The 69,880-nt window shown below is 52.0% G+C and overlaps 1 protein-coding gene across 4 annotated transcripts; it reads left to right on the forward strand.

The window, feature by feature from the left end:
* The first annotated feature begins 8,691 nt into the window (after nucleotides 1-8,691).
* Nucleotides 8,692-39,054, forward strand: ARHGEF10L (Rho guanine nucleotide exchange factor 10 like). Of its 4 annotated transcripts, XM_041463437.1 has the most exons (29): nucleotides 8,692-8,895; nucleotides 12,222-12,282; nucleotides 14,843-15,058; nucleotides 15,493-15,520; nucleotides 16,053-16,138; nucleotides 16,280-16,363; nucleotides 17,054-17,232; nucleotides 19,694-19,802; nucleotides 21,013-21,105; nucleotides 22,531-22,637; nucleotides 23,221-23,298; nucleotides 23,373-23,552; nucleotides 24,644-24,760; nucleotides 24,858-24,950; nucleotides 25,561-25,734; nucleotides 26,676-26,821; nucleotides 27,546-27,560; nucleotides 27,893-28,080; nucleotides 28,903-29,018; nucleotides 29,115-29,242; nucleotides 29,728-29,828; nucleotides 30,791-30,912; nucleotides 31,472-31,558; nucleotides 31,938-32,158; nucleotides 33,016-33,170; nucleotides 35,384-35,526; nucleotides 36,063-36,237; nucleotides 37,504-37,626; nucleotides 38,095-39,054. In XM_041463437.1, exons 2-29 carry the CDS (start codon nucleotides 12,255-12,257, stop codon nucleotides 38,583-38,585), a joined length of 3,783 nt encoding a protein of 1,260 aa, XP_041319371.1. In that variant the 5' UTR covers nucleotides 8,692-8,895; nucleotides 12,222-12,254; the 3' UTR covers nucleotides 38,586-39,054. The 4 variants fall into 4 exon arrangements, with proteins under 4 accessions (XP_041319371.1, XP_041319372.1, XP_041319373.1 ...); XM_041463438.1 differs by lacking the exon at nucleotides 27,546-27,560; XM_041463439.1 differs by lacking the exon at nucleotides 21,013-21,105.
* Nucleotides 39,055-69,880: the final 30,826 nt, after the last annotated feature.

Consider the following 69,880-nt stretch of genomic DNA (forward strand, 5'->3'; position numbering starts at 1 on the left):
AATTTTGGGGGATTTTTTTTCTCGCTTTTTTTCCCCTCCTCCTCGCGTGGTTGATTTTTTTTTTCCCCCCTCTCCCCCTTTTTCTCTTTTCTCTTTTTCCTCCTCAAATCCCACCCACCGAATCCCCTCGAAGCCGGAGAAAAAAAAAAAGAAAAAAAAAAGAAGGTAATTTTGGGGGATTTTTTTTCTCGCTTTTTTTCCCCTCCTCCTCGCGTGGTTGAATTTTTTTTTTCCCCCCCTCTCCCCCTTTTTCTCTTTTCTCTTTTTCCTCCTCAAATCCCACCCACCGAATCCCCTCGAAGCCGGAGTGCGGGCGAGCGGGACAATACAAAACAGAACCACATGGATGGGCAGGAAAAGGGGGAAAGGGAGAAGAGCCCGGATCCCGGGCGGCCGCGAGGGAGCGGCCCCGAGCCGAGCAGCTCCATCTTTAGGGCTGGAAGACTCCGGGCCAGCCCCACATCCCGGGATCCTTCCCGCCCTCCGCATCCCGCCGCGGCCCCCTGGGTTTTTTTGGGAAGGGGAATCCAGGGATTTGGGGGTTTAGGGGAGGGAAAGGCTTGGGGAGGGGAGAAATGGGATTTTATTTTTTTTTTTTTTCCCTAGGAAAAGTGGGTGTAGGGTGTTGGTGGTAGGGGGTTAATGCTCGCATTCCATGGGATGTGTTCTCAAAAAATCATAAATGCACAGAATGTATGGGGTTTGTTCCCAAAAAATAATAAATGTAAGTATTCAGTGGGGTTTGTTCCCAAAAAAATAATAAATGCACGGATTCCAAAGGATTTGTTCTCCCAAAATAATAAATGCACGGATTCCTTGGAGTTTGTTCCCAAAAAATAATAAATGCACAGATTCCAAAGGGTTTGTTCCCCAAAAAATCATAAATAATAAATGCAAGGATTCCGTGGGACCCAAAAAAATCATATATGCACGGATTCCATGGGGTTTGTTCCCCCCAAAAATAATAAATGCATGGATTCCATAAGGCTTGTTCCCAAAAAATCATAAATGCACAGATTCTGTAGGGTTTCCTACCAAAAAATAAATGCGTATTTAGCCAAGGGTTTTTTTCCTTCCCAGAATTAAATCCACTTATTCCAATGGATTACCCCCTCAAAAAAAATTAAACTCACTTATTCCAATGGATTTTCCCCCCCAAATTAAATTCACTTATTACAAGGATTTTTATTCCCTAAAACTAAATCATATCTAACCAAGGATATTTCCCCCCAAAACAAAAGCACATCTTGCAAATATTCCCCAAGAAATCAATTTATTGCCTTTATTTCAAAGGTTTTTCCTGCTCCAAAAAGAAATGTACACGTTAAAAAGTGGATTTTTCCAGGAAATAAATAGAAATATTCTCTTTATTCCAGGTGGGGTTTTTTTTGCTCCCTCCCCTTATTCCAGGGTTTTTTATAACCAGGAGAAAATTTCCTTGATAGGAAGGACAGGAATTTGTGGTGCCTTGGGAATTTGGGATAAATTTGGAATATTTGGGATAAATTTGAGATATTTCACTGGGATAAATTTGGAATATTTTGCTGGGATAAATTTGAGATATTTGGGATATTTCACTGGGATAAATTTGAGATTAAATTTGGCATAATTTGGATTAAATTTGGGATAATTGGGATACATTTGGGATAGATATTTTTCTAGGATAAATTGGGAATATTTGGGATAAATTTGGCATATTTCGCTGGGATAAATTTGGGATAAATGAAATTAAATGTGGAAAATTTGGGATATTTCACTAGGATAAATTTGAGACATTCCTGAATTTATTGCAATTTTGGGATGGGCCCCGAGTCTGTGGAATTCCGATGGAAAAGCCCCAAAATCCCCCAAAAAGCCTTGGAAGGAAGGGAAAAGGGTTCAACCCCCCCAGGTGAATTCCTTACTCACGGAATTATCCCGGGAGCGCTCCAAAGGAAGCGGGGCTGGTTCAGGGATTTTCCAGCCTTTCCATGGGAACGGGATCCCTAAAAAGGGGATTTTCCCCCAAAAGGCCTGGCTGGGATTTATAGGGAGCCAGGAATGCCGGGGCAGGCCGGGACACGCCGGCTGGAACTGGTTTTACCGGGACACGGAAAAACTGGAATTGCTGCAGTTCTGAGGGAGCGGGAACGGGAATGGCTGACCCGGGATAACCCCGGAGCTTCCCGGGGTGGGATCTGGGACATCCATGGGATTGGGATCTCTGGGAAAGGGGATTTGGGATATCCATGGGATTGGGATCTCTGGGAAAGGGGATTTGGGATATCCATGGGATTGGGATCTCTGGGAAAGGGGATTTGGGATATCCATGGGATTGGGATCTCTGGGAAAGGGAATTTGTATGGTCTCACCTGGGATAACCCTGCAGCTTCCTGGGGTGGGATAGCAGGAGATCCATGGGGATAGGGATCTTTGGGAAAGGGGATTTGTATCCCTGAATGGGATATCCATGGGGATTGGGATCTCTGGGAAAGGGGGTTTTGTATGGTTTCATCTGGCATAACCCTGGAAACCCTTCCCAGGGATGGGATCTGTGGGATCTGTGGGATTCAGGGATGGCATCCACGCCAGGCCCCTCCCAGCCAGGCCACAGCTCCAGAGGTTTTCCAGGAACTGCGGAGGCTCCGGGTGACACAAATGGGATTTTCTGGGGATTTAGTTTGGGATGGGGCAGATCCAAGGCCTGGCCAGGAATTGCCTGGGAATTGGTTGGGAATTGGCCAGGAGTTTGTAGGGTTTTGCTGGGAATTGGTTGGGAATTTGCTGGGAATTTGTAGGGTTTTGTTGGGAATTTGCTGGGAATTTCTTTGGAAGGAGCAACGGCTGAGCTGGAATTCCGGATCCACTCAACTTCAGAGCTGTGCCGAGGGATTTGGTGCCAGAAAAGTGGGATCAGGGATCAGGCCCAGCCCTGCCCCTCTTCTGCCTCCCACGGATCCCAGGGATCCATCCCAGATTCCCTCCAGGCTGGGAATTCTTGGGGAGCAGATCCTGGGCACTCCATGGGAGCCATTCCAAAAAAAAAAACAAAACAAAAAAAAAAAACGCTTGGGAAAGTGGCTCCAGGGATTTCCAGGGAATGATGGAGGAAAGGGAGGCTCCAGGACCAAATTCCAGGTGTTCAATGTCCCTTTTCCTCTGGAAAAGTTGGGATGTTCCTTGGGAAAGGTGGGAATGATGCACTTAAAGCCCCACAATTCCATGGATTTCTGCCCAAATCCTGGTGTTTAGTTAATAAACATTCCCAAAAGCCTCGGGAAATGTTGGGATATTCCTTGGGAAGGGTGGCAATGATGCCATTAAATTCCATGGATTTATGTCCAAATCCTGGTGTTTAACTAGAGAATAATCCCAAATCCTCTGGAAAAATTGAGATATTTTTCTGGGAAGGGTGGGAATGATGCCATAATTCCATGGATTTCTGTGAAAATCCCAGTGTTTAACTAGAGAATAATCCCAAACCCGCTGGAAAAATTGGGATATTCTGTGGGAAAGGTGGGAATGATGCCATAATTCCATGGATTTCTGTCCAAATCCCGGTGTTAATTTAAAAAACATTTCCAAAACCCTCAGGAAAAGCTGGGATATGCCTTGGGAAAGGTGGGAATGATGCTGTCAAAGCCCCACAATTCCATGGATTTCTGTCCAAATCCCAGTGTTTAATTAGAGAATAATCCCAAACCCCCTGGAAAAGTTGGGATATTCCTGGGAAAGGTGGGAATGATGCCATTAAATTCCATAGATTTACCACCCCAGAATTCCATGGATTTCTGTCCAACTCCCGATGTTTAGTTAATAAACACTCCCAAAACCCCCTGGAAAAGCTGGGATATTCCTGGGAAAGGCGGGAATGATGCCAGAATTCCATGGATTTCTGGGAAAATCACGGTGTTTAACTGGAAAATAATCCCAAGCGCTCTGAAAAAGCTGGGATATTCCTGGGAAGGGTGGGAATGATGCTGTTCAAACCCCACAATTCCATGGATTTCTGTCCAAATCCTGGCGTTCAACTCGAGAATAATCCCAAAGCCCCTGGAAAAACTGGGATATTCCTGGGAAAGGGATCCAGCAGGGGGCAGCCTCCGTGCCGGGAATCCCGGGAAAATCCCGGTATTTCTGGGAATGGAGACCAGTCCGTGCCTCATTAACACGGGTAATTAATGGTCATGATTAGCGTTAATAAATGGGCAATGGATGGATTGGAAGGATTGATTAAAATATGTATTTAAATGAGGAAATTTGAATATTGAAATATGTAGAAATATATAGAAATGCAGAAATAGAAATTTTTTAAAAAATGTAAAGCTATAAACATAAATTTTAAAAGAAATAAAAATAGAAATGTGAATATGAATGTGAATTTAAATTTAAACAGGAATATAAATACAAAGGTAAACATAAATATTAACAAAGTACAAGTGTGAATATAAATAAGAAAGTATAAATAGAAATATAAACCAGAAACATAACAAAAATATAGAAATACAAATATAGACATGAACACAAACAACAAGTATAATCTTTAAGGTAAATGCAAAGTTGCAAATATAAATTTTAAAATAAGTAGAAATATGAATGTGGATATGAATATAAGTTTAAATTAAAAATAAAAATACAAAGATAAATTTGAATATAAGCACAAATACAAATATGAATGTAAACATAAAAGTAAATGTAAATAGGATAAATATGAATGATAAATGTAATCTTATATATGTAAGTATAAACATAAAAATCAAGCTACAAAGATGAATTTGAATATAAACACAAATACAAGTACAAATGTAAATATAACCGTAAGTATAAATAGGAATATAAAATATAAAACATAAATATAAACATCAATATAAACCTATACATGTGAATATAAATATAAAAATCAAAATACAATGCTAAATTTGAATTTAAGCACGAATACAAATATAAATATAGACATAAACAAATATAAATTATAAATATAACGGTATAAGTAGGAATATAAAATATAAAAATAAAATTATAAATATCAAATAAACATTAAAAATTCAAAATATAAATATAAAATGCAAATATGAATGTAAATATAACGGTAAGTATATGTAGGAATGTAGAAAATAGAAATGAATACAAATACAAATACACCTGTGAACAGAGGCATATGCGGTAAGCATAAACACCAAAGTCACAGCACGGAGCTCAGTTTCGGCAGGAATTTTCACCGGCACGGAGCTGAGCGGGCAGAGGCCAGCGCGGTGAATCCCGGGGTGAATCCCGGGGTGAATCCCGGGGCAGCTCCGGCCCGCCCGGACGTTTCCCGTTCCCGGCTCCGCCCGGATCCCGCCCAGACCGGTCCGGGCGCTCCCCGCCCCTCATTCGCATACATTTGCATACATCTGCATGGGTTGGCTGCCAGGGGGAGCGGGAGGCTGGGCAGGGATGGGAACCCAAACTCCCGGGAGTTCCACATCCCAACGTCCTGGGGAATTACGGGATCCCAGCCCTGGGACCCTGTTCCAAACATCCCAGGAGTTCCACATTCCCAAAATCCCGGAAAATTCCACATCCCAACATCCCGGGAGTTCCACATTCCCAAAATCCTGGGGAACTCCAGGATCCCATCCCTGGGACCCCATTCCCAATGTCCCGGGGAGTTCTAGGATCCCAGCCCTGGGACCCTGTTCCAAACATCCTCAGGAGTTCCACATTCCCAACATCCCGGGTAATTCTCCATTCCCAAAATCTCAGGAATTCCAATTCCCGACATCCCGGGGAATTGCAGGATCCCAGCCCTTGGACCTCGTTCCCAACATCCCAGGAGTTCCACATTCCCAAAATCCTGGAAAATTCCACATCCCAGTGTCCTGGGGAGTTCTGGGATCCACTGGTGGGATCCGGTCCCTGGGCCTGATTCCCAATAGGATCCCATTCCCAGCATTCCCTGGATCCAGGATCCATGAGTGGGATCCACCCTGGGTTCTGCATTGCCAGTTTTCCCTGGATCCAGCATCCATGGGTGGATCCACCCTCTGTGATCCCATCCTGACCTGAGCATTCCCAGATTTCCACAGCCGTGTCCATGTGGGCTGAGCCCATCCCGAGCTCCGCATCCCCTCTCCCTGGATCCAATCCCTGTGCATGACCCCATCCTGACCGCATCCAGGATTTTCCCTGGATCCAGGATCCACGGGTAGGATCTGACCCCTGTGGCCTGACCCCATTCCAAGCTCTCCATCCCCAATTTTTCCAGGCAGATCCAACCCACCTTGCTGAACTTTTTGGGAATTTTTTCCCAAGCCAGGAGCCATCAAACCCCCCTGACCTGCCTGGAAAACCCCTGGAAAACCCACTTGCAGGGTTTTTTTGGGATAATTTCCTGGTTCTGCCCCACCCTGGTCATGGAGCCACTCTCGGGAGGATCCCACATCCAGAAATCCCAGCTGGATAATCCCTGTTAATTCCTCATCCCAAAATCCCAACTGGACAATTCCCGGTGAATTCCCACAACCAGAAATCCCAGACTGGACAATTCCCATGAATTCCCCATCCAGAAATCCCAGCTGGATAATTCCTGGTGAATTCTCCATCCCAAAATCTCAGTTTGGATAATTCCCATGAATTCCCCATCCCGAAATACCAGCTGGACAATTCCTGATGAACTCCTCATCCCAAAATCCCAGCTTGGCTCAATTCCCACGAATTCCCCATCCCGAATCCCAGCTCGGATCACTTCCCGGTGGATGCCCCATCCCGCATCCCAGCTCGGATCACTTCCCGCGTGGATCCCCGGCTCCCCGCACGCCCGGCCGATCCCCTGGAATGATCTGCTGGAATTTCAGGCTCGGCTGGAGCCCGGCCCCGCTCCCGCCCGGCCCCGCCCGAGCCCGGCCCGGCCCGCGGCCGCTCCGCGGGGAAATTCCCGGCGCGCTCCCGCTTCTCCCAGCCCAGGTGAGCTTTTTTTGGGATGGGGGAGGCTGGAAAACCGGGAATGGGTCGGGAATGAGCACCCGGGGGGGCTCTGGAGGGGCGGATTTGGGGTGTGTGCATCTCTGATCCCAAAAAACACCGGGAAAGGGTCGGATCCCAAAAAAACCTGTGGGAAAGGGTTGGATCCCCCCCAAAAAAAAACCTGCAGGAAAGGGCTGGATCCCAAAAAAGACCGGGAAGGGGTTGGATCCCAAGAAAACACCTGTGGGAAAGGGTTGGATCCCAAAAACAAACCGTGGGAAAGGGCTGGATCCCCCCCAAAAAAACTAAAACAAACCTGTGGGAAAGGGTTGGATCCCCCCACAAAAAGCTGCAGGAAAGGGCTGGATTCCAAAAAAACACTGGGAAGGGGTTGGATCTCAAGAAAACACCTGTGGGAAAGGGTTGGATCCCAAAAAAAACTGCAGGGAAGAGTTGGATTCCCCCCCCAAAAAAACTGTGGGAAAGGGTTGGATCCCAAAAAAACACCTGCAGGAAGGGGTTGGATCCCCCCCCCCCAAAAAACCCAAAAACCACCGAGAAGGGGTTGGATCCCAAGAAAACACCTGAGGGAAAGGGCTGGATCCCAAAAACAAAACCGTGGGAAAGGGCTGGATCCCAAAAAAAACCCTGCAGTAAAGGGTTGGATCCCAAAAAAACACCTGTGGGAAAGGGTGGGATCCCAAAAAAAAAAAACTGCAGGAAAGGGTTGGATCCCAAAAACAAAAAGTGGGAAAGGGTTGGATCCCAAAAAAACCCCAATAAAGCACCGGGCAAGGGTTGGATCCCAAGGCTGACCCCCTTGGATGGAGGATCCGAGGTCTGGAATTCGGGGATTTTTCCAAGGGGTTGGAGCCACCCCAAAATCGGGGCTCACCCCAAACCCCAGCTGTGCTCTGCTCCCCCCCGGCCTCTCCAGAGCGGGATTTTTGGGATCAGCATTCCTGCATCCTGGGAGGCATCCCCGGGTCTGGGCTGGGACAGGAGGGCTGGAAATAAAGATTGATAAAACCTGGGAAAATCACTGTAATTCCCAAAAAACTCCTGGAAAATCAGCATAAATCCGGGAGAAAATCACTGGAAATTCCAGGAAAAACCTCCAGAAAAATCACTTTAATTCCCCCAAAAAACACAGTGGGAAAATCGCTGTCAATCCCAGCATAAAACTCCAGAAAAATAATTTTAATTTCTGGGGGGGAAAAGCAAACAAAGAACAACAACAAAAAAACCAAACCAAACCAAAAACCCAGGAAAATTCACTTTAATTCTAGGAAAAAAAACCAAAAACTCCAGAAAAATCACTTTAATTCTTGGAAGGAAAAAAAAAAAATAGGAAAAGTCAGGAAGAATAATTTTAATTCCCAAAAACCCCAGGAAAGCCTCCTTTAATTCACAAAGCCCCACGCATGCTTTTGCCGCTGCCCAAAAATAATCCGGAAAAAGCAGGAAAAAAGAGGAGAAGGAAAAGCAGGAAAAGGAGGAGGAGGAGGAAAAGGAGGAAAAAAAGGAGGAGGAAAAGCTGGAAAAGTGGGAAAAGCAGGAAAAGGAGGAGCAGTAAAAGTAGGAAAAGCAGAAGGAGCAGGAAAAGGAGGAGCAGGAAAAGGAGGAGGAGGAGGAAAAGGAGGAAAAAGAGGAGCAGGAGAAGCGGGAGGAGGAAAAGCAGGAAAAACGGGAAGAGCAGGAAGAGGAAAAGCAGGAAAAGGAGGAGGAGGAGGAGGAAGGGGAGGAGGGAAGGCGATGATTCCCAAATCCCGGCATCCCTCGCTCCGCTGGAAGCGGCTCCGGGCCGGGCCCGGCGCTCCCGCCGCGATTTGGGAATTGCGGGCCCAGCCCCGGGAGCCGGGAGAGCCCCGGGAGGATCCCGGGATCCCGCGGGCAGCGGATCCCGCCGGGATCGGCCATTCCCGGCCCGCGGCCCATGCGGACACCGAGCGGCGGCCGCGGCCTGCCCAGGTCAGCGCATTCCCGGCTCCCCAAAATGCCGGGATCCGGCCGGGGACCCCCAGAGCCCGGGGCCGCCCCCAGCCCCCAACTTCCAGGGCTTTTCCCGCTGCCCTCTGCCCCAGCCATCCCCGCTTTTCCTGCCGCCCCTGCTTCCCAAAAACCCAGCTCCAAATCCCTGGATACAGCCCTAGATCCCTGGGTCCAGCTGCCGGTCCCTGGATCCAACCCCAGATCCCTGGATCCTGCCCCAAATCCTTGGATCCAGCCCCAAATCTGCATTTCCATCCCCAAATTCCCGCATCCAGAGGTTTTCCCGGCGGGAGGAGCCCGCCCGGTGCTCGCTGCTGTCACAGCCATTCCTGCTTTTCTTGCTGTCCCTGCTTCCCAAAAATCCACCCCAAATCCCTGGATCCACCTGGAAATCCCCATTCCCACCCAAAATCCCTGGATCCACCCCCAAATCCATGGATCCACCTGTAAATCCCCATTCCCACCCCAAATCCATGGATCTGCCTGGAAAATCCCCATTCCCACCCCAAATCCTTGGATCCACCCCCAAATCTCTGGATCCACCTGGAAATCCCCATTCCCATCCCTAAATCCATGGATCCATCTGGAAATCCCCATTCCCACCCCCAAATCCCGATATCCAGAGGTTTTCCTGTTGGGATGAGCCGTTCCCTCTCAGCTGCCCCGGCTGTTCCTGCTGTTATTCCTGCTGGAAAATTCCAGTTTTTCCCTAAGGATTTTTGGATTTAAAACTCCCAAAAAGCCGGGAATGGGAAAGGGAATTCCCGTCGGTAACAAAAATAAAGGGAATTTTGGGACAAATAAAGGGGATTTTGGGACAAACAAAAGGATTTCTTATTTGTAAATAAAAGGAATTTTGTGGCCTAGTGAAAAGGAATTTTGGGGAAAATTAGGGGAATTTTGGGGAAAAATAAAGGGAATTTTTGGGGCCAAATGAAGGGGAATTTGGGGCAGATTATTATTAATTTATTCACAGTTATTTATTCCTGGCATTAGCAGCAGGGCGGGACCAATTCCTGGCGAATCCCACTGGAACGGATCCTGAATTTCCTGCTGGGATGGATCCTGGATTTCCCACTGGGATGGATCCCAGATTACCTGCTGGGACTGATCCCGGATTTCCTGCTGGGATGGATCCCAGATTTCCCACAGGGCTGGATCCTGGATTTCTCCCCACTGTTCCTAATCCCTGATCCAATCCCGGCCTGTTGGGATGGATCTGGATCTGTGGGATGATGCTGGGATGGATCCGGGTCCCTGAGAGGATCCCAGGATGGATTCAGATTCCTGGGATGATCCTGTGGCAGATCTGGATCCACATCCCTGGGATGGTCCTGGGATGGATCTGGATCCCTGGGATGATCCCAGGGTGTATCTGGATCCCTGGGATGATCCCAGGGTGGATCTGGATCCCTGGGATGATTCCTGGATGATCCTGGGGCGGATCCATCAGCGGCTCCCCCAGGCAGCAGCTCTGGTGCCAGGGATAAAAATATCCCGGGATAAAAATACCCTGGGATGGGAGAGGCCAGGCTGGGCTGGGCTTGGATCCCACTGCTCCCAGGGCTGGGGCCTCCTTGGGAATCCCCATTCCCAGGGATCTTCCCAACATCCCAGCATCCTTGGGTTCTCCTGCATCCCCTTTTTCCTGTCCCACTTCATTTCCATGGATCCCGCTTCCCATTTTTCCTCTCCCGCTTTCTGTTTTTCCTCTCCTGATTTATTTCCATGGATCCCTTGCAGCTCCCAAAACTCCCCATTCCCAGGGATGATTCCCCATCCCCACATCCCTGGATTATCCTGAATCCCAATTTTCCTCTCCCAGTTTATTTCTATGGATTCCTGCTTCCCGATTTTCCTCTCGCACTTCATTTCCATGGATCACCAACAGCTCCTGGGAATCCCCATTCCCATCCCCCACCCCTGGATTTTCCTGCTTTCCCCTTTTCCTCTCCCTGTGCATTCCCACAGATCCCATTTTTCCCTCATCCCATGGGATCCGTTTCGTTCCCCTGACTGTGTGGAACACTCCAGGAAAAAACCCTTATTCCCTTGGATCCATCCCAATCCCAGGATTATTTTGGAGGCCTGGGATAAATCTGGGCTGGGCTGGGCTGAGCTCAGCTCTCCAAACAGGAATGACCTTTTCCCGTGATAAATTTGGGATAGGCCATGATTCCTGCTGGGAGAAGGGCCTGGAGCGGGAAGGGGCTGGATCCCAATCCTGATCCCGATCCTGGGGTTGTTTTTCCCGAGGATTCCCAACATTGAGGTTTTTCCAGAGCCAGCACTGTGGAAATTGGGAATTCTCGGTGTCCCGGGAGCTTCCCTGGGATTTTGGGGATTCTTCTGCTGGAATTTTGGAAATTCTTGTCCTGGTTTTTGGGGATTCATCTCCCATTTTTTTGTGGATTGATCTCCTGTTCTTTTTTGTGGATTCATCTCTTGGTTTTTGGGGATTCATCTGGTTTTTTGGGGATTTTTCTCCCAGTTTTTGGGGATTCTTCTCCCAGTTTTCTGGATTGATCTCCTGGTTTTCGGTGGATTCTTCTCCTGGATTTCTGGCTTACTCAGCGTCGCATCCACGGGGAGAATTCCCAGGTTGGGTGACTCAGGAGAGGTTCCCACTCCAGGAAAAGAATTCCAGAAGGAAAGATCCCAAACTTTCCCGGACCTTTCCCGGGATCATCCCTTGGGACCATCCCACGGCTCCGACCTTCCCGGTGCCCTCCAGGCGCTCTCCGCTTTCCGGGCGGATGCTCCATCGATCCCTGCATCGATCCTGGCCGGATCCCAGTGCTTCCCGCCCTTCCCCAGGAGCAGGATCCACAACTCCTGGGATAAATTCTCCCTGAGCCATTCCCAGCTCCCTGCCCGAGCTGGAGCCTGAGTTGGATCCATCCCACTGGAGCCTCCCGGTCCTTTCCAGGGCTGGGATTTGGGCTGATCACCCTTTCCCAACCCTTTTTCCCCCTTTCCCAACCCTTTTCCAACCCTTCTACCCTTTTCCAACCCTTTTCCCCCCTTTCCCAACCCTTTTCTCCCTTTTCCAACCTTTTTTTCTCCTTTTCCCCCTTTTCCAATCCTTTTTCTCCAAGCCTTTTCCAACCCTTTTCCCCCTTTCCCAACCCTTTTTTTGCCCTTTCCCAATCCTTTTTCCCAACCCTTTTTTCCCCACCCTTTTCCAATCCTTCCCCCCCTTTCCCAACTCTTTCTTCCCCCTTTCCCCCCCTTTCCCAACCTTTTCCCCCCCTTTCCCAACGTTTTCCCCCCCTTTTCCAACCCTTTTTCCCTGTTTTCTGCAGGAACGCCCCTGGAGCAGCTGAGCCCCCCCCGCCATGGCCTCGCCCCCCCCGCCCGCAGTAGGTACTGTCAGCCTCAGCTTCGGGAATTTGGGAATTTTGGGGATTTTGGGAATGGGACAGCCAGTCCGGGGTGGGAAGGAGGGAGCAGCACCCAGGGTATCCTGGATGTCCCAGCTGGAGCCTCTTGGGATTTGGAAAACACAGAGGGCTCTTGGATCCTGGGGGGTGCTGGTCCTGTTCTCTGTTCCTGGTTTCCTATTTCCCTGATTCCCTGATTCCCCGGTTCCCTATTTCCCTGATTCCCCAATTTCCTGGTTCCCTATTTCCCCGATTCCCTATTTCCCTGATTCCTGATTTCCCTGGTTCCCCAATCCCTATTTCCCTGATTCCCTATTTCCCTGATTCCCTGTTCCCTGGTTCCCTGTTTCCCTGTTCCCTCGTTCGCTCCCTCCATCTCCGGTCTCCGTTCCCTTCCCATCCCTGTCCCTCCCCCTTCCCTCCCATTCTCCATCTCCATCCCCTTTTCCTCCATTCCCGTGCTCCTTTTCCCTCTCCTCCTCCATCCCCCGTGGATGTGACAGCCTGGTCAGAGAGACAGAAAGCCAGATAAGCTTTCCAATGGATTGGTCTGGGAAGTTTTAGGGAGACAGCAGGAATTGTTTTTCCAACCCTTTTCCCCCCTTTCCCAACCCTTTTCTCCCTTTTCCAACCTTTTTTTCTCCTTTTCCCCCTTTTCCAATCCTTTTTCTCCAAGCCTTTTCCCCCTTTCCCAACCCTTTTTTGCCCTTTCCCAATCCTTTTTCCCAACCCTTTTTACCCCACCCTTTTCCAATCCTTCCCCCCCTTTCCCAACTCTTTCGTCCCCCTTTCCCCCCCTTTCCCAACCTTTTCCCCCCCTTTTCCAACCCTTTTTCCCTGTTTTCTGCAGGAACGCCCCTGGAGCAGCTGAGCCCCCCCCGCCATGGCCTCGCCCCCCCCGCCCGCAGTAGGTACTGTCAGCCTCAGCTTCGGGAATTTGGGAATTTTGGGGATTTTGGGAATGGGACAGCCAGTCCGGGGTGGGAAGGAGGGAGCAGCACCCAGGGTATCCTGGATGTCCCAGCTGGAGCCTCTTGGGATTTGGAAAACACAGAGGGCTCTTGGATCCTGGGGGGTGCTGGTCCTGTTCTCTGTTCCTGGTTTCCTATTTCCCTGATTCCCTGATTCCCCGGTTCCCTATTTCCCTGATTCCCCAATTTCCTGGTTCCCTATTTCCCCGATTCCCTATTTCCCTGATTCCTGATTTCCCTGGTTCCCCAATCCCTATTTCCCTGATTCCCTATTTCCCTGATTCCCTGTTCCCTGATTCCCTGTTCCCTGATTCCCTGTTCCCTGTTTCCCTGTTCCCTGGTTCGCTCCCTCCATCTCCGGTCTCCGTTCCCTTCCCATCCCTGTCCCTCCCCCTTCCCTCCCATTCTCCATCTCCATCCCCTTTTCCTCCATTCCCGTGCTCCTTTTCCCTCTCCTCCTCCATCCCCCGTGGATGTGACAGCCTGGTCAGAGAGACAGAAAGCCAGATAAGCTTTCCAATGGATTGGTCTGGGAAGTTTTAGGGAGACAGCAGGAATTGTAAACAAGTGGTAAGAAATCTTTGGAACAAGCTGTGTTCCTCAGAAGATGTTGGCCCCAGAGGGGGTCTCCTCAAAGCCCCTCGTGTGAGAAGTGTTGATTAAGTGCCTGGTGGCAGAGCAGGGTTTGACAGAAGGGGTTCCAATGAACTGGGGGCTTCTGGCCGCTTAACTTCTGACCTGGAGTCTGTGTCATCCTGACTCCACGGTGACAATCCCCCTTTTCCCCCTCCATCCCCTTCTTCTCCATCCCCCTTCCTTGTCCATTTCCTCCATCCCCTTTTCCATCCTCCATTTCCATCCCCCTTCCCTGCTTTTTCCATCCCCATTCTCCTCTATCCCCTTTTTTTTCCCCTTCTCTACCTCCATCCCCCTTCTCATTTTCCTCCCCCTCCATCCATTTTCTCTCCTCCATCTCCATCCCCTCCTTCCTCCTCTTCCTCCATCCCCCTTTTCCTCCTCAATCTCTGGCCCCATTCCCCTCCATCTCCTCCACCCCCTTTTCCTCCCTCCTCCATCTCCATCCCCCTTTTCCCCCTCCATCCCTGTTCCACTTCCCTCTCCTCCATCCCCTTTTCCGTCCTCCATTTCCATCCCTCTTCCCTGGTTTTCTCTATCCCCATTCTCCTCCTTCATCCCTTTTTCTCCCTTCTCTTCCTCCATCTCCCTCCTCTATCTCCCTTCCCTTTCCCTTCACCCTCCTCATCCTCTTCCTCCACCTCCATCCCTCTTCTCCCTCCCACTTTATCTCCATCCCCTTCTATTCCATCTCCATCCCCTTCTCCTCCATTTCCTCCATTCCCCTTTTCCTCCATCTCCCTTTTCCATCTCCTCCTTCACCCTCCTTTGTCTCCATCTCCCTTCTCATCTCCCATCTCCATCCCTTTTTTCCTCCATCCCCCTTTTCCATCCCCCTTTTCCATCCCTCCCCTTTCCTCCACCCCATCTCTCCCCATCCCCGTTCCCTGCTCTCCTGTGCCCCACTCCATGTTTTCCGTGCCCGTTCCCGTGCAGGATCTCCCCCAGATCCCCCCAGCCCCGCGGGGATGGAGGAGCTGGGCCAGGCCTTCGACTTTGAGGACAGCGAGGAGGAAGAGGAGGAGGGGGAGGATGAGGACTCAGATTCGGGAGCTGATCCCTGCCCTGATCCCGGAGTTGATCCCGGAGCTGATCCCGGTGCTGACATCGCTCTCCAGGCGCCCCCGCGCCGGCGGCGCCCGCCCAGCTCCGGTGAGGAATGTTCCCTGTCGTTCCCTTTGTGGAATTCCCAGTATTCCCAGTATGGAATTCCCGGTATTTCCATGTGGAATTCCTGCTCATTCCTGGTATGGAATTCCTGATAGTCCCAGTATGGAATTCCCAGTATTCCCAGTATGGAATTCCTGGTATTGCCATGTGGAATTCGTGCTCGTTCCCAGTGGGGAATTCCTGATAGTCCCAGTATGGAATTCCCGGTATTCCCATGTGGAATTCCTGCTCATTCCCGTATGGAATTCCCAGTATTCCCCGTGGGGAATTCCTCGTATTCCCATGTGGAATTCCTGCTCATTCCCAGTATGGAATTCCAGGTGTGGAATTTCCTGTATTCCCCGTAGGGAATTCCTGGTATTCCCGGTACATCCCAGGGTGCCAACACTGTTTCTCTTTGTTTTCCTTCCCCACAGAAGGGCTGGAGCCAGAGACCAAGGAAGGGTGAGTGGGATTTGGGGCATTTAGTGGGATTTCCTGTGAGTTTTAGGGTTCCAGTGGGATTTCAGGGCGTTCAGTGGGATTTGAGGGAGTTTCCTGGGATTTCGGGGGATTTCAGGAGGTTTTGGTGGGAATTCCAGGAGTTCTGATGGGATTTTGGGTCCCGTGATGGATCTTTGGGATCTGTCCCCTCTGTTTGATGTCGCAGCTGCTGCTGTGCCTTGGTTTTCCCTAACTTGTCCGTATTTCAAAGAGCTCCGAGCAGGAGAACTCCAGGATTTTGGGATCTTTTCCATCATCCCTGAGTGTGTTGGCAGGACATCCCTAAAAATCTGGGATGACCCTAAATCCTGGGTTCCCAAGGAGCAGATGGGGGGGAAATTCCTTAAAAAAATTCCTTATTTTGTTCCTGCTGTGGGAATGGGGGTGACAGCAGGTGGGAGCTTTGGGAGCCCTTGATCCCGGGGGATTTGCACCTGATCCCAGGGCATTTGCCCCTGATCCCGAGGGATTTTTCACTGGAATGCTCCCACAGGATCCCAGCACAGGTGAGCAACGGTGAGGCCGGAGGAGATTCCCAGATCCGGACCCGCACCTGGAAGAGGGAGAGCATCTGCCGAGGTGGGAAAGGCTGGGATTAACCCCTGGGATAACCCCTGGATAACCCCCAGGATGACCCCTGGTGGGCTTGGGAAGGTTTCTGCACCCCACTGGGATCCCGGGCTGCTGATCCTGATCCCAATCCCGCTCCCGGGGTTCCAGGGGAGCGTTTCTCCTTCCCAGAGGTGGAGGACGAGGTCATCTACGACGATGTTCCCTGCGAGGGCCTGGATGTGGACCAGGATGGTACAGGAGCGCTCTTCCTGCTTTTCCAGCTGGGAGCCGCCTCTTCCCGGTTTTCCAGGGGCCCCCATCCCATTTTCCATATGGGCACTGCCTCTTCCCAGTTTTCCAGGGGCCCCCATCCCATTTTCCATCAAGGAGAGTCCCATCCTCCAGGAGGCTGTGGGTGGGAATAACCAGGGAAATCCCGGGATCTGGGAGGGATGGAGCTGCTCCCAGAGGGCTCCAGGACCCTCAGGGTTCCGGAGAATGGGAATTCTGGAGTTCTGCACTAGGATTCCCCGATTCCCAAAATTTCCTTTCCCTTCATTCCCCATTCCCCATTCCCCATTCCTATTCTCCTTCCCCGTCCTCTATCCCCCTCATTCCCTGCACTCCCAGGGGATGAATCTCCCCTGGATCCATCCATGCATCCCGGCATGCTCCCAACTCCCTTCCAAACAGTCAAAGCCCAGAATTCCCATGGCTTGGGAGCACAGGGAACAGCGGGAATGGAGCGAGAATGGAGCAGGAAAAGTGGGAGTGGAGCGGGAATGGGAATGGAATGGGAATGAATGGAAGGGAATGGAACGGGAATGGGAATGGAGTGGGGATGGGAATGGAATGGGAGTGGAGCAGGAATGGGAATGCAGTGGGAATTGAGTGGGAATGGGAATGGAATGGGAACGCAGCGGGAATTCCCGGGCTCGGCAGGCGCGGGGCTGATCTACGCCGAGGTGCAGCGCGGGGAGGGGACGCGCCTGGGGCAGGACCTGGGCTGGAGCTCCAGCGAGTTCGAGAGCTACAGCGACGGCGAGTCCGGAGAGGAATCCCGGCCGGAATCCCGGCGGGACGCGGAGCCGGCCAAGCTCCGCGCGGCGTTCCAGCCCAAGGTACCATCCCTTGGAATCCTCATCCCTCCTTAGAACCCTCCTTAGAACCCTCATCCATCCCTTTGGAACCCTCATCCATTCCTTGGAATTCTCATCCATTCTTCCTTGGAAGTCTCATGCATCCCCTTCCCGGGATTCTCCTGCATGGAGGTCCCGTAGCATCCTGCCGATGCTGCTGCGTTTTTCCTGGAATTTTCTTTCCGGTTTCCTCCTTCTCTTTTAATTTTCCCCCTGCTGGAGCCTCTCCCTACCTTTCCCTGCTCCTGCTGCACTCCCTGTTCCGTCCCAGTTGGAATTTTGGGACACTGCTGCCTGTTCCTGCTGCTTTGGGATGATTCCTCCTGCTTTTGGGGCTGTCCCTGCCTTTCCCTTCTCCTGCATTCCCTGCTCCATCCCAGCCAGAATTCCAGGATGGTTTCTCCCATTTTTAAGCCTCTCTCTGCTGCTCCTTCACTGCCTGCTTGCTCCCAGCTGGAATTTCGGGATTTTTGGGATGATTCCTCCTGGTTTTGATCGTCTTTCTGTCTTTCCCTGCTTCTGGCCTCTCTGCTTGCTCCTAGACAGGATTTTTGGGATGACTTCTCCCATTTCTGAGTCTTCCCCTGCTGCTCCTGCACTCCCTGCTCGCTCCCAGCCAGAATCTCTGGGATCCTGCTGCTTGTTCTGTGCTGCTTTCCTTGCTGTTCCTGTACTCCCTACTCCATCCCAGACACAATTCTGGGGTCATTTCTCCTGTTCTTGAGCCTCTCCCTGCCTTTCCCTGCTCCTGCTGCACTCCCTGCTCCATCCCAGCTGGCATTTCAGGATTTTTGGGATGATTCCTCCTGTTTCTGAGCCTTTCCCCACTGCTCCTGCACTCCCTGCCTGCTCCCAGCCGGAATTCCGGGCTGCCGCCGCTGTTCCCTGCTCCTTTGGGATGATCTCTCCTGTTTTTTTGCATTTGCTGCTTCCTGGGATCTCTGCTCTGCTGCTCTCCCGCTTTGCTTTGGGCTCAGCTCTCTCCAGACCTCCATAAACTCAAGGAAAAATGCGCCAGGACTAAGCGGGAGCTCCTGGCTCTGAGAGTTGGGGGGAAGGAAATGCAGGAGCTGAAGCACAAATCCGATTGGAAGGTACCGACCCTGTCCCGCATCCTGAAATTCCCCAAATTTCCGGCCTGGGGGGATAAAACTCCCTCGTGGAATGCATCCAGGCTGGGCCCATCCCATTCCTGTCCCAGAAAATCAGCCTGGAGCTGCTGAGGTGCCACTTGTGTCCAGCGGCTCCCAGGGCTTCCCAAGCTATTGGAATTAGGGATTCAGGGATCCAGGAAGGAGTTCAGGAAGGAATTCAGGAATTCAGGAAGAAAATAATGAGTTCAGGAATTCGGGAAGGAATTCAGGAAGAAAATTAGGAGTTTGGGAATTCAGGAAGGAATTCACAAATGAAGGCATTTAAGAAGAAATTCAGGAATTCAGGAGGGGAGGAGGGAAGGAAGGAATTCAGGAAGGAGAATTTTGGGAATTGTGGAACCTCAGGGCTGAGACTTTCCCACCCCATCCCATCCTGGCTGGTATTCCATGGGGTAGAACTGCTGGGATTTGGAGTAGAACCATCAGATTTGGGGTAGAACACTGGGATTTGGGGTAAACCTCTGGGATTTGGGGTAGAACTGTTAGATTTGGGGTAAAACCCCAGGATTGGGGTGGGAAAGGCCGATCCCCCTTTCCCTCCCCACACACCCGATCCCGGCACAGGAAGGGCCGGAGCCTCCCCGCCTCCCTGCCCGGCCCCGCTTGGCTGCGCTGCACGACCCCGCCCCGGCTGCTGCACATCCATGGGAGGGATCCCGAGGGATCCGGTGGGATCCAGGGAGGATCCCCGAGCCCTGGCTGTGTGCCTGCTGCTCCTGGCTGCGTGGAAAACAGGGAATGGTGCTCCAGGGATCTTCTTGAGGGGCTGGATCTGGGAGGGATCCTGGGGCAGCCTGGAGCTTCCTGATCCCTGAGCTGATCCCTGAGATCCCTGTGGTCTTTGTGATGATCCTGGTGACCCCTGTGATGATCTCTGTGATCCCAATGATCCTGCTGATCCTTGTGATCCCTGTGATCCTGGCTGCAATCCCAGTGATGATCGCTGTGATCCCGCTGATCCCTGTGATGATCCTGTTGATCCTTGTGCTCCCTGAGATCCCAGTGATGCCTGTAATCCCAGTGATGATCCCAGTGATCCCGTTGATCCCTGAGATCCCAGTGATCCCTGTGATCCCTGCAATCCCAGTGATCTTGGTGATGATCCCTGTGATCTCCTGTGATCCCAGTGATGATCCCAGTGATTCCTGTGATGATCCCTGCAATCCCAGTGATCCCAGTGATGATCCCGTTGATCCTTGTGATCCCAGTGCTCCCTGAGATCCCGGTGACCCCTGTGATCCTGGTAACGATGCCAGCGATCCCTGCGCTGACCCCGGTTTCCGTTGCAGGTGTCGCAGCTGATGCGGGCGGCGCGCAGCGGCACCAAGGACGGGCTGGAGCGCACGCGCATGGCCGTGCTGCGCAGGGTCACCTTCCTGCAGCGCCGCGACGGCCCAGGTGAGGCACCGGCACCCCGCACCCGGGGAGCCGGGGATCCCATCCCCAGGGAACCTCCAGGATCCCATCCCCAGGGAACCTCGGGATCCCATCCTCAGGGAAACCCAGGGATCCCATCCCTGTGGAACCAGGGATCCCATCTGTATGGAACCTAAGAACCCCATTCCCAGGGAAACCCTGGGGATCCCATCCCCAAGGAATCCCAACCCTCTGGAACCCTGGGGATCACATCCCTATGGAACCAGGAATCCCATCCCCAGGGAACCCTGGGGATCCAATTCCTCCAGAACCTTCTCCCCCTTCTCCCGCCTCATTCCACGGATCTGGAGCTTCCCGGGATCTCTGCGGGCTCCACCTCCCTCCTTTTAACCTGCTGGGATAAACTTGCAGCACCTAGTGTGTCCTTGCATTTTTCCTTCAGGATTTTGTCCCTGCAGGATTTCTTTCCCTGAATTCCCAATTCCCACAGGGTTTCCCATGGATTTTCTTTCAAGATTTTCCCCCTGAATTCCCAATTCGTCAGGGGTTTTTCTTGGATTTTTCCTTTAGGATTTCTTTTCCTGAATTCCCAATTCCCAGGGGTTTTCCTGTGGATTTTTCCTTCAGGATTTTCCCCCTGAATTCCCAATTCCCAGGGGCTTTTCCTGATCCAGTCTTGCCTGGCAGGGAATGGGGAGTGGGAAAATCAAACCTGGAGCAGGAGAAGCCTTTGGAGAGGGCGGATTTCAGGAATCCTGATCCCTCTCACCTTTCCCAGTTATTCCTGGATTATTCCCTGTATTTGGAGGTTTCCTTTGTTCCCACTTGCAGCTTGTTCCCTTTTTCCATTTGGGATAAAACAGCTACTACATCCAGCAGCACTGGAGTTTCCCTTGGATTTTTCCTTCAGGATTTTTCCCTAAATTCCCAGTTTCCGGGGGGTTTTCCTGACCCTTCCCTGTCCCATAGGGAATGGGGCCCAGCAAAGCCCTTGGAGAGGATGGTTTTTTCGGGAATCCTCATCCTGTTCCCCTTTCCCATTTTTCCTGGTTAATTCCCTGCATTTGAAGCTTTCCCTGGGCCGTTCCCACTCCTTGCAAACTCCAACTCGCTCCTCGCGTTTTTGGGATAAAACAGCTGCTCCCCCCAGCAGTGCTGGGGCTGTCCTTGGGTTTTCCCTGTGAGTTTTCCCCTGAATTCCCAATTCCCGGGGCCTTTCCCTGTCCCACAGGGGATGGGGAGCGCAGAAGGAGCGCGGCCGAGGCGGAGAAGCCGCCGCGCTCCCGCCGGAGCTCCCGGGTTTCCCTGGAGCAGCCTGGGGCAGGTAGGATCCAGGGGAGGTAGGATCGATCCCGCTGGATCCCAGCGCCTGGAGCTTCCCAGGGGATCGGCCGCGTGTGTTCCCGGCATTCCCATGGGATCTGCTGTGTGTTCCTGGCATTCCCAGAGCATTCCCATGGGACTGGCTGCGTGTTCCCAGCATTCCCATGGGATCCGCTGCGTGTTCCCGGCATTTCTGCAGCTTTCCATGGGATCCGCTGTGTGTTCCCGGCATTTGCAGAGCATTCCCATGGGATTGGCTGCATGTTCCCACATTTCTGCAGCTTTCCATGGGATCTGCTGTGTGTTCCCGGCATTTCTGCAGCTTTCCATGGGATCTGCTTTGTGTTCCCGGCTTTCCTGCAGCTTCCCATTGGATGGGATTAGCTGTGCGTGTTTCGCCATTCCCATGGGATCGGCTGTGTGTGTCCTGCCGTTCCTGCAGCTTCCCATGGGATCGGTCCCGCCGTTCCCATGGGATCGGTCCCGCTGTTCCCGCATGGCCAGCGCGGCTTTGGGGCGCGGCAATCCCGGGAGAGCATCCCCGGGGAGGAGGAGCCGAAATTAGGGAAGGAAAAAGGTCCCCGCAGCCCTTCCCTCCCTTCCTCCCTTCCCTTCCTCCTGCCGTCCCCCCGGCTCTTCCCCTTCCCGGGATTTCTGGCCCGGGATGGGGCCGGGGCCATGTGGAGGCGACGGCCGCGCTCCCATCCCAAGTTTTCCTTGGCTCATCCCGAGTTTTCCTTGGCTCATCCTGAGCTTTCCTTGGCTCGCTCACTCTCCTCCTCCTCGGCTGCTTCAGCCTCGGGTAAGGGCTCCCCGCTCCAGCGTGTCCCCCTTTTCCTGTGCTCCCAGCTCCTTTTCCCGGCTCCTTTTCCCGTTTCCCGCTGTCTTGGAGCGAGGACGAGATGCTGTTCCCGCTGCTTCCGGGCGGATTTTTGGGATGGGGACTCTCCCTGTCCCCTCCCCGTGGCGCTGTCCTGGTCCCCACTCCGGCACTTCCCACTTTTCCTGGGCTCCCGGCTCCTTTTCCTGTTTCCCGCTGTCTTGGAGTGAGGACGAGGCACTGTTCCCGGGCAGATTTTTGGGATAGGGACTCTCCCTGTCCCCTCCCTGTGGCGCTGTCTTGGTCCTCACTCCAGCACTTCCCCCTTCTCCCGGCTCCTTTTCCCGGCTCCTTTTCCCGTTTCCCGCTGTCTCGGAGCGAGGACGAGGCGCTGTTCCAGGGCGGATTTTTGGGATGGGGACGCTGCCTGTCCCCTCCTGGTCCCATCCCTGCTCCTGCCCATCTCATCCCGGTGTCCGGTGACTGCTCTGCAAGGGCACGGGATACTGCGAGAAGCGGGACTATTGGGAGAGCCGGGCTGCGCCTCCGGTCCTGGAAGGCTCAGTTTGGGGTCAGTTTGGGGTTTTTGGTGTTCCCGTGCTGCAGGGGACTCGGAGGAGGAGGACACCGGCTTCCTGGAGGTCACCGTGTCCGACATGAGGCACCCCCCGCCCGAGCTGGGCCCCGCGCCCGAGGGGCTGAGCCCACAGCAGGTCCGGGATTGCCTGGGATCGGGGCTTTCCTGGGATCTGGGTTTTCCCGGGATTGGGATCAGGGCTTTCCTGGGATCTGGGCTTTCGTTGGATCTGGGCTTTCCTGGGATCGGGGCTTTCCTGGGATTGTCTGGGCTTAGGGCTTTCCTGGGATTAGGACTGGGGCTTTCCCAGGATCTGGGATCAGGGCTTTCCTGGGATCTGGGGGGGTTACGGTGTCCTCTGGGCCCCGTGATTCGGCAAAGGGAAATGCACAGTCAGCAAAAACAGCGCTACTGAGTCAGCGCTTCCGCAGGGCTGGGGCTGGTTCCTTTTTCCTGGGATTTGGGGTTGGGGGATCACGGCTGAGCCCCACAGACTGGGCCTGCCTTTCCCCTCTTCTGGGATTTGGGGATCATGGCTGTTCTTGCATTTCCCTGATCCCAGGATTGGGGATTGGAAGATCAGGGCTGTTCCTGCCTTTTCCCAGTCCTGGGATTTGGGACCCTGGGATCAGGATTGTTCCTGCATTTCCCCAATCCTGGGATTGGGGATTTTGGGATCAGGGCTATTTTGAGATCAGGACTCATTTCCTGCCCCGCAGGTGCTCCGGCGGCACATCCTGGGCTCCATCGTGCAGAGCGAGCGCAGCTACGTGGACTCCCTGAAGCGCATCCTGCAGGTGGGGGCCCCGTTTGGGCGGGATGGGGATCCCCCGGCGCGGATCCCGGGATCCCAGCGCTGCAATTCCCGCAGGATTACCGGAACCCGCTGCTGGAGATGGAGCCCAAGGTGCTGAGCGCCCGCAAGTGCCAGGTCGTGTTCTTCCGGCTGAAGGAGATCCTGCAGTGCCACTCCATGTTCCAGATCGCCCTGGCCTCGCGCGTGGCCGAGTGGGACTCCAACGAGAAGATTGGGGACCTCTTCGTGGCCTCGGTGCGGGGAAAATGGGAACGGCCCCAAATCCTGCTGGGATCACAGCAAACGTGGGAACAGCCCCAAATCCCACTGGGATCACAGCAAAAACCAGGAATGGCCCCAAATCCTGCTGGCATCCCAGCAAACACCAGGAATGGCCCCAGATCCCTCTGGGTTCCTATCAAAAACCAAGAATGGCCCCAAATCCCACTGGGGTCCCAGCAAACACTGGGAATGACCCCAAATCCCGCTGGGGTCCCAGCAAACACTGGGAATGGCCCCAAATCCCGCTGGGGTCCCAGCAAAAACCAGAAATGGCCCCAGATCCCTCTGAGGTCCTATCAAAACCCACGAATTGTTCCCAAAATGCCCCTGGGATCAGAGATTGGGAATCGTCCCCAATCCTCCCCAAAGATTGGGAGTTTCGCCCAAAACCCCCCTGGGATCAGAGAGTGGGAATCACCCCCAGACATTCCTGAGAGCCCATCAAAAACCGGGAATTGGGAATCACCTCCAGACCTCCCTTGGCATCCCATTAGAGATTGGGAATTGCCCCCAAAATCCCCCTGGGATCTCATCAGTTGGGAATCACCCCCAGAATCCCCTGGGATCCCACCAGGGATGGATGGAGTGATGGAGCCCAAATTGGGATGCCCCCAGCAGCCCACCCCATTTTTTGGGAATCCCCACATCATTCCCAGTGTCCTGTCCTCTCCCAGTTCTCCCAAGTCCATGGTGCTGGACTCAGGTAGGATAAAAAACTGGGAATCACCACCAAACTTTTCCTGGGATCCCACCAGGAATGGGTGAAGGATCGGAGTGATGGGACACCCCCAGCACTGCACGATTTCCCATTCTTTGGGAAGCCCCACACCATTCCCGCTCTCCTGTCCTCTCCCAGTTCTCCGTGTCCATGGTGCCAGACTTGCCACCTCAGTAGGAAGAAAAACCAGGAATCAGCCCCAAACATCCCTTGGGATCCCACCAGGGATGGGTGGAGGATTGGAGTGATGAGACACTCCCAGCACCTTGCCCACCCTGTTTTTTGGGAAGCCCCACCCCGGTTTTGGGAAGCCCCACGCCATTCCCGCTCTCCCATCCTCTCCCAGTTCTCCAAGTCCATGGTGCTGGACGTCTACAGCGACTACGTCAACAACTTCACTACGGCCATGTCCCTGATCAAGAAGGCTTGTCTGACCAAACCCGCCTTCCTGGACTTCCTCAAGGTCAGCGCGGCCCCTTCCCCAGCTCTGCTTTTCCCAAAAATCCCCTTTTTATGGCATTTTCCCAAAAATCCCCTTTTTATGGCGTTTCCCCCGGCAGAAGCGGCAGATGGCCAGCGCTGACCGTGTCACGCTCTATGGGCTGATGGTGAAGCCCATCCAGAGGTTCCCTCAGTTCATCCTCCTCCTGCAGGTGAGACGAGGGCGAGGTTCTGGAGGACATCAGGGAGGTTCTGGAGGATGTTTAGGACATTCTGGAGGAGGTTTTGGGGAGCTTTTGGAGAAGGTTTTAGGGAGATTCTGGAGAAGCAGCTTTTTGGATGCTGCAGGACAGGGCCAGAGTTTTTTGGACTTTTTAGACTTTTTTTTATTTTTGGATCCATCCCAAGGATCATCTCCTAAGCTTTGATTTTGGAGGTGCCCAAAGTGCTCCCAATTCCCTCAGTCCAGCCTTCTCCTACAGGTGAGAGAAGGGAGGTTCTGGAGGACTTTGGGGAGGTTCTGGAGAAGGTCTTAGGGAACTTCTGGAGAAGATTTTGGGGAGCTTTTGGAGAAGCTTTTGGGCAAGGTTGCAGAGATTCTGGAGAAGGTTTTGGGGTGGTTCTGGAGAAGGTTTTTGGGAGATTCTGGAGCAACTCCTTTTTGGGAGCTGCAGGACTGAGTGGAGTGGGCACTTTGGAGTGGGCACTGTGGTTGGATTTTTGGATCCACCCAAGGATCATCCTCCACACCTCAGTGTTGGAGCTCCGTAAGCGCTGCCGTGGTGGTTCCTCAGGGCCATTCCCGGTGTTTCCGTGTCCCAGGACATGCTGAAGAACACCCCGCGCGGCCACGCCGACCGCCTGTCCCTGCAGCTGGCGCTGACCGAGCTGGAGACGCTGGCCGAGAAGCTCAACGAGCAGAAGCGCTTGGCCGACCAGGTGGCCGAGATGCAGCAGCTCAGCAAGAGCATCAGCGACCGCAGCAGCTTCAACAAGGTGAGGGCTCCTCGTCACCCTCATCTTCATCCTCATCCTCCTGCTCATCTTCGTCCTCAGCCTTAGCCTTCTTGTCATCATCATCCTCCTCATCCTCCTCGTCATTCTCCTCGTCCTCCTTGTCCTCACCTCATCTTCCTCATTCTCCTTCATCCTCCTCGTCCTCCTCATCCTCTTCATCCTCATCCTCAGCCTTCTCATCCTCCTTCCACCTCCTGCACCTCCTCCTCCTCCTCCTCATCCTTCTCATCCTCCACCTCATCCTCCTTGTCCTCCACCTCCTGCTCCTCCTCCTCATCCTTCTCAACCTCCTCTTCCTCATCCTCCTCATCCTCCACCTCCTGCACCTCATCCTCATCCTCAACGGGGTTTGGAGCTGCCGGGTGGGATTTGTGGCTCCCTCTCTACATTGGGGTTTTTGGGAAGCAGGATCCCTGTTTGCTCCCAGAGGATCTTAATTCAAACCAAACATTGAAGGTGGAATTTGGGAATTCCTCCTCAAGGATCTGCTGGGTTTTGATTTGGAACTCCTAGTCCATGTCAGGGTGTCTCCTGGTTCTGGAGAAGGTTTTTGGGAGGTTCTGAAGGAGATTTTGGGGAAATTCTGGAGAAGGTTTGGGAGCTTTTGGAAAAGGCTTGGGAGCTTTTGGAGGAGGTTTTTAGGAGGATCTAGAGATATTTTTTGGGAGGTTCTGGGGAAGGTTTTTGGGAGGATCTGGAGGAGGACTGGGGAGATTCTGGAGGAGTTTTGGGAGCTTTTGAAGAAGGTCTTGGGAGGTTCTGGAGAAGGTTTTGGGAGGTTCTGGAGGAAGATGAGGACCTCTTGGAGAAGCTCTATTTTTTGACAATGCTGGGAATTGGCGATTCTGGCTCCGTGGTGGGATTGGCCACTCCGGGGTGGCATCTCCAGCCTGGAGTCACCATCGGGGGTTGTCCTGCAGCTGCTGAGCTCGGGGCAGCGGCAGCTGCTGCTCTGCGAGACGCTGACCGAGACGGTGTACGGGGACCGCGGGCAGCTGCTCAAGTCCAAGGAGAGGAAGGTGTTCCTGCTCAGCGACCTCCTGGTCTGTGCCAACGTCAACTTCAAGTACGTGCTGGGCACCTCCTGACCCCAGAACCCTCAGGAGATCTCAGCACATCCTCATCCTCTTCCTTATCCTTGTCATCCTCACCTTCCTCCTCCTCATCCTTGTTTTCCGCCTCATTCTCCTCATCCTCCTCGTTCTCCTCATTCTCCTCCTCCTCATCCTCCTTCTAATTCCCATCCTCTGCATCCTCCTCATCCTCATCCTCGTCTTCCTCCTCATTCCCATCCTCTGCATCCTTCTCATCCTCCTCATACTCATCCTCCTCCTCGTCCTCCTCATCCTCATTTTTGGGGGGAATCCCATCGAGTTCGGGGGATCACCTTTTGAGTTGGGGTTTTTTGGGGGAATTCCCATTGGGTTTGAGGTTTTTCGGGGGAATCCCATCAAATTTGGGGTTATTAGGGAAATCCCATTGAGTTTCAGGTTTTTAAGGGGGATCCTACCCAGTCTGGGGATTTGGGAGGAAATCCCATCAAGTCTGGGGTTTTTGGTGAGAATCTCTTTGATTTTGGGGTTTTTGGGAGAATTCCCATCAAGTTTGGGGTTTTATTTCAGAAATCTCATTGAGTTTGGGGTTTACCTGCCCACCTTTGACCCGTCTCCTTCCCTGCTGCTGTGGGATCTGGGAATGGGGTGGAGTTGGTGGGATTTGATGCCGCCAAGTGGGGAAACCACCCCAAATTCCCCAAATCCCACTGAATCCCTCCTTTTTCCACTCTCCAGGCCAGTGCCTGCAGGGTAGGTGCCAGGTGTGCTGTGCTGTGTCGTGTGCCCCACCTTTGGGGGTTCCTGCACGGTGTGGGGTGCTCGGCCTGTGGGATGCTTTTGTTTGGGGGGAAGTCCGTGTTTTTTGGGAAAATCCAGGGTTTTTTTTTGACCTGGAGTTCTTGCCTTGATAGAGGCCAGCCGGAAATCAGCAGCCCCACATTTTGGGGTTCCTGCATGGTGTGAGGTGCTCGGCTTGCAGGACATGTATTTTTTGGGGGGGAAACCGGAGAGTTTTTTTGGGAAAATCCATGGATTTTGGGAAAACCCGGGGTTTTCTTGACCTGGAATTCTTGCCTTGGCAGAGGCCAGCTGGAAATCAGCAGCCTGGTGCCCCTGGGCCCCAAGTACGTGCTGAAGTGGAGCACGGCCCTCCCGCAGGTGCAGGTGGTGGAGGTGGGCCAGGAGAGCGGCGCCGGTGACAAGGACAGCGCCGTGGCCGTGGCCAACGCCGGCGCCCGCCGGCACGCGCCCGCCGGCCAGGCCGCGCACAGTGAGCTCCCGGGGTGGGGCTGGGGGCCTTCCGGGGGATTTCACCCCGCTGAGGGGTGGTGGAGTCACCAGTGCAGCACTCGGGGCCTCATTCCTGGTGGGAGAACCTCCCTGGGCAGGGATTTGGGGGGTCTTAGGGGATTTGGGGGGTTTTAGAATATTTCACTGCTCTGAGGGGTGGTGGAGTCACCAATGCAGCACTTGGGGCGTCATTCCCGGTGGGAGAACCTCCCTGAGCTGGGATTTGGTGGATTTTAGGGGATTTCACCCCTAAAATCCACTCTGGGAGCTGGTAGAATTGGAGATGTGGTACTCCAGATGAATTCCTGTCAGGAGAACCTCCCTGGGCCGGGATGTGGGGGGGGGTTTAGGGGATTTCACCATTCTGGGAGATGGTCAGGGCCTCATTCCTGGTGGGATGACCTCGGTGGGCTGGCATTTGGGGAGTTTAGGGGATTTCACTGCTCTGGGAGATAGTGGAGTTGCAGATGCAGAGGTCCAGCCTCATTCCAGCAGGAGAACCTCTCTGAGCTGGGCTTTGGGGGATTTTAGGCAGATTTCACCACTCTGGGAGGTGATGCAGTCATGGATGTGGCGCTCCAGCCCCATTCCTGGCAGGAGAACCTCCCTGGGCTGGATTTGGGGGATTTCACCACTCTGGGAGTCACCATCCATGGAGATGTTTGAGGAGTGGCGGCCGCAGCGCTCGGGACCGTCCCTGGTGGTGTTGGGTCACGGGCTGGGCTCCCTCTTGGAGTCTTCTCCAACCTGATGGATCCTGTGGTGCTCCATGCGCCTGAAATCCCGTTTTTTCCCCCCACAGATAAGGTCTACCTGGGCCCCCCGCGGCTCTTCCAGGAGCTGCAGGACCTGCAGAAGGACCTGGCGGTGGTGGAGCAGATCACGCTGCTCGTCAGCACCCTGCACGGCACCTACCAGGTACCGCCCGCGCCCGGCACCGCCGCCTGCCCGGGAACCGCCGGATGGGATCTGGGGTGATCCTGGCTCTGAGGGACCATTCCCAATGTTCTCCAGAACCTGAACATGACAGTGGCGCAGGACTGGTGCCTGGCCCTGCAGAGGATGATGAAGGTCAAGGAGGAGGAGATCCACTCGGCCAACAAGTGCCGCCTGCGGCTGCTGCTGCCTGGGAAACCGGACAAGTGAGGCGGGAATCTGGGATGCAGGAGGAGGTGGAGGAGGTGGAAGAGGAGGAGGAGGAAGAGGAAGAGGAGGATGAGAAAGAGGAGGAGGGTGAGGGTGAGGAAGAAGATGAGAAGGATGAGGAGAAGAAAGAGGAAGAAGAGGAAAAGGAGGAGGATGAGGAGGAGGATGAAGAGCAGGATGAAGATTATGATGATGAGAATGAGGAAGAGGAGGAGGATGATGATAGGGAGATGAGGATAACGATGAGGAGGAGGATGATGGGGGGGAGGATGAAGATGACGATGAGGAGGAAGATGATGGGGATGAGGATAAAGAAGAGGAGGAGGATGATGGGGATGAGGATAACAAGGATGAGGATAACCATGTTGAAGAGGAGGCTGATGGGGGTAAGGATGAAGATGATGAGGATGAGGATGATGGGGATGAAGATAACAATGATGAGGATGATGAGGATGAGGCTGAAGGCCGCCGTGTCCCGCAGGTCTGGGCGCCCCATCAGTGTCATGGTGGTGTTCATCACCCCCAGCCCCCTGAGCAAGATCTCCTGGGTGAACCGGCTGCACCTGGCCAAGATCGGCCTGCGTGAGTCCTGCTCTTCCCGGAAATCCCGGAGTGGGAAAGGGGGAAATCCGGGAGCTGTGGGATGGAGGAGGGCGGGGAGGACCTGGAGAAGGTTTGGGAGGCGTTGGGGAAGCTTGTGGAGAAGATTTGGGAATTTTCTGAGAAGGTTGGGGAGGTTCTAGAAAACGTTTTGGGGAGGGTTTGGAAGGTTTTTGGAGAAGGTTTGGAAAAGTTTGGGGAATGTTGGGGAGGTTTCTGGAAGTTTGGGGAGGTTCTGGAGGTTTGGAGAGGTTCTGGAGAAAGTTTGGGAGGCTTTGGGGAAGTTTGGGGAATGTTGCGGAGGTTCTGGAGGTTTGGGGAGGTTCTAGAGAAGGTTTTGGGGAGGTTCTGAGAAGGTTGGGGCGGTTTTTGGAGAAGGTTTGGGAGGTTTGGGGAAGGTTTGGGTGTTCTGGGGAAGTTCTGGGAGGCTTTGGACAATATTGGGGAGGCTTTGGGAAGGGTTTGGCAGGTTTTGCAGAAGTTTTGGAGAAGGTTTGGGAGGTCCTGGGAAAGGTTTGGGAACTTTTTGAGAAGGTTGGGGAGGTTCTGGAGGAGGTTGGAGAGGTTTGGGAGAAGGTTTTTGGAGAAGGTTTGGGAGGCTTTGGAAAAGGTTGGGGAGATCTGGGAGAAGATCTGGGAGGTTTTGAAGGAGGTTGGGAAGGTTTAGGAGATTTGGGAGCTTTTTGAGGTTGGGTAATCCCATATCCACAAGCCAGAACCCCAACCCCATCCCAGCCTGATGTCAGGGAACGCCTTACGATGGAATTTCTTCCCCTAAATTTGTGGTTTTTTTGGGACTTTTGTCCCCCTGCACACTGCAAATAATTCTGTGAAGGGGATGAGGCGCATCCCAAATCCATGGAAAATGATGGATTGGGGTGGGCATGGATCCCAGGGGAGGTGTTTGGGGTGGGGATGATCCCAGCGCTCCTGGTTTTCCACAGGGGATGAGAACCAGCCGGGCTGGCTCTGCCCCGACGAGGACAGGAAGAGCCGAGCTCCCTTCTGGTGCCCCATCCTCTCCTGCCACATTCCAGCCTTCTCCTCCAAAGCCTTGGACCTGCAGGTGAGAGCTGGAAAAACCCAGGATCTGACCGGGAAAGGCACAAATCCCATTGCTGAGGGACTGGAAAACCCTCGGATCCAGCTGGGAAAGGCACAAATCCCACCCTGGAGTGGATGGAAAAGGCAGGAATTGGGGCAATCCAGACTGGAAAGTTGGGAATAGCAGCTGGATCCCAAATTTGGGGATCTGCCCAACATGCTGCCTGCTTGGGACAATTTGGGTTCTCCATCCCCTTCCCCTCTGGTGCAGCATTTTTGGGGTGGAAAGGCACAAATCCCACAGTGGAGGGGCTGGAAAAGGCAGGGATTGGGGCATTCCAAGGGGCAAAGTTGGGAATGGCAGCTGGATCCCAAATTTTGGGGTTCCCACTGATCCCCTGCAAGTTTGGGATGATTTGGGTTCTCCATCCCCTTTCCCTTCATATCCATGATTTTGGGGTGGAAAAGCACAAATCCCACACTGGAGGGGCTGGAAAAGGCAGGGATTGGGGCATTCCAAGAGGGGAATTAGGGAATTGCAGCCGGGCTGGGTCCCAATCCCAATATTTTGGTTCCCACAGCTCGGAGCTGCTGTCCACAATCCCGTCCATTCCTCGCTCCTGGGGTTCTCAGCTGTCAGCACCTCCCTGCCCCAGGGCTTCCTGTGGGTGAGCAGAGCCCACACTACGGGGTTTGGGGAGATTTGGGGTTTGGGGAGATTTGGGGTTTGGGGTGATTTGGGGTTTGGAGTTTGGGATAACAGATCCCAGGATTTGGGATTTGGGGTTATTTGGGATTTGGGGATTTGGGGTTTGGGATTGGGGATAACAGATCCTGGGATCTGAGGTTATTTGGGATTTGGGGTGGCTCTGGCTGGAATCCCAGAATGCTCATTCCTGGTTTTCCTGCCCTGCAGGTGGGAGGGGGGCAGGAGGGGGCAGGGGGTCAGGTGGAGATCTCTGGGTGGGCACAACCCCAATGGATCTTGGGATTTGGGATGGCTGGAATCCCGGGATGCTGATTCCCACTTTTCCCAATTTCCCCCAGGTGGGAGGGGGGCAGGAGGGGGCAGGGGGGCAGGTGGAGATCTTCTCCCTGAACCGCTCCGTGCCCCGAACCGTCAAATCCTTCCCGGTGGCGGCCCCGGTGCTGTGCATGGAATTCATCCCGGAGCCAAATCCCGAGGATCCCGCGGAGCAGGGAACGGCCCCAGACCCAACCCCCAACGCCCCCCACCCCGCAGTGTGCCTGGGGCTGCAGGACGGGAGGTGAGATCCCAGATCCTGGCTCCCATCTCAGATCTCAGCTGCCATTCCGAATCCCAGCTCTCATCCCGAATCCCAGCTCCCCTCCCGAATCCGAGCCCCTATCCCAAATCCCAGCCTCCATCCCGAATCCCAGCCCCTATCCCGGATCCCATCTTCCACCCTGCTCCCTCCCCACGCTGCGGGGCTGATCCCGATCCCAATCCTGCTCTCTCCCCGCACTCTGGGGCTGATCCCGATCCTGATCCTGTTCTCTCCCCCATGCTACGGGCCAATCTTGATCCCGATCCCGTTCTCTCCTGGTGCTGTGGGGCCATTCCCGATCCCAAATCCCAGCCCCGACCCTGCTCTCTCCCTGCACTCCGGGGCTGATCCCAATCCTGCTCCCTGCCCACACTGCGGGACTGATCCCGAATCCCAGCCCTGATCCCACTGTCTCCTGGAGCTGCTGGGCCGATCCCAATAATCCTGATCCCATTCTCTCACCACACTCCGGGGCCAATCCCAATAATCCTGATCCCATTCCCTCACCGCACTCTGGGGCCAATCCCAATCCCAATGCCAGTCCCGGGTTCTCTTCCTGTGCTCTGGGGCTGATCCCAATGCCGATCCCGGGTTCTCTCCCCGCACTCCAATCCTGATTCCAATGCCGATCCTGGGTTCTCTCCCTGGGTTCCGGGGCTGATCCAAATAATCCCAATCTCGTTCCCTCCCGGTGCTCTGGGACCGATCCCAATGCCGATCCTGGCTTCTCTCCCCTCGCTCTGGGGCCAATCCCAATCCCAGTGCCGATCCCGGGTTCTCTCCCCGTGCTCCGGGGCCGACGCTGACCCCGGGGATGCGTTCCCGCTGTCCCGCAGCCTGCTGGTGTTTGGGGCGGTGGCGGCGGGGACGCCGGTGCTGCAGCGCTGCCGCGTGCCGGGCGCGGTGCCCGTGCTGTGCCTGCGGAACAGCCCCGCGTTCCTGCTGGCCGGGCTGCAGGACGGGAGCGTGGCCGCCTTCCCCCGCAACCACGGTGAGCGCCCGGGGACCCCGCGGGCGGGAGAAACCCCAAAGGGATTGGGGTGGATCCCTTTTTGGGAAATCCTGTTGGGATTGGGGTGGATCCCCCTTTAGGATAACCCACAGGGATTGGGATGAATCCCTGCTTAGGATATCCCATTGGGATTGGGGCGGATCCCTGTTTGGGATATCTTGTCAGGATTGGGATGGATCCGTGTTTGGGTTAGCCCATGGGGATTGGGGTGGATCCATGGTTGGGATATCCCGTCGGGATTGGGATAAATCCCCCTTTAGGATATCACCCATGGATTGTGATGAATCCCTGTTTAGGATATCCCCCATGGATTGGGATGAATCCCCATTTAGGATAAATTCCCCTTTAGGATATCCTATCGGGATTGGGATAAATCCCTTTTTGGGATAAATCCCTGTTTAGGATAAATCCCTCTTTAGGATATCCCATTGAGATGAATCCATATTTAGGATCCATATTTAGGATATCCTGTTGGGATTGGGATAAGTCCTCACTTAGGATATCCCGTCAGGATTGGGATAAATCCCTGTTTAGAATGAATTCCCATTTAGGATATCCCATGGGGATGAATCCATATTTAGGATCAATATTTAGGATATCCTTTTGGATTGGGCTAAATTCCCATTTAGGATGTCCTCTCTGGATAAATCCCATTTAGGATTTCCCATTTTGGATAAATCCCCATTTTTCCTTTGTTTTCCCAATATTTTCCCCTTCCCTTGGCAGCCCCAGATACGGAAAATCCAATTTTCCCATGGTGGATCCATACTCATTTTGGGGGAAAACCTTGGGGAAATGGTCCTGGAGAGGGGTTGCTGCAAGATCCAGGGTGGGATCACAAGGAATGGGAATTTCTGCTCAACTCCCCCCCCCCCACCCCAAGGTGGAAAATTCCCTTTATTCACTGGATTTTGGGGTTGTTTTCCTGGGATTTGGCTCAGGCTGAGGTCCCATCCTACTGCGATTCTTCTGCAGAAATTCCTGGGTTGGGAAATTCCCTGTTTTCGTCACTAGGGGGTTGGGGAGAGCCGGGAATCCAGCGGAATTTTCGGACGCAATTCTGGGTTTTCTCTAGGAAAAGCTGCAGGAAGCATCACCTGGCTCAATCCTGAGCCACTGAATCCCCGTAAACTGGGATTTTTGGGATTGTGCCCATCCCCTCTCGCAAGTGATGGCAACTCTGGGAGCCAATTAAAGGGATTTAATTAATTTTAATTGATTAAACAGCAGCCATGGGGGGCAGTTCTTAACCTCATCCTGATTTTTTTGGAAGAATGAGCTTCCCTGAATCACTCCTTTTCCCTGGAAATTGGGATATGCTGGGAGCAGGGCTTGGAGCATCCAAAGGCTCCAAATTCCTGAGATCTGAGGGTTTGGATACAAAAACATGGATTGGGAATAAAAAGAAGGAAAATGCCGATGGATCAGAGCCTCTGGCCTTGGATTCATCCCAATCCAGCTGCTTCTGGATCCTCCTTCCAGAGGAATCGCCCTTCCAGAGCAAATCCATTAAAAAAAAGGGAATTTGGGCTTTTCCAAGGAGCCCTCAGGGTGGAGGTAACCACTCCTTCCCTGCTCCAGTGCTGTGTGAAGTGGGAAAAGGGAATTTTGGGAATGTTGGGAAGTGGGAATGACCCTCCTGGTGACTCCTGGGGGAGCTCGGTTGCACCTGGAGCTTCCCGGCTGTGCCGAATTTCTTTTTTCCCTTTTCTGTGATATCCCATTCCACGTGTGCTCAGCATTCCCTGTTTTCCCTGGTATCCCATTCCACGTGTGCTCAGCATTCCCTGTTTTCCCTGGTATCCCGTTCCACGTGTGCTCAGCATTCCCTGTTTTCCATTACCCTGTTCCATGTGTGCTGAGCGTTCTGTGTTTTTTCCATCATCCCATTCCCTTTTACCCAATCCCCGTTATCCTGTTTCCTGTTGTTATCCCATTCCCTGTTTCCTGATATCCCATTCCCCATTATCCCATTCCGTTATCCCATTCCCTGTTATTCTGTTGCCATTATCCTGTTCCATGTTTTCCCATTCCATGTTTTCCTGTTCCCTGTTATCCCATTCCTGACCCCATTCCCGGTGATCCCATTCCAGAGGGTTTATGGGACGCAGGCTCGGTGCGGATGGTCCGGGTGGGGTTGGGGCCATTCCCTGACCCCATTCCTGACCCCATTCCCGGTGATCCCATTCCAGAGGGTTTATGGGACGCAGGCTCGGTGCGGATGGTCCGGGTGGGGTCGGGCCCCGTGCGGGCGCTGCTGGCGCTGGAGGAGTCGCTCTGGGCCAGCTCCCAGAACCTCGTCAGCGTGCTGGGGACACCCGAGCTGCAGAGCCAGGTACGGGAACAGCGGGAACAACGGGAATGGGGATCGGGGTGGGAGTGGGAGTGGGAATGGGAACGGGAACGGGAAGAGGAAGAAGAATGGGAATAGAAACAGGAATGGGAATGGGAACAGGAATGGGATCAGGAATGGGTATGGGAGTGGGAATGGGAACAAGAAGAGGAAGAAGAATGGGAGTGGGAATGGGGAGGGAAATGGGAATAGGAATGGAAAAATGCTCTGGAAGGGGCTTGGAGTGGGGCTGGATTCTGGTGAGGAGGGCTGGGAGCTGAATTCCTGGTGGAGCTCTGTTCTCCCAGAGCAGGAATTCTGGAAATTTTGGGAATGTTGGTAATGTCAGTAATCCCGGGAATGTTGGGAATCCCCCAGCACTGTTTCGAGGCGCACCCGGAGCCCGCGGCAGCGGTGACGCTGATGGTGCGGGCGGGCAGCGGGGTCTGGATGGCCTCCATCTGCCTGTTCCTGGGGATTGTGGGAATTCTGGGAATTCCGGAATGTCGGTAATCCCAGGAATGTTGGGAATCCCCCAGCACTGTTTCGAGGCGCACCCGGAGCCCGCGGCAGCGGTGACGCTGATGGTGCGGGCGGGCAGCGGGGTCTGGATGGCCTTTGCCGAGGGCTCCTCCATCCGCCTGTTCCACACGGAGACCCAGGAGCACCTCCAGGAGATCAATGTCGCCACCAGGACCACCCTGCTGCTGCCTGGTGAGCAATTAACCATTAATTAGAGTCGTTAATTAATGATTCGGGGGAATCAGGGAATGGGACCATTCTGCTGTTGCCCAGTGAGCAATTAATGATTGATTAGGATCATTAATTAATGGGTCCATGGGACTGAGGGAATGGGACCACCCTGCTGCTGCCTGGTGAGCAATTAATGATTGATTAGGGTAATTAATTAATTAATGGATCCATGAGGAATCAGGAAATGGGACCACCCTGCTGCCCATTGAGACCCCAATCAGCACTAACGAGGGGTGGGAGTTAATTTATGAATCCCTAGGGAATTAGGGAATGGGAGCTTCCTGCTGCCCAGTGGGATCCTCATTAACAGCTAATGTGGGTGATTAATTAAAGGATCCAAGGAGAATCAGGGAATGGGGCACCCCAGGGTGTCCCACCAGGATCTGTGGCTTTCCCAAGGAATAGGGCAGGGATGGAGCTGGGCAGGAAATGTGTCCCATGATCCCATCCCTGGATCCCGACTTTGTCCCGTGATCCCATCCCTGGATCCCATATTTGTTCCATGATCCCATCCCTGGATCCCAACTTTGTTCCATGATCCCATCCGCATCCCCCATCCCTGTCCCACTCCAGGTTATCCAGCCTCATTCCCACTCTCTCTCTGGGTTATCCCAGCCTCATTTCCTCTCCACAGCTCCATAATCCCTTCATTAGTTCCGAGCACCAGACTTGTGCAATTCCCTGTTTTTTCCCCTTTTCCCTCTTTTTCTGGGCATGTCCTGATATCCTGATATCCCTCCCATCCCTGCATTCCCGGGCAGGAGCGTTGGGATTAAATCCATTTGAACTTCTGCTCCCAAACCCTCTGGAATGTGGCAGCTCCTTCATGAGCCACAGCACCATGGATTTACCGATTTCCCCGGACTGATCACTTTCCTTGGATTCATCTTTCCCTGGATTTCTCTCTTTCCCTGAGTTAACCTTTCCCTGGATTTCTCTCTTCCCCTGAGTTAATCTTTCCCTGGATTTACATCTTTCCCTGGTTTTGTCGCTTTCTCAACTCCCGTTAACTCTTTCCCATAAAATCCTCAATTCCTGTTGGAATCTCACTTTTCTCCCACTTCTTCTTTTTCCTCTTTTAATTCCTTTCTGTTCCCAGTGCTCCCCTCTGGGTGTGGATCTGCTGGGATCTTCCCGAGGCCGATCCCTATGGAAACCATGGCTAGCTGGGAGTTGGGCCATGGGGTTCTCCCTGATCCTGGCTTTTCCTGGCTTTTCCCACTGCAGGGCAGAAGCTCGTGCGCGTCACCAGCCTCCTGCTGTGCCAGGGCTCGCTCTGGGTGGGGACGGATCTGGGAATCATCGTCCTGCTGCCCGTGCCGCGCCTGGAGGGCATCCCGAAAATCACCGGTGAGCACTGCAGCCTTCCCAGGAAAGTGGTGACGTTCCTGGAGAAACAGCACCAATCCCAGAGAAACAGCGCCCATTCCCAAAAAACAGCGCCATTCCCAAAAACCAGCACCATTCCCAGCCTGATCCCAGCCTATTCCCAGCCCGTTCCCACCCCACTCCCATTGTTTTCATTCACAGCCCATTCCCAACAATTCCCAGTTTATTCCCAGCTCACTCCCATCCCAATTCCATTTCTCCTATTCCCAGCCCATTCCTGGGCTCATTCCCATCCCAATCTCGCTGTTCCTATTCCCAGCCCATTCCTAGGCTGTTTCTGTTTCCATCCTGCTGTTTCCAGTCCCATCCCCAGTCTTGTTCCCATCCTGATCCTGCTGTTTCCATTCCCATCCCACTGCTTCCATTCCCATTCCCAGCCCAATCCCGCTGTTTCCGTTCCCATTCCCAGCCAATCCCGCTGTTTTCCAGGGAAGGGGATGGTGTCCCTGAACGGCCACGCCGGCCCCGTGCAGTTCCTGGCGCTGGCTCTGAGCACTTTGGCCCCCGACGCCCTCCGGGCCGAGCAGGATGAGCCCGACGAGGCTGAGGAGGAGAAATCCCCGGATCCGGAGGGGCTCCAGCCGCGGGAAATGCGGAAAAAAGGGATTTTGTTACAATACCGGCTGCGCTCCACGGCCCACCTGCCCGGCCAGCTGCTCTCCGTGCGGGAAGCGGCGCCAGGAACGCCGGGAACGCCGGGACACGCCGAGGAGGATGGATCCATCTACGAGCTGGCTGACGATCCCGATGTGTGGGTGCGGAGCCGGCCCTGCTCCCGGGATTCTTCCCGCAAGGAAATCTCCTCCGTGGCCATCGTCTCCGGAGGCCGCGGGTACCGGGATTTCCGGGCGGAATCCACGCGCCGCTCCGGAGCCGCCGACAGCTCCCTGCTCATCTGGCAGCTCCCACTGGCACTCTGAGCCCGCCTGGAATTCCCGAATTTCCTACCTCAGGAGTCTCCCGAATTCCCGGAAGCGGCGCCGCCGTGGGCGCTTGAGCCGCTGCGAGGAAAAAAACTGGGAAAAACGTGGGATTCTCCCCCAGATCCAGCGGATCTGGAGTTGGGAGCGGCGGGGTTTTCCCGGTTTCCCTGCGTGTGTGTGTGTGTGTGTGTGTGTGGGTAATCCCTAGAGATAGAAATCCCTGGATTATAAATAGGCTGTAAATTATTACCTGTAAAAAGAAGGAATCTGTATATATTGGGAATGCCGGGAAGAGCGGGAGCAACTCCCGAAAAAGCAGCTCCGGCTGCAATATCCACTTCTGTTCCCAGCTGGGAATTTGAGGATCTTCCGTACTGAAATCCCCTGGATTTGGGAGCCGAGCCTGCTTGGCTTCCCGAGGAAAGGAAAACAGGGGAAGCGTGGAAATAAATCCCATAGGAATGGCCGTGGTTTCCTTGGTTTGTGGCTTCGGGGTTTTTCTGGGATTTGGGAGCAGCATTCCAAGGGTTCTACTTCCCTGGGAGTGCTCCAGGATGGGGCTTGGAGCAGCCTAGGAATGCAGGTTTCTAATGGAATGGGATGAGCTTCCAGATGATTCCAACCCATCCTGGAATTCTGGGATTCTGATGCACGCCCTTGGAGCTGCACATCCTAAAAATCAGGTAAAAACCCCCAAAATTTCCTCTTTTCCCATGGGAATGGGGTGGGATGGAGGGAAAATCCATCCCCTCATTCCTCTACTTCTGCCCTCTCCATCGGCGCAGGAGAAATCCCAGCCCAGGGAGTCGGGAACTCATCCCAGGACTGGATCCATTCCTGCCTCTAACAGGGATTCCATGGGGAGCATCCCAGGGATGGGATGGATACTCCCGAGCCCCGGAATGGGAACTGCTGATGGATATTCCATCCTCTTCCCAACCCTCTCAGGGTCATCCCAACCCTCTCAGGGATATCCCCCTCCTCATCCCAGCCCTCGCTGCATCCTTGGAATCCATGGAGCAGCCGCCATCCCCGCAGGGCCGATCCGGCTCCAGGGGCTGAAATGATCCCAAAGAAAATGGGATTTGCTGCTCCCGCTCCCTCTGAGCCGGGCACCGAGCCGGATTGTCCGAGGCCAGTGCTGGTTTTCCCACATTTCCCATTCCAGGCTGGGAATTCGGGTCAGGGGGTTGATTCCAGGCCAGGCCCCGCTCCTGCCTGCCCCGGGGGTCCCGTGTCCGACACCGGCTGAGCAGCCCGCCTTGGGGACATCAGGTGGCGCCGAGTGACACTCCGAGGCTTTTAACGCCTCACCCCGGCACGGCTCAGCTGCTCTGGGCGTCAGAGAGCTGGGAATGCTCCGGATCCAGGGATTTCATGGTCTGATTCCTGCGCACAAACACCGCAGCGGCCCCGACTAAAAATAATCAACGTTGGCTGCATTCGGGGCTGATTGACGAGCTCTGCAGGCAGCAGCGGCTCCTGGGAATTCCATGGCATGAGGGGTTGGAAATGGGACTCATGAGGGCTCATCCCGTTTGGAAAAAACTTCCCAGGATTTCAATGTGGTTAGATAGGGAGCAGAGACAATTCTAGGGGAGAAATCCAGGAATATTTCACCCCCATGGTGGGCAGAGCTTCTAGGTATTCCATGCAAGGAAGGGTAATTCAATACTTTCCATGCATGGAGAGGCTGGAAACTGGAGTGTCCATGACTTGTGGGGGCTCATCCCCTTTGGAAAACCTTCCCAGGATTTCCAGTGTGGGTTCACAGGAAGCAAAGCCAATTCTAGGGGGGAACTCCAGGAATATTTCACCCCCAAGGTGGGCTGAGCTTCCCTGCCTTCCATGCAAGGAGGGTTAGAATCTGCAACTTGTGAGGGCTCATCCTGTTTGGAAAACCATCCCTGGATTTCCAATATGAATAAATAGGGAGCAGAGCCAATTTTAGGGGAGAAATCCAGGAATATTTCACCCCCAAAATGGGCTATGGAAGAACTTCCGTGGCTTCCGTACAAGGTTGGGTTGGAAACTGGAGTGTCTGAAGCTCTTGGGGGCTCATCCCACTTGGAAAACCTTCCCAGGATTTCCAGTATGGGTTCCTAGGGACCAGAGGCAATTTCAGGGGAGGAATGCAGGAGTATGTTGCCCTCGGATGAGTTTTTCCCCTTCCTTGAGCAGGATGCCCTTCCCAAGTTTTCCAGTCCCTGCTGAGGAGGTCCCTGTCCTGCTCATCCCAACTCACCCCAGCTCTCCATGCTCTCCTGGGCTAAAAACTGGGATGCAGAGGAAATTCCAAGGGTTTTCCTCCTGGCTGCTCTTCCCAAGGAAGCACTTCCATGTGAACTCCTCTCTGGCTGCATCCATGTGCTGGTGGGAATTGGGAATGGAAAAGATGGACATGGAACACTCCAGGTCTTGTTCCTGGGATCTGGAGCTCATGGGAAGAGTTTTCCAAGTTTCCAGATGTGAGGCAGCTGCCTCAATCAGGGATCATTGTTCCCTGCTCTTCCTGGGAGTTGGGCTCTGCCAGCAAAGGGTGCCAAGGGGAGAAGCTGAGGGAGCTGGGAACATTTCAGATCTTGCTCCGGCTCTGGAATCCAACCTCATCCCCCGGGCTCACTGAAAAAGCCTTTCCTGCCCCCAGATGCCTCTCCTGAAGGATCTTTGAGATGTGGACTGGCTCTGCGGGGCAGGATGTGGATCCTTGGGTGGGAGACATGCAGACATCCCACATTCCATCGGACATCCCACATTCCATCGGACATCCCACACTCCATCGGACATCCCATACTCCATAGGATAGCCCACATTCCATCAGATATCCCACATTCCAGCCCACTCCCACCCCCTGGCTTGGGCTTTGCAGGGGATTCAACAGAGCTGCTGCTGAGGCCTTTTTGGGTTATTTTTGTCTTATTCCTTAAGGAAAAGGGAGGTAGATTAGTCATTCCTGGATTTTCCTGATCCAGGCCTAAGTCCTCTCGTCTTTATTTCCCTGTCACTCCAATCTCCCCCAAAACCAGCTTAGAGCTGGTGCCTGTCCGAGCTTAAACTCCCCCAGGGGCTTATCCCGGCCAGATTCCTGGTTTTTGACAACCCTCTCAGTGCTCAGTGGCCCCCTCTTCCCAAGATAATGGGATTAATTACAGCCGGATTTGTGTTCCCTGTGCTGGGTTTGAAGGAACCGCTCAGAAACGTTGACGGCTTTGCCTTCCCCCTCCTTCTCCTGCTGGATTTGGGCTCCAGAATCACTTCCCTTGGAGCTGGTGAGTGACCAGGAGGCTGGGAAGATGATGGGGAAGCAGCAAGGCCGGAAGCTGTGGGATTCCAGGGATTTTGGGAAGCTGGGCTGAGGAAACAGAAATAGCAGTGCTGGAAAGGGATGTTGGAATGGTGGAGGTTGCAATGGTGGTCACGTTGGAATGATGGATGTTGGAACGATGGCCATGGTAGAATGGTGGATGTTGGAATGGTGGCCATGTTGGAATGGTGGACGTTGGAATGATGGATGTTGGAATGATGGCCATAGTGGAATGATGCATGTTGGAATGATGACCATAGTGGAATGGTGGATGTTGGAATGGTGGATGTTGGGATGATGGGTATTGGAATCATGGCCATGTTGCAATGGTGGCCATGTTGGAATGGTGGATATTGGAATGATGGCCATATTGGAATGATGGGCACAGTGGAAGGGGATGTTGCAACCATGGGTGTTGGAATGATGGCCATGGTGGAAGGGGATGTTGGAATTATGGCCATGGTGGAATGATGGATGTTGGAATGATGGCCACACTGGAAGGGGATGTTGGAATTACAGCCATGGTGGAAGGAGATGTTGGAATCATGGCTGTGCCACTGGCCAAAGCAAACACATAATGGTGATGGCCCCATGGCAAACCCATAGTGATGCTGATCCCAAGTATCCCATTGGGCTGAGCCATGTGCCGCAACAAACCCTGATCCCAATCTTTGGGAATGGTGGGTCCATGACCAGACCCCCACCCATCATGGTGCTTGACCCCATGGCAAACCCACAGTGGAGGAAACCCATAACTAATGTCAATCCCAACGCCCACACTGGGATAAGGGGCCACGTGCTGCACCAACCCCTCATCCCAACGCTTGGGAATGTTGGACCACAGGGATCCTCAACTCCCCAAGCCCGTGGGGGTGGGACAAACCCATCCCCAGGACACCCTGGACCTCCGGGATGTCCGAGCCCCCCTTCACCCCCACCCTTGAGCATTATTTGTGTGCTAATTACTTTCTCATTAAGGCTCCAGGCCAGGCTCTTTCCCAGCTCCACCACGGATTTGGGCAGCTGGGAGGAGGTCGGGAGGTCCATCCCTAATTCCAGGCCCGCGTGAGCGCCCCCCATTAGTGTAATTAGCCGTGCTAACGAGGAGCTGTGATGTTTTATGCATGGCGCCTAATTTAACTCCGGCAAGCTCCCGCTAAATTTAACTCCATTAATCATTGATTCCCGAGGGGCCGGATCCCTGATTAGCGTCACATGGATTAGGGCAGGAAAGGGATTTAAAATAAACCCCCCTCGCCCTTCTCCTGCGGGAGACAGAGCCACTGGTTCTTGGATGAGTCTGGAATGTGGCAGGAAGGCGTCGCTCCTTTCCTGGGTTTATTGGTACTATTTTCTGGGGAAAAACAGGGAAACAAAAGCATTGTGGGATCATTTCCCCTTCCCCATTCCCAATCCTGGTTTTCTTGGCCATGTTTACACATCAGAGCCTTCAGTGTTTAATTATTTTATTGCAGGCTCCAAGAGTTTATGGAGCAATTCCCAGATTTCCTTGATGAATTCCCAAGGGTTGGGAGCCACCGGTTGGTCCTGCATCACTCAGCCTGTCCAGATGCCAGCGGATCCAGCAATTCCCACCGCGCACATTGAAATTCCTCAAGGAGCTTGAGGACAAGGCTCAAGTCCCTTTGGTGTCCAGCTGCTCCCAGTTTCCTCCCATTCCCTAAGGAAAAAAAAATCCCTCTCACTATTTCAGAGTCACTGGATTTTAAGGGATTTCCCCCCTTCCTTAACCCCATCGCTGCTGTATTCCATGGATTTGGACCATTCCCACACCTCCTGCTCAGGGATGAGGATTTGGGAGATGTCCATGAACCTCTTCCAGCAGGTGGAGCCACCAAAATTCAGACATTTGGGTCTGAGCATCCACGTCCTGGGATGGGGGAGAATTTGGATTGGGGAGTTTGAGCTTCCATGTCCTGGGATGGAGGGACACTGGGATTTAGGGGGACATTGGGATTTTGGGGAACATTGGGTCCTGGGGGTATCTGACCATCAAAATCCCGGTGTTGGGGGGGGGGGGGGGGGGGGGGGCGGCGATCCTGGGATCTCGGTTGTCCAAACATCCAAGTCCTGGATTGGGATTTGGGGGGGACATTGAGACATGGGGGTCTGAGCATTCTTGTCCTGGAATGGGGCGGAACATTGGGATTGAGAGATCTGAGCATCCAAGTCCTGGACTGGGGTGGGATATTGGGATTTGAGGGAACATTGGGATTTGAGGGAACATTGGATCAGGAATCTCCAAGCATTGGAATCCCGGCCTGAGGGGTGATTCTGGGATCTGGGTTGTCCAAACACCCAAGTCCTGGATTGTAGGGACAGTGGGATTTAAGGGGGACATTGGATCAGGGGGCTCCGAGCATCCCAATCCTGGCCTGGGGGGATACTGGAACCTGGAGTTGTCCCAATATCCAAGTCCTGGATTAAAGGACATCAGGATCTGGGGGGGTCTGAGCATCCCAGTCCTGGATCAGGGGGACAGCAGGACCTGAAATTGCTGAATTTTCCTCCCAGGCAGGTGAAAAATGAAGGAGAAATGGGAAAACTGGAGCCAAGGCCGGGCTGGGATCGCGTCTTCCCAAGGCACAGATGGAGCAATTAGAGGACAAATCCTTCCTGGGGCTGATCCCACTCCAGGAACGCAAACACTTCCACGGGGGGTCCTTTGTGAGGCTGCTGGAAATTCCGAGCCTGTAATTCCTTGATGGAAATGGGATATTCAGGTACTTGAGACGGCTATGAGAACAGAAAAAAACACGGAAAAAGAGCATTTCCCACCTGCAAAACTCCCTGGGGCAGTGGGCTGGGAACCAAAAATCCCGGGAAAAACTAATATCTAAGTGTGTCATTACCCAGCCCAGGTGGATTTGGGAAGCAGCGGGAGAATCCCAGTCTGCCTCCCTTCCTCCTGTTCCATGTCCTCGGGTCACGGATTCCGGCCCTGGGGAGCAGAACCAATTTCCCAACGTTTCCAATTAAACGCTTCCCATCCGAGTCGTTAATTAGGACGTTCCAGGGCACTTCCCAGGCACTCAAATTTCCCAAATATAATTATTAATATCCCATGAAACAATGAATTATCGCCCACAATTAAAATTAATTACGTTTCTCCAAGTTAATTAAATTATTCTTCGGATAGGGAGATGAGGGAATTCCAGTATCCAAAGGAGAGGCCTCGTGGGGAACTTGGAGGAAGCAGAAGCAGGGAGGGGGCAGTGCTCCAAAATTCCAGGTTTTTATTGGCTTCCCATATTCCCTGTCCCATTCCCTTGGGCTTGGATACAGTAGGGTTTTCCATGAAAAAAAAAAAAACAAAAAAACACCCAATCCTGATATCTTCAATTCTCCAGGAAAAGAGATTTTAAATAAATGCTGATTTTTATGGAAAGTGGGAACTGGGTCTGGAGCAGAGGCCAAGGAATGCTCAGGAAATGCTGAGCAGACCATCAATCCATGGGAACGCATTCCCAGTGATCCAAACCCCCCAAATTCCGGCAATTCCCCCTTCCACGGCCCAGTCGGTTTTTTCCACCAGGTTTCTAAATGGAGGGAATAATTCCAGAGGTTCGGAATTCCCTGTGGAAGGAGTGGCTCTGCTCCAGGCCCAGCAGCTCCTTTGTGTCCTACCAGGACACAAGATCCAGGAGCCAAGATCCAAGATCCAGAAGCCAAGATCCATAGATCCAGGAGCCAAGGTCCAAGATCCAGAAGCCAAGATCCATAGATCCAGGAGCCAAGGTCCAAGATCCAGGATCATTTGCCCTTCCTTGCTCTTGTCCATAAATCACCGTTATCCCCCGAAATTGCCTGGGAATAACTCGGGGTCATGGAGCTGCTCCAGGTAATTTTCCCGCATTTATCCTCTGGGAAGGATGGGATGGGATGGGATGGCTCGAGTGGGTTTTTATTCCCTTCTCACTTTCTCAGCTGGATTAACCCTTCTGTGGGAGGATAAAAAGAGGGAATGGTGAGATTTTCCACTCTGTGTTGTCTCTTCATTTGGGAACAGCTCCTGGGCCTTTTCCCACCCCTTTTCTGGGAAAATTTAGGAACCAGGACCTTATGGGGAAAGGGAGAAAAGGAAAAGCTGCAAATAATGGGAAAAAGGAATATGGGAAAATAATGGCAAAAAAAGGAATTTCTATTTTTTGAAGGGTCCAAGATGGAGCTAAAATTCCAATGGATTGGGATAAAAGAAGGAATTTTGGGATGTGTTGGGTACCTGGGGGGGGGGGGGGGGGCCCCCCCCCCCTAAAAATTTTTGGTTTATCCCCCTTTCCTTCCTCTCCCATTTCCTGCTGGATTGATTCCCATCCATATTTAAATCTCGATGTATAATTCAAATATTCCTGCCCTGGATTTCCTTATTCCAAGGACTTTCCTTCTCCAGGACTCCCTTGAGACCCTCCCTGGATTTCCCCCATCCTTGATGTTCCTGTTCTGCATCCAAGGATAAAAACCCCTCCTGCAGATTCCCAAAAGCCCCACAAAAGCTAAAAATTCCCACTGAATCCCAGCCAGAGAAGCACTTAAACATCTCCACGGTGATTAATAAGGAATAAATGGCTGGATTTGGGATGGATCCGGGATTTTGGAGCTGCACAGGGAGGAGGGAAGAGCCGTGGGAAGAAATCCCACTCCTTGTTTTACATCGCAACTGATTTGTTCCCATTTTTCTCCCATTTGCACCCAGGAGTCAGAGCCAGTTTGGGAAAAATGGTAAAAAATTCCCTCTGGATGTGTCCAGGAAAATCCAGGCTCTGCTGAGCCCCTTCCCTTAATTCCAGGAAAATATTGCAAATTCTGTTCTGCAAGAGGAGGGAAAAACACAGAGAAAAATCCATTTATCCCCCAGGAATTCTGTTTTCCCGCTTTTCTTAATCTCAGGGGATTTTTGGGATGCCAAAGTTTTCATTAGGGGAGATTTTTCATAATCTGAAAGTTTTTAGGATGCTGGAGCTGCCCCCAAACCCTTTCAACTCAAACCTTTTCCAAAGAAAACAAAGGACAAGAGTTTGACAGCGGGAACTGTGGACAGGGAGTAAAGCTCAGCCTAGGCTGGGTTTAAACCCAGCTTTGACCTCAGCAGGAGCTGCAAATCCTTCCCTAAGGAGCCAAAAAAGAGGATTTTCCTGCAGGAAGCAGCTGCTTTGGGCAGTTTCCATTTAAATTTTCAAGTTTTTCCTTAAATTTTGCAGCTTCCCCATTGTTTTTGGAATTTCCCTTTATTTTTTTCCCATTTCCCCTCCCTTTCTCCCTATTTTTAAAAATTTCCCCATTATTTTTGGAACTTCCCTTTATTTTCCCAATTCCCCTCATTTCCCCCCTTATTTTTAAAAATTTCCATTCATTTTTTTAATTTCCCTTTATTTTTTCCAATTTTCCTCCTCCACCCACCCACCCCTTTTTTATTCCTTTTTTTTCCCAAAAATTTCCCCATTGTTTTTGGAACTTCCCTTTATTTTTTCCCAGTTTCCCTCTTTTTTGAGTTTTCCTGACTGGGATGGGATTTGTGCCATCCCCGTGTCCCAAACTGGGATTGGGATGGGATTTGTGCCATCCTGGTGTCCTGAACCAGGACTGGGATGGGATTTGTGGTATCCCTGTTTTCCAGGCTGGGATTGGGATGGGTTTTGTGCCCTCCCTGTCCTCCACACTGGGATTTCATCCTCTCCTTGAGCTGCTCCATAAATCCCAGCTCGCCCTGGAGCTTCTCCAAGCCTCTGGAATGGGGGACACCTCCCTGAGGGCACCTTTGACGTCCCAACCTCCTTTTTGGGGTCGCTCTGGTGCCAGCAGCGTCCTGGATTTTGGGATCTGCTCCATTTCCTCCGTCCTCTGGCCAGGGAAGGGCTTTAATTAGCAGGGCCTGGAATTAGGGCATTAATTTGGGAAGCAGGAATTGCTCTGTGTCCCTTGTGCTGCATTGCACCAAGCATGGCTGCAAAACACCCAGAATTTGGGAATTCTGGGGGACAAAACCAAAAAATCTGCCTTTTTTCTTTAATTTTTTCCCTGCTGTGATGGAAACGCCAAAGGTGGGGGAGGCCCAGCCAAGCTTTTCCTGAGGAAAGGGAACAAAAATTCTGTGGAATCTGGCACTGATTGAAATTCCAGTTTGGATGGAATTGGAAAGGAGGAGAGCACTGGAGTCCCAGCACATTTGGGAACCTTTTAGGATTGGGAATTGGGAATTGCTCCCTGCTGGAGCCACCAAGCTTGGAAAAGGCCTCCCAAACCATCAAGTTTGGGAAAAGATGGGAATTTTTGTAGCACTGGGCCCCCTCCCTGGGGTTTTCCTGGGGTTTTGCAGAGGGAATCAGGAATTTTGTAAAGGAAAAAGGGATTTTGCTCAAGGAATAAGGAATTTTGCTGAGGGAATAAGGAATTTTTGTGGAGGAAATAAGGGATTTTGCAGCAGGAATAAGGAATTTTACAAGGGAAAAAAGAATTTTGTGCAGGGAATAAGGAATTTTTGCTGAGGGAATAAGGAATTTTATGGAGGGAATAATGAATTCTGCAAAGGAAAAAGGAATTTTGGAAAGGAAAAAGGAAATTTGCAAAAGGAAAAAGGAATTTTTGTGGAGGGAATAAGGAATTCTGGACCCTCTCCATGGGGTTTTCCTGGGGGTCTGCAGAAGGAATAAAGGATTTTGTGGAGGGAATAGGGAATTCTGAAGCGGGAATAAATAATTTTGCAAAGGAATAAGGAATTTTGTAAAGGAGAAAAGGAATTTTGCACAAGAAATAGGGAATAAGGCTTGGGTGGGGCTGGAAAGGACAAAAACGCCGCATTCCCAGCACGTTCAGGAACCTTTTAGGGGCAGAACATTCCAGGGAATCGATGGACTTGTTCCATTTGGAACCGCGACTAAAAGCCTAATTCCAGCTTTTAATGGGCCAGGAGGAAAATGGGAAGCGACATAATGGGATAAGCTGGGAGCCGTAATGGGATGAGCTCTGAGCGGAAAAGCTCCGGTGAAAAGGGAGGGAAGAGCAATTAACGGGATCGTTTGGAGGGTTTTGGGAGCTGGATAATGGAAGTGTTAGGGTTCCCTTGCGACTGGAGGGAAATCCGGCTCGTTTTTCCCAAAAAAACGGCGGAGTCGGCGCATGGAACAGCAGGAGGAATGGGGAAAGCTGGGATTGGATCCACCTGAACTCCAGGTCTTCAAGTAGGGGGGACATTTTGGGATAAATCCCGGGTTTTGGAAGGATAATAATAATTTTTGACATTGTCCTTCCCTGCTCTCCCATTCCAGCCTGGTTTTGGGATATTTTGGGATAAATCACCATTTTTTGAAGGACAACCACAATTTTTGACATTGTTTTTTGCTGCCCTCCAATTCCAGCCTGATTTTTGGAATATTTTGGGATAAATCCCCATTTTTTGAAGGATAATCGTCAGTTTTAGCATTGTCCTTTCCCTCACATTCCAGAGTGAACTTGGCTGGCCTTGGCTCCTATTTTCCAACTCCTGCAGGGAATGGGATGAGGATCCTTGAGATTCCCACTTCCAAGACTGGAATTTCACCTCCCCAAATCCCATCTCTGCAGGGAAATGGTTGATTCTCCAGGATGGGACGGAATTTTGTTACTTTGGGAATTCACCTCCCTCTTCTGCCTGGAGCCTTTTCCCATTCAGTCCACAAACCCACACCCCAGAATGGAATTTTCCATATTTTTCCTCGTTTCCCATTCTTCTACCAACCCCTGGGAAATGCTGGGAAAAGACATCGGAATCGCTCCCAGCCCCATTCCCATCCCATTTATCCCCCCTGTGTTTTTTCCTCCTCCATCCTCTTAGATTTCCTGGGAATGTCGTGTTCCCTTCTAGCTGCTGGATCAGCACTGGGAAATTTAGATCCAGGTGGAGCCAATTTCTGTCCAAAAATTCCCAATTTTCCTTGGCCCGGAGTATCCCTTGCTCCACCCATAAACTCATGATCCTCTCTTATTTTCCATCTTTTTTTTCCCCTCTCTCCCTCATGGAATTGCTCATTCCAGGTGTTTCCAGGTGCTGGCAGGGAATAAATACAGGAATCAGGAGTTGTTCCATTAAATTAAATTTCTCTGTTCCCATTATCAGTGGGAAAAGCACAGCTGAGGAGCTTTGGGAACAGGGAAATGTCCTTATCTGCAATTCCATATGTGCCAGGTGCTGGGAACTGGGAATTGGGAATTGGGAATTGCTCCCGGCTGAAGCCACCAAGCTTGGAAAAGGCCTCCAAAATGACCAAGTTTGGGAAAAGATGGGGATTTTTGTAGCACTGGACCCCCTCCATGGGGTTATTATGGGCGTTTGCAGAAGAAATAAGGAATTTTGCAGTGGAATAAGGAATTATGTAAAGGAAAAAGGAATTTTGCACAAGGAATAAGGAATTTTTCAGAGAGTATAAGGGATTTTGCGTAGGAAAAAGGAGTTTTGTGGAGGGAATAAAGAATTTATGGGATAGAGGGGTTGGCCCCCAGGGCTGGACACCTCTTCTTGGCCCTCTGTCCATGTGGATGGAAAAACTGGGATCTGGAGCTCTGGAAGTGGGATTTGACCCCATGGAATGAGCCACGGAACTCTTGGATTCGATGTTCAGAGTGAAGAGGAGTATTTCGGTTTATCCTTAAAAATCCCTTTCCAGAGTCGGAGTGGATCCCTGGGTGTGGATCAGCAGCTCCTGGTGGATTCTCTCTGGGAACGACCTTGGGATGACCTTGTTTGGGATGCCCCAGGTCCCAGAAATGATGAGTTCATCCCCCAGCTCGTGTTTATCCCCAAAAAGCTCCGGAGCATGGATTCTGTGTTTAGCCCTTGGAAAAGCTCTGGGATGACCTTGAGTGTCTCCCTCTCCTGCTCAGCCTCAGATTTTATTTATGGGAAGAGAAAAATGGGGAAAATAATTTGGAAATAAACCAAATAATGGGATTGAAGCATCAGGAGGAGCCAATTATCCTGTGGGATGCTCCTGGAATGCGATGCAGGCCCCATCCCAACCTGAGATCATCAATGACACTTCCTGGACAATATCCTGGGCATTTTCCTGACTGGGATGGGTTTTGTGCCATCCCAAACTGGGATTGGGATGGGTTTAATTCCTTTCCTGTGTCCCAAACTGGGATTGGGATGGATTTTGTGCCATTCCTGGTTGTATTTGCTGGGAAAATGGGAAAAATACATTCCAGTGAGCTTGGGAAGCTCTCGAGTGGAAGTAAAGCCTCATTTGAGGCCATTTGCCTCCTGTTCCAAGTGGGATCTTTATGGGTTTTCTTGGATTTAGAGAGTTTTGAGGAAAGGGAAGATTTTGATAAGGGCTGGTTCCACCCTGTCGTGTGCTGAGTCTCTCCTCTCTTTTTTTGGGATTTGTTGGGGGCATTTTTTGCACATAATGCTCATAATCCTATAAAAAACATGGGAATTTTCCTTATGGGAAGCAAAGGCTGGAGACAAGGACATGTTGAACCATAGCAATACCAAACCCCTTGTTCTTCTCTTAATTAATTAATTTATCAGCATTGAGCTTTTCCCACCTTTCCCCTTTTCCAGCGGATCTGCTGAGCGCTCCCCACCCCGCTCATCTCATTCCCCCGGGATCCGCTCCCGCGCTGTTGCTTCCATGAATTCTTCCCACCCTTCGCGGGTGCCGCCGTGTCCCCGAGCCGTCCCTGGTTGATTTTAAGGCTCCATGACAGGTCAGGGACTAGATCGGTGGCGTTGATCCCGGGATTGCGGCGGAGCCGCCGCCAGAGCCATGGAAGTCACAGCGCATTAAGGGCGTGAGGAGGCCCCGTGGTGGCACCGGGAGATGATCCCAGCCTGCAGATGATCCCAGCTGGAAGATGATCCTGGCCCGCAGGTGATCCCGGCCCGCAGGTGATCCTGGCCTGCAGGTGATCCCAGCCGGGAGATGATCCCAGCCAGGAGATGATCCCGGCCCGCAGATGATCCTGCAGGGCCAAGGGATAATTAACGAGGATTTAATGATTCCTGGTGGCCGACCAGGGGGGGATAAGGCAGGAGAGGGATGAGTTTTCCCAGGGTTTGGTGCCTGTGGGGATGATCCTGGTGCTGGAGCAGGTTGTGTGCATTCCCACTGTGAGACCCGAGCCTTTGGGGTGCTGTTATCTCAAATCAACGTCCTCTTCCACCCCCTTCCTGCTCAAACCTCTCCCTTTCCTCCTTTGGAGTGTGACAGTCACGGATGAGTTGGGATTATCCAAACCCCGCCTCAGAAGCTGAAGGTGAAGGTGAACCCACCTTGGGTTTCTCCTTTGGTTGGGTGCCAGGACTGCCCAAAAAGCCAATTCCTGCCTTCTTTCCCATCCTTTTCCTGCAAAATGCTTGGATCCCGCTAGCATCTGCAGGGAGGAAGTCAACCGGAAGGGAGGAAAAGCTTGGACTTGGATGCGGAGCAGAAACCAAGCCCTGCTGGTGCCAGGCCTGGAGCTGTCTGCTCCCGTCACGCTGGGGGTTCGTTTTTGCAGCTTTTCCTGCCAAAAGCACCCCGGGGCGGCTCCGCTTGGATCCAGCTCCTTCCTGGGAGGCTGGGATCCCATCCAGGCCCTGCCGGTCGGGTTTGGGGTCTCTCGGAGCAGAGAGGGATGATGAGGTTTCGCTCCAGCCGAGCCGAGCGCCAAAGCTCTCGTTAAAATTGAAGGAGCTTGGCAGAGTTTAAATCTGAAACTTGGACAAAGCCGCGGTTTTCTCCCCCCACAAAGTACAATCAATTCCTTTAGTCTATAAATATCCTCTATAAATAGCGACGGGAAGAGGTTTTAATATTTCCAAAGGCTCTTCTGGGGGAAGAAAAGCTGGAAAACTGGGGCTAAACCCCTTTTTTTCCCCACGTTGGCTCAGTAAAGGCAGTGCTGCACCCTCCAGCACCCCAGAAAAGCCTCTTGGCTCTGCTCTGAGAGCCTCAAGGAGATGGGTTTGGAAAAAACTCGGGAATAAAGCGGGTTTTTATTCCCAGCCGGCTGTCTGGAAGAGGCCGAGTCCGTAATGGGGTCAATGACTCGGCCGCGCTTCCCCCGGGCTTGGCAAGAACCTGACAAATTGCTGAGCTGCCGCCCGGCTGCGCTGCTTTCCCGAGACCTCCGAGCGGGTCATTAGTGCCTAATTAGCGCCTAAACGCTCTCATTTGTCCTGCCCTTGTCAGCCCGGCCCGGGGAGATCCCGCTCGGCCTCCTCCTCCGCATTCCACAGGCTGGAGCGCGGAAAGGGGAGCGAAGGCGAGAAAAGCCATAAACCCGAGGGGCTTTGCGTTTCTGCTTCGGAAAGAGATTTAACCCCAGCCCAGCACGGGCTAAAGCCTGGCTCGACTCTTCATTCCTACACTTGGCCTTTTTTTTTTTTTTTCCCCTGAGCCCTGCTTGGCTCTTCCTTCCTAAAGCCTGACTTGGCCTTTTCTCCCAGAACCCAATTTGGCCTTTCCTTCCTAAAGTCCAGCTTGGCTCTTTCTTCCTTTCTAAATCCCCGTTTGCCTCTTCCTCTCCAGAGCCTGACTTGGCCTTCTCCTTCCTAAAGCCCAACTTGGCCTTTTCCTTCTAGAGCCCAGCTTGGCCCTTTCTTCCTAAAGCCTGTCTTGACCCCTTCCTTTCTAAATTCCCACTTGGTTCTTCCTTTCCATAGCCCAGCTTGGTGTTTTCCTCCTAAAGCCCAACTTGGCCTTTTCTTTCCAGAGCCTGACTTGACCTTTTTTTCCTAAAGCCCAGCTTGGGCTCTTTCTTCCTTTCTAAATCCCCGTTTGGCCTTTTCTTTCCAGAACCCAATTTAGCCTTTCCTTCCTAAAGCCTGACTTGGTCATGTCTTTCTAAAGCCTCACTTGGGTCCTTCTTTCCCAAACCCAACTCAGCTCTTTCTTTCCAAAGCCTGACTGTGCCTTTTCTTTCCAGAGCCTGACTTGGCCTTCTCCTTCCTAAAGCCCATCTTGGCCTTTCCTTCCTGAAGCCTCCAGCAAGGCTTGGCCCATCTCCGTGCTTCTTTCTCCTTCTTTTCCCAAGGAAACGATGGAATTCCCATCCCTGGAAGCGTTCACACCCTGTGGACATGGCCCTCAGGGCCGTGTTCAGAGCTAGGTTCACATTGGACCCCACGACCTTGGAGATCCTTCCCAACCTCCCCAATTCCACGATCCCTCTTCCCTCTGCTGGCTCGGGCGCCGCTGTCAGCTCCTCCTGCTGAAATCGCCTCCAGTTTAGGAATAAATTCCCAGGTTTTGTGTTATCGGGATGGCAAATCGAGTTTGGGGTGGGGTTGTAACATTCTGATGTTTTTTTCCCTTCTTTTTCCTCCGGATTTTTTTCCATCTCACTCAGAGCCCAACTTGGCATCGCCGGGTGACAATGTGATGACAGCGGCTCCGAAAAGAGGGGGAGGCGATGGATTCGTGCGGGGTGGGGAGGGGGGAGAAAAACAGGGAAGAGGAGGGAGGGAGGCAGGGAAGGAGGTCGGGAGGGAGCAAGGAGACGTGGAGATGCCACTTCGCTGCTCGCACTCCCCGTGATTATCCCATCCCGGCTCCTCGGAGCTGGATCCGCCTCCCCCTTCCCTGGGAGATGGGACTCGTGTCCTCCCCCGCTTCTCCTGGCTTTTCCCAGGGTTATTTTTATAGATTTTGTATTTTTTATATTTATACTTTTCCATAAATAAATCAGGAGCTATCCCAGCGCTGTGTGGTGTGAGGACGTGGAAGGAGCCACGTGGATCTGGGATTGTCCCTTCCCACGTTCCACCTGGAGCACAAAGAACTCCAGGGTGGCTCTGAAATTAAGGAAAAATGGGTCTTTTCCCTAAAATAATGTGGAGTTTTCCTCTTTTCCGCCCCCCCCACCCCAAGCTGGGGGTGAGACCTTGCAGGCTGAGTTCATTAGTTTTTAATTCATGTGCAGTTTGGGCTGGAACCCAGCTGTGTAAAAGGTTTTTTTGGGATCCAGATTTTTGGGATGAGGGTTTCCATCCATGAAGGCAAAGCGGGCTGGGATTCACGGTGGGATCCAGGGGTTGTTTTCCCTACCGTTCCCTTGCGAATCAGTTGTCAGCTGTGCCCTGGCTCTAATCTCATCCCAGGCCCTTCTTTTAGATTTTGGGGATCTCGTCTCCCCAAACCCTGATCCGGAGGTGTGTCTGCGTCCCAAATTCCCAGCCAGAAGGAAAATCCTTCATGTCCAGCCTCCGATCCTGTGGCACGTGGGGGTCGCAGAGGCCAGAGCTGCTCTCAGCCAGGTGAGAGCTGACAGAGAAACCCGGACAAATCCTGATTTTTATTATTTCCTTCTTTCCCTTCCTTTCTGTCTCACCTTGAGCTCCCCCCCGGCTCTTCCTGAGGCGGTGGCACCTGGCTCCGGGATTATTTTTCCCATCCCTTTTTGGCAGCGCTCCCTCCTCCGGCACAAACGCAGCTCCTATAAATAACCGCGGCTCGTGCTCGCTCCCCCTCCCTCCTTCCCTCGGATCTGTCTTCCTTTCTCCTTGTCTGTCCCTTTCTCCTGCCGGGAGGAGCCGCTGGAAAATCCAGGAGTGGGGGTTGAGCTCATCCATGTGCCCCTCGTCCCTGGAATTGGCTCCATCCAAAGAACATGGAGGAATTTTTAATTGGATTTATGCAAACCTCCCCCCCTGCCAATTTCCTCCCCAGCTCCCCCATAATTAATTCCTGAATTTCCTTTTATCCTTCCCTATGGTCCCAAATCCAGGCAGCCGCACCCTAAAAATTCCCCCCAAGGATGGCACTGGGTTTCCACCCCAAAAATATCCTGAAATCTGTGCATTTCCCAAAGGAAAATGTTGGTGATGATGTTTTCCAGCCTTTTTTGGGCATGACAGGTTTGGAATGGATTGTGAAGGGAATGGCAGCACGTGGATTAGGAGCAGGGTCCCTTGGCCCACAGGAATGTGGAATTCCAGAAATAATTCCAGGGTTGGTATGAGCACAAAGCTCCAAAAAGTCAAAATTATCCTGATAAAAGTGCCTGAATTTTTGGGAAAAGCTAAAACTGAGCTCAGCCTGGAGGATCCCGAAGGATAAATCCAGGTCTGGAGAGCGGAAACCGCTCCACGTGCGACCAAGTGTAGATTTGGGATCCCCCATCCCAGAGGATGGCGGGGACAGCAAATCCACCTTGGACTTTAGGTTTTTCCAGCAGGGAATTTGCCAGGAATGGTGGCGGGCTTGGGATAATGAGATGCTGCTCACGCTCCCTAATGAAGTGCCGAAGGAAGTCGGCGCCGGCTCCCGGCAAATTAGATCGGGATTATTGGAGCAGTGAGAATGGAAGGATCCGAGATGGTATCGGAGCGGGTGGGAAGGGCTGGAAGGGGAGGAAGGATGGAAACCCCTCCCAAAACCTGGATCAGGGCAGGAGGGGAGGGAAGGGATCGGCCTCTCTGGTGGCAATGCCGACTGGAGCGGGAATAGGATGTGGGAATGGGGTTCTCTGGAGCATCCCCAGCTTTCCATGGGCTGCATCTCCCCAGATTTGCTTCGGATCCCATTCCTGGCTGGATCTGGCTCCCTTGCAAAGGAGATTTTCCTGCAATTCCCAGCTGGATTTGGTTCTCTGCTCCTTTCCTTGGATGAGTGCAGCCTCCAAATGCGGCACATTTGGGAATGTGAGGGATATGGGAATGTTGGAATCCTCCCAAAGTGGCATTTTTGGGAATATGAGAGATATGGGAATGTTGGAATCCTGCAAAATGGAATGTTTGGGAATATGAGGCTCAAGTTGGGATCATGGTCAAATTTCTCAGGAAAAAACCCATTTCCAATTTTTCCCCAGTTTGGCCCTTCCCATCCTCAGCCAGAACTGCTGGGAATGGGATGAGCCAGATCTGGCTGCTGGCTCCCCCATTTCCCTTCCAGCCACAATTCCCAGCTGGATTTGACTCCATGCTCCTTTCCAGGAATTCCTTGGATGTGTTTGCATCCTCCAAACATGACAAATTTGGGAATATGGAGGATGTGGGAATGTCGGAATCCTCCAAATGTAGCGTTTTTTGGGATTAGGAGGGATATGGGAATGTTTGCATCCTCCAAAATGGTGTTTTGGGAATATGAGGGAAATGGGAATGTTCCCATCCTCCAAATGTAGCATTTTTGGGAATATGAGGTTTAAGTGGGGATCGTGCTCAGATTTCCCTGGAAAAAATGAGTTTCCAATGGATTTTCCCCCAGTTTGTCCCTTTCCCATCCTCAGCCAAGCACTGCTGGGATCAGGATGAGCTGGATCCGGCAGCTGGGTCCCCCTTTTCCCATTCCCACAGGATCCCTCAGGAAGGAACCACCCAGCAACGGAGCTCATTAAAAGCGTGGAAAACACAAATTTAATTAAAACCAACCTTGCCTGTACCAGGAAAATAATTCCGCCCTTTTCCATGGAACAATGGATTTTTCCAGCCCTCCCATGCTGGGATTCCTCCCTCTTTTCATCCCTCTCCTTTATTATCCCTGGCTGGGAGCAGGCGCTGCCTGATTTCCATAAATTTGCATCAGGAATTGGGGGGAGAAAGGAGGAGGGGAGAGAAAAAAACCTGGAAAAATGAGATTTTCCAGTGCTGAGCTTGCTCCGAAGCAAGGAGCCCCGGCTGGAGGAGGGAAAAGGCAGGAAGGGGTGGGAAGGATCCTGGATTTTTAAAGTTCACCCATTCCCTGTTTTTTTGGGGAGAGAAAAACTTTCCCAAGCTTGGCAGGGAACCAGAATTCCCAGTTTATCCAGATGCAAAACCTCTAAAATAGGATCCGCAGGGCAGCCCCTAATTCCAGGGGTTTTGTGGTTTTCCTGGGAAGGATCTGGAATTTTCTGGCTTTTCCATGCTGGAAATGTCGGCTGCGAGTTTCCAGGTGAGGGAAAGGCCTTTGGGACCTCTGAGGCTGAGCTTGGAGGATGGGATGGGATGGGATAAAACCCGGGATTTGGAGGCTTGGTTTTCTTCAGGATTGGCTTTTCTTGGGATTTAAGGAAAGGCCAATCCATAGGAGCATCATCTGGGTGGGAGAGGAGCATGGAGATGCAGATGTGGGAATTACCATCTATGGGATAAAATGTTTGAATTCCCAGGCTGGAGAGGCTGAATCCCAAAGCTGCTCCATTGGGATTGTCAAAATTATTTCCAATTGTTTCTTGGATGGGATTTTCCAGCTTTTTCGTGGATAACCACAAGTTATTGGGATGGTTTTCCTCCTGATGGAGGTTTCTAGGGATGAAGATCAGAGATTGAGGGACCGAGGAGGTGTTGGAGAGAGGCTTTTCCTCACCCCTTGGAGCCTCTCCCTGGTTACCAGCTGCATTTCCAGGGATCCATCCCTTTTCCCAGGGGATAAAGGGCAGGAAAAGAGGAAACAGCCTCAGGGTGCAGCAGGAGGGGTTTAGGGTGGATATCAGGAAAATTCCCTTGTGGAAAAGGTGGAGAAGCTCTGGAATGAACTTCCCATCCCTGGAATTGTTCAAAAATCCCTTTGGGCATGGAATTCCTGTGGGAATGGTTGGAATCCATGACCTTGATGACCTTTTCCCTTTTCCCACCTGAACAATTCCATGATCCAATGGCCAAGGATGGGGATTGACCATGGCATCAAATCCCAAATCCCAAACACTTTTGCGATGTTTTCCTGCTTTTTATTTGGAAATAAACCCAGCTCCGAGGGTTTTCCATTCCCAAGGAGAAAATGATTCCTCAATCCATGGCAAGAATCCGGTGTTTTTTTGGGGAGGGAATACCCAGAGTGAGCCATTTCCAGGTTTTTGGGGGTCAAACCCTTTCTCTTCCCATTCCATTCCCACATCATGGATGGATCCTGTGCATTCCTTTATCCCTGTCAGAGTCAGGGGCAGGTGCCTGGAAGTGATGCGGAATTCCTGAGATTTCAGGGAATTATGGATGAGTTATGATGGTGCCAGTCAAGGCTCATGGTCCCATCGGATCCCATCCCAAGCTTTGAGGGAATGAAGGATGATTTATGGAACTCTGGAGGATGGCAAAGGGGCGGGGTCCCGCTGGATCCCACCTTCATTATCTTGAAGTCAGGATTAAATCTGGGATTTTTTCAGCCATTCCCAAGCCCTGGTTTCCATATTCCAGCCAGTTCTGAGGATGGAGAAGGTGGGAGACTGCTGGAATAAATTCCTGGATTTGAGGAGTTCTTATGGGAGTTCATCTGCTCATCCCGGAACGGGAGAAATTCCCGGGAAGTCAATTTGTGTCACATCCGAGCCGGTTTTGGTTCAATTCCATGGAAATCCCATTTTCTTCTCTGGAATGACCTGGGGCAAAGACAAATCCCTGGAATTGGGGCTTTGCTGCCTGCTCAGGCCCTTCCTGGGCTTCCGACTTGGATCCAGCTTTGATCTCCCAGCCCTTCCCCATCCCACTTCAGCGGGATGTCCTTCGGGAATGAGGGTTGGAATATTTCCAGGGGTTTTTTCCCCTGGTTTTTCTCCTCCCGTGTAGAGTTTTGGGGGAAACTGAAGCATCTTCTCCCCTTTCCAGCCTGGATTTTCTGCCTTCCCTGGGGATTTTCCATTGCCTGTTGATCTGGGCTCGTGGATGGAGATTTTCCCCTTTTTCCTCAGCTTTTTTCCTTTTTCCCCTTTTTTCCCTTTTTTTGTCTTTCCCCCCCCCCGCCCTTTTTCCTTTCCCCCCCTTTTTTGCCCTTTTTCCCCTTTCCCCCCACTTTTTTTCCCTCTCAGAAAAATTTACTTTTGTTGGTACCTCCAATGCAAAACCAGCACACCCTCTTTCCCCTTTTTCCACTTTTTTCCTTTTCCCCCCTTTCCCCTTTCTTGAGCTCCCTTTTCCCAGGAAAAATGCAGCCTTGGATGTGCCAGCAGCAAAAAAAATGGATTTTTAGGGAAACTTCCCCTTACCTCTCCCCATGGATTGTTGGGATCGGGAAGAGTTCCTCTCTTTGGGAAGTAGAGCAGCAGCTCCTGCTGATCCCTCAGAATTTTGGGAGCTGCTCCTTTCCCAATCCAGGGGTGAGAATTCCCAGCAGGAATTCTTCCAGCTGAAGGAGGAGCCTCCCGCTCTTCCCCCGGGAACGGGAGCTGGGGGTGGATTTTTCCATCACCGCCTTGCACTGGGAATATTTTACACCTTTTTTTATTTTGATTTCCAGGGGGCTGGAGAAAAGCTGTGGTTTGTGGATTACATAATTCCAGGGTTTTTTGGGGAGGTGGGAACAGCTGCACCCACTGGTGCCAGGGAGTTGCAGTGGGAGTGGGAAGCTCCTGGGAATGCAGGGAGCAGCTGGAATGTGGTGAGCGGGATTTGGGGGAATTTCTGCCGATTCCGGGCCTGCTGTGGGGTCAGGTTGGTTTTCCCAGTGTGGGATGATCCCGTTGGATCTGTTCCTGGCCAAGCCGAAGGAAGGAACTTCTGGAAAAGCAGGAGAGGAGAGGTTTTGATGGGAATTCAGGGTTTTTTGGGGTTTGCAGGAGGAAAGAACTGAAGTTGTGCTGGGATAACAATGGGATTTGTGTTCCTGGAAATTTGGGGGTGTTTTGGTTGATTTGCAGAAGCAAGCATCAAAAATTGTGCCGGGAGGATGACAGGATTTCTCTTCCTGGGAATTTGGGGACTTTAGGAGTTTTGCAGGAGCAAAGCAGTGAAGTTGTGTTTGGGGGACAATGGGATTCTACAGTGCTCCTGGGAATTTGGGGACTTTGGGAATTTTGCAGGGACTTGGAAGTTGTGCTGGTGCCACGTCAAGGATTCTGGGAAAGGAAGGCAACAAAGCAGCAGGAGGAGCTGGGATTCCCAAATTTTATATGGAAACATTTCCAGAGCGAGTAGAGCTGTGGAAACTTGGAGTGATCTGAAGGAAAAACCTCTGGGTTCCAGGATTTTGGGATCCTGGTGCAATCTGGATTTAATTGGGGTGAGGGGATTGCACCCCCCAGGGAACTGGGAATGGGCTGGGAAAGATGGGAATGAGGGAATGAAGCTGGAATTGGAAAGGGAATGATGATGTTGGGAAAGAAAAGGTGGGAGTAGGGAACTGGTGGGAAAATCCTGCAGGATTCCTCTGCCAGGGATGCAGCTTTGGGAGCAGCCAGGAGAGGTTTTGGTGGGAATTTGGGGTTTTTTTGGGATTTTGCAGGAGCAAATCATCAACACTTGTGCTGGGGGGCAACGGGATTTGTGTTCCAGGGAATTTGGGGAGTTTTGGGATTTTGCAGGAGCAAAGCAGTGAGTTTGTGCTGGTATAACAATGGGATTCGTGTTTCTCAGAATTTTGGGGGTTTTTTGGGGATTTTGCAGGAGCAAAGCAGTGAAGTTGTGCTGGAAAGATGATGGGATTTGTGTTCCTGGGAATCTGGGTTTTTTTGGGATTTTGCAAGAGCAAAGCAGTGAAGTTGTGCTGGGAGGACAATGGGATTTGTGTTCCTGGGAATTTGGGGTTGGGCTGGTGGGGGGTGCAGCCAGAAGGGACTGCAGTATCCTTGGACCCCCACTTTTCCAGGGAATCCGGGCTGTTCCTGATGACCTGGAATTGGCCGTGTGGGACCACGAGTCATCCTGAGTCAGCACTTCCAGGTGGGCCGGGACACCCGGAATGCGTGTGGGAGAGCGCCTAAATCCGGCTGGGAATGACTCAGAGCACGAGGGATTGGCTCAGCCACCCCCAGCTCCCTTCTCCTGGATTCCCAAAGCTCCGGAGGAAAAGGAAAGCTCTGGAGGCCTCAGAGGGATGGATTTTGGATGGCTCTGCTTCCAGCCCTGAGGAAGCTCCAGCTTGGCCACTCCCATTGGGATTTTTTTCCTTGTTATTTTAATTTATTCCTGAGGATTTCAATTTTTTATGGAGCTCCCCATAGTTGGAAAAAACCCCTGGAATGTGCAATGAGCATATTCCTCATTTTCTCTCTCCTTTTTTTTCATTTTCTTCCTTTTTTCTCCTCCTTTTTCCTGCTCCTTTTTCCTCCTTTTCTTCCCCCTTTTTCCCACTTTTTTCATCTTTCTTCCCTACTTTTTCCTCTTTTTTTTTGTTCTTTCTTCCCTCCTTTTTTCCCCACTCCTTTTTCCCCACTCCTTTATTCCTGCTCCTTTTTTCCTTTTTTACCCTCCTTTTTTACCTCATTTTTCCCTCCTTATTCCCTCATATTTTCCTCTGCCTTTTCTCCATGTCCAATCTGGGACAATCCCTGTGGCAAAGGCTGTTGGGGTGGCTCCGTCCCTTCCTTCTCAACCCTTCCCAGGGCTCTTCCTGCTCCCATCCCAGCTTTTCCAGCTCCTTCCAACCTTGGAAAACTTCTCCCTGAGGAGCAGGAGCCATTCCAGGGGAGCAGATGGCTGAGGAGAAGGAGAAGGAGGAGGAGGAGGAGGAGGAGGAGGAGGAGGAGGAGGAAAATCATGGATGCAAATTCTCCGGGATGTCTTTGCAACATTCCCAGTCAAGGTCGTGCCACTGGTAAAAGCATCCTGCAGGATCTTCCCCCAGTCCCCCAAACTTTGGGATATTTCATGGATATTTGAAGCCTTCAAGCGAGGATTCCTCATCCATCCGCTGGGACAAACCTGGATTTTTAGGGATGCCCGGGATCCTGGGATGGCAATTCTGGGCTTGGAGCAGCTGGAATTGCCGGGAGTTTCCGACATCTCCACAAAATAACCATTCCCAGATTTCCCAAGTCGGGTTTCCTTGTGGGAAAATGGGATCTTCTGGAGATTTCCCACAAGAAACCCTTTGGAATGTGGGGATTTATTTGGATATCTAGGGGGGAATGCGTAGAAACGGACCCAAAAATTCCGGGCGTTTTCTCAAAGCTGCAGAACTTCACTGGACCCCTGGAAAACTTCTAGACTCTGTCCTGGGATGAGAAAATTCCATGTTTAATTCCCCCCACGTGGATTTAGGAGGAGCAGCAGAACCAGGGGTGCCAGAATTCAAGAGACCAAAGGAATTTGGGCCTCGTTATCTCCAAATTCCAGGGAAGCTGAGGCTGAAAGCCGGGAAATCTCCCAGCAGCCGAAAGCTGGGCAGGAGGGAGGGAGGGAAAGCAGAATTCCCAAATCCCTGCTCTGCTGACGAGGTGGAAGCGCGGAGCTGAAATCGCGGTGGAGCTTTCAGAGCCGCAGCGGCTCCGAGCGGGAATAATTCCGCTTGAAAAGCCGGATTGAGGCGGAGAGGGATTTTTCCCAAAGAAGTGACAGCTCGGAGCTGGGCTGCGGCGTGGGAAGTTATTTTGGGAGGAAAGGTGGATTTCAGTGTCATTCCAAGGAGTTTTGTCTTCCGTTGGCAAACTCCATCCCTGGATTTTGTGCCACGATTGGAACAGCTGGAATTGTTTATATCCCAAAGTCCTGCCTCATCCCAAATTTCCTGCTTGATGCTGTAGGAATAACTGGGATGAGGAGGCCTTGGCACAATTTATACAGGGAATCTGAGGCTGCTCCGTCCCTGGAGTGTCCCGGGACAGGGCTTGGAGCACGCTGGGATAGATTTTTTCCAACCCGAAGCATTCCAGGACTCCATGTGTTGGGTTAGATGGGATAATTGGGATAAGTCCTTCCCTGGAAGGGTGGCAAGGCCCTGGGATGAAATTCCAGAGCACCTGTGGCTGCCCCTGGATCCCTGGAAATGCCCAAGGCCAGGCTGGATGGGGCTTGGAGCAGCCTGGATCATGGGAAGTGGATTGGAATGGGATCAGCTTCCAGGTCCTTTCCAACCCATCCTAAAAATTCCGGACTCGTCACAGCCTGTTCCCATCTTTCCATGACCAGGTGGGAATGGAACCAGCTGGAGATGTCCCCATTTCTTGTCCCTGCCTGGTGCTGCTTTGTCCCACCAACATTTCTGGTTCCCAGCCAGTATTCCCAGTTTCCAGCGAATATTCCCAATTCCCAGCCAATATTTCAATTTCCGAGTCAATATTCCCAGTTCCCAGTCAATATTTCCAGTCAATATTCCCAATTCCCAGCCAATATTCCCAGTTCCCAGTCAATATTTCCAGTCAATATTCCCAGTTCCAAGCCAATATTTCCAGTCAATTTTCCTGGTTCCCAGTCAATATTCCCAGGTCCCCGTCAATATTCCCAGGTCCCAGTCAATATTCCCAGTTCCCAGTCAATATTTCCAGTCAATATTCCTAGTCAATTTGCCCGGTTCCCAGAAATATTCCCAGTACCCAGGTAATTTTCCCAGAAATATTCCCAGTTCCCAGCCAATATTCCGAATTCACAGCCAATATTCCCGGTTCCCAGTCAACATTCCCAGTTCCCAGTCAACATTTCCAGCCAATTTTCCTGGTTCCCAGTCAATATTCCCAGAAACATTCCCAGCTCCCAGTCCTGGATGCTCCCCACGCATTCCCAAATCCCTTTGCTTCTCGAGGACCCACTCACGCTTCCAGGGCTGGAATTCAATTTTGCTTCCCAACAAAACAATCCCCACACCCCCTCAAATCTCCTGTGTAGGAGTGAGAATTAATTAAATTAATTTAAAATTAATTAAAATAATTAAATTAATTAAATTAATTAGTGGCCATTGTGTCATTAACGCCAGACTTTAATTAAATTGTGTGGAGATAACGACTCTGGAGCTTTCCAACAGCCGAACATTCCCAGGATGGAGAAATTCCTCTAAAACCCATCCAAGGTGAGTCCTGTCCTCTGGTGAAGCTCCAAAGTTGGAAATTCCAGGTGATTTTCCATCTAAAAATGGAAATTCCTCATCTTCCTCCCCTCTTTTCCATCCTTTTGGAGCTCCTGGGTGTTTCCCAGGTTTGGATCATGGGAAATTCAGGATCTCCTCAGCTCCTTCCCATGTCTTGGAAAAGACAATCCTGTGGGATGTGGAGTGCCTGGATCCAAGAGCCACCCATGGAATTTGCCCATGGGATTTGCCAGTGCCACACGGGGTTGGTGGTGGTGGCACATTCCAGGAATTCTTTGGAATGTTGGCTGCAGGGAAATTCCCAAGGAATTTTCCTGGCTGCCCAGGAGGGAAAATTGGGATTTATTCCATGGGGGAAATGTTCCCAAAGCTCCTTGTCCTGCAAAAGCTCCTCTCCAAAGGGCCATGGCTGAGGTTGGATTTATTGATCCAGGAGCAGGGCCTGGAGCTTGGGAATTTGGAACCTGGGAAATGTGGGATAGGAGAAAGGTGAAGAATCAGAAGGTCCTGGAGGAGGAACCAGAAATGCTGGAAAAATCCCTGGGGGAAGCTTTACGTGGTAAATGGCTGGAATGTGACCGTATTTTGTGGATTTGGGATCTCTATTTTCTGGGTTTGGGATTTATTTTGTGAATTTGGGATCTATTTTATGGATTCAGGTTATATTTAGTAGATTTGGGGTCTATTTTCCAGATTTGGGATATATTTTCTGTGTTTTGGATCTATTTTGTGGATTTTGGATCTATTTTCTGAATTTGGGATCTCTGTTCTGGAATAAGGTATTTTCCCTTTGTGCAGTGGTTTGGATTCATTTTCCAAGAAAACCTTCCCTGTCTCACTCAGATCCCTTTTCCCTGTTTTTCCCAGCCCTGCTTTTTCCACCTCTTTCCAGGTGTTTGGATGGATTCAATCCCTCATTCCTGTCCCTCTCCTGCCCGAGGAGCAGCCATTTCCATATTTATTAAATTCCTTCCCTGGGATCTGCAATCCCCAGCTCATCCCGCTCCTGGTGCCGAGAGGTGGAGCAGGGATGGGAGGAGCGGGAAGAGACGGAAGGGAAAACCGGTGGGATTCAGGATCCTGGTTTTCCTGCCTTATTCCTGCTTCCTCCTCAGCCTCAGTTGGAGAAGCCCAACCATCCCAGCTCCCATGGGAGGCACCAGAATGGGAAAATCCAGGTGGAATTTTCCAGCTCCAAGGATCCCATGCTGGGATCCAAAGGCTGCTTTCCATGGAGTTCATGGAGAAGGAGGCGCCGGGATTCTCCTGAAGATGGGAGCGGGATTCATCCTGCTGGAACTTTGACACTTCCATGTGGATGGTTCCTATCCCAGCTCCTGCGCCGGCTGCTCCAGTAGTGATGGGAAGACGGAAATACGGGAGGATGGGAAGATGGGAAATGGGAAAATGGGAAGATGGAAATTGGGAAACGGGAAGATGGGAAGATGGGAGATGGGAAGGCACCGGGATGGGAGGATCAGGGCAGGATTTGACAGCGATTCCCAAAATCCAGAGCAGTGGTGGCACTGACACTTCCTGCTGGGAGGAATTCCCAAAGGAAGCAGAGCGATCCCTCCAAGGTATGGAATTCCCAAAGGAAGTGGAGTGATCCCTCCAGGATATGGAACTCCCAAAGGAAGCGGAGTGATCCCTCCAGGATATGGAATTCCCAAAGGAAGCGGAGTGATCCCTCCAGGACATGGAATTTGCAAAGGAAGCGGAGCGATCCTCCTGGGCTATGGATGTGTCAGGAATTCCCAAAGGAAGCAGAGCAATCCCTCTAGGATATGGATGCAGCAGGAATTCCCCAAGGAAAAGCCAAGCCAGGAATGTGGGATGGGGCAGAATTTGGGAATCAGGGATGAGCCGTGCTGGTGGTGCCAGCTGGGAATGCAGGATGAATGGGAATTTGGGAATCAGGGATGAGCTGTGCCAGGAACACAGGATTGTTTTTGCAGGAGTGTCAATACCCCGGGATCCATCCCACGGCATCTCTGCTTGCACAGCCCTGGCTCTGTTTGCTCCCGAGCCTTTGGGGTGGGAAATGTTTGGAAAAGCCACTCATCCCGGTTCCAGGTGTGGGAATCCCACTGGATCCACTCCTGCCGCGTTCCTGGAGGTTCCAGGGACCTCTCCCATCCCACTGATCCTGCTGAGCCTTCCCAGACTTGGTTCTTCCCAAGGTTTGGGGACAGAGGTGGAGCTGGAAAAGCTCCCAGTGGGATTCCCAGTTTGGGGATGTCCCAGCACTCCAAATTCCCAAGGAAAGAATCTCTGAATTCCCAAGGAAATTCCCCTTGATGAGCGATTTTCCAAGAAAAATGAATGCATTGTCCTGTTACCTATGGAAATATCCAGGATAAACCTGGGATGGGCTCCTGAAAGCTCCGGCACTGGAAACAAAGAGGACCCGAGAGGCCTCAGGAAGGGAAGGATTGGGGTGGACATCCAGAAAAAATCCTGGAAATCTCTGGGATGAGATGGCAGTGGGGCCAGGCTCGGGGACCTCGCATCATCTGCAGGGAAAAAATTCCATGAGAAACTGGGAAAAACAAGCAGCAGGAAGGAGGGACCTGTGCAAAGCCAGGAATGCTCCCAAAAAATGTCAGAAATATCTTAAAATTTCCTAAAATCCCAATTCTTTCGGGGAGCAGCCTCAGGCCTGTGTAGAACTGTTCCCACTTTTCTAAGGGGTTTTCCCTCTGTCCCCGTGTCCGTCGGGATGGGAAAGCATTCCATGGGTGAGATTTGGGGCTGGAAAATGCTCTGAGGTGTTTTTCCTGTTGGCTGGAGGTTTTTGTGGGATTTCCACTGGAAAATTCCCTGTTGGAAGTGGCTCTGAGCATGGAAAGAGGAGATTAAGGTTTTTGTTTTTTTTTTTTTTTAAATTTGGGGAATTTTTGGGAATTTTTAGGATCTGCCAAGTGCCAGCGCTGCAGAAGCAGGCTTAGGATCCCCCATGTTCCCCTCTATCCCAAAAATTCCACATGCTGGCACTGATTCTGTTTTATTCCCAAACCAGCACTTCTGGCCCTTCTTTCTGAAAAACCAGCCCCGTTCCCATCTGGCTTCTGGGGTCCCTCCAAGATAAATTCCAGTTATTCCTCTCTCCCCAAATCGTGAGATCAAACCCCAAATCTGGCTGAAATCCTAAATCCACTTCCCTTATCCAGGCAGGAATATTGTGGCTCAGCTCCAGCTCCTCACCCTTCACCAGGCCTTGTGTGGAATTGGGAATATTCCCCCTTTTTTTTCCCAGGCGTCTCCACTAGAGAACCGGATCAATCCCAAAAAATCCCATGGGAATTCACAGGGAACCCAAGTTCATCCTTCATCCCCTCAATTCCACAGAAATTCGGAGTGATCCCTCCAGGATATGGAACTCCCAAAGGAAGCGGAGTGATCCCTCCAGGATATGGAACTCCCAAAGGAAGCGGAGTGATCCCTCCAGGACATGGAATTTGCAAAGGAAGTGGAGCGATCCTCCTGGGCTATGGATGTGTCAGGAATTCCCAAAGGAAGCAGAGCAATCCCTCTAGGATATGGATGCAGCAGGAATTCCCCAAGGAGAAGCCAAGCCAGGAATGTGGAATGGAGCAGAATTTGGGAATCAGGGATGAGCCGTGCTGGTGGTGCCAGCTGGGAATGCAGGATGAATGGGAATTTGGGAATCAGGGATGAGCTCTGCCAGGAATGCAGGATTGTTTTTGCAGGAGTGTCAATACCCCGGGATCCATCCCACGGCATCTCTGCTTGCACAGCCCTGGCTCTGTTTGCTCCCGAGCCTTTGGGGTGGGAAATGTTTGGAAAAGCCACTCATCCCGGTTCCAGGTGTGGGAATCCCACTGGATCCACTCCTGCCGCGTTCCTGGAGGTTCCAGGGACCTCTCCCATCCCACTGATCCTGCTGAGCCTTCCCAGACTTGGTTCTTCCCAAGGTTTGGGGACAGAGGTGGAGCTGGAAAAGCTCCCAGTGGGATTCCCAGTTTGGGGATGTCCCAGCACTCCAAATTCCCAAGGAAAGAATCTCTGAATTCCCAAGGAAATTCCCCTTGATGAGCGATTTTCCAAGAAAAATGAATGCATTGTCCTGTTACCTATGGAAATATCTGGGATAAACCTGGGATGGGCTCCTGAAAGCTCCGGCACTGGAAACAAAGAGGACCCGAGAGGCCTCAGGAAGGGAAGGATTGGGGTGGACATCCAGAAAAAATCCTGGAAATCTCTGGAATGAGATGGCAGTGGGGCCAGGCTCGGGGACCTCGCATCATCTGCAGGGAAAAAATTCCATGAGAAACTGGGAAAAACAAGCAGCAGGAAGGAGGGACCTGTGCAAAGCCAGGAATGCTCCCAAAAAATGTCAGAAATATCTTAAAATTTCCTAAAATCCCAATTCTTTCGGGGAGCAGCCTCAGGCCCGTGTAGAACTGTTCCCACTTTTCTAAGGGGTTTTCCCTCTGTCCCCGTGTCCGTCGGGATGGGAAAGCATTCCATGGGTGAGATTTGGGGCTGGAAAATGCTCTGAGGGGTTTTTCCTGTTGGCTGGGGCTGCAGCCAGGTTTTTGTGGGATTTCCACTGGAAAATTCCCTGTTGGAAGTGGCTCTGAGCATGGAAAGAGGAGATTAAGGTTTTTGGTTTTTTTTTAAATTTGGGGAATTTTTGGGAATTTTTAGGGTCTGCCAAGTGCCAGCGCTGCAGAAGCAGGCTTAGGATCCCCCATGTTCCCCTCTATCCCAAAAATTCCACATGCTGGCACTGATTCTGTTTTATTCCCAAACCAGCACTTCTGGCCCTTCTTTCTGAAAAACCAGCCCCGTTCCCATCTGGCTTCTGGGGTCCCTCCAAGATAAATTCCAGTTATTCCTCTCTCCCCAAATCGTGAGATCAAACCCCAAATCTGGCTGAAATCCTAAATCCACTTCCCTTATCCAGGCAGGAATATTGTGGCTCAGCTCCAGCTCCTCACCCTTCACCAGGCCTTGTGTGGAATTGGGAATATTCCCCCTTTTTTTTCCCAGGCGTCTCCACTAGGGAACCAGATCAATCCCAAAAAATCCCATGGGAATTCACAGGGAACCCAAGTTCATCCTTCATCCCCTCAATTCCACAGAAATTCCAGTAAAAATTCCAAATTCTTTGAGAGCCTTGAGTTTTCCCTTCTTTCCCCTCCCTATTCCCCAGTCTTTTCCATCTTCTTGGATTTTTCCAGTGGTTGAGCTGGTGACCAGATATTCCCGGCCTTTCCTCGCTCCCACTCTTGGATTTTCCCGATGCCCTTTCCAGATTTTTTCACCAGGGAGTTTTTTATCCCAATCCTCCTGTTTTTTGTTTGCTCCTCCTCTCCAAACCCCATTCCAGGAGG

The sequence above is a fragment of the Pyrgilauda ruficollis genome, unplaced genomic scaffold (assembly GCF_017590135.1).
Source record: "Pyrgilauda ruficollis isolate IOZ18807 unplaced genomic scaffold, ASM1759013v1 scaffold165, whole genome shotgun sequence".
Lineage (NCBI taxonomy): Eukaryota > Metazoa > Chordata > Aves > Passeriformes > Passeridae > Pyrgilauda > Pyrgilauda ruficollis.

Bases quoted from the DNA above. Each gene is read 5' to 3' on its own strand.
- ARHGEF10L (XM_041463437.1), top strand. From the start codon at position 12,255: ATGGCCTCGCCCCCCCCGCCCGCAGTAG. The intron at 29,019-29,114 runs GTACCGCCCGCG...AATGTTCTCCAG, and splicing joins CCCTGCACGGCACCTACCAG to AACCTGAACATGACAGTGGC. The intron at 35,527-36,062 runs GTACGGGAACAG...GGAATCCCCCAG, and splicing joins CACCCGAGCTGCAGAGCCAG to CACTGTTTCGAGGCGCACCC.